This window comes from Oryza sativa, chromosome 5, assembly GCF_034140825.1.
Source record: "Oryza sativa Japonica Group chromosome 5, ASM3414082v1".
Lineage (NCBI taxonomy): Eukaryota > Viridiplantae > Streptophyta > Magnoliopsida > Poales > Poaceae > Oryza > Oryza sativa.
In genome coordinates this window covers 21579273-21647780 of record NC_089039.1, presented here as the reverse complement: position 1 = coordinate 21647780, position 68508 = coordinate 21579273, and the positions used below count along the sequence as shown (strand labels likewise).

At 47.8% G+C, this 68508-nt stretch overlaps 8 protein-coding genes and 1 long non-coding RNA gene across 15 annotated transcripts; 6 read left to right on the top strand and 3 right to left on the bottom strand.

The window, feature by feature from the left end:
* Window positions 1-14197: 14197 nt before the first annotated feature.
* Window positions 14198-15814, bottom strand: LOC4338918 (U-box domain-containing protein 29). The gene has a single exon (XM_015781909.3). It carries the CDS (start codon window positions 15769-15771, stop codon window positions 14413-14415), a length of 1359 nt encoding a protein of 452 aa, XP_015637395.1. The 5' UTR covers window positions 15772-15814; the 3' UTR covers window positions 14198-14412.
* A 5314-nt stretch (window positions 15815-21128) lies between these two features.
* Window positions 21129-22923, top strand: LOC9268630 (pentatricopeptide repeat-containing protein At2g20540). Its single transcript, XM_015782731.3, has one exon. The coding sequence runs from the start codon at window positions 21208-21210 to the stop codon at window positions 22861-22863; it is 1656 nt and encodes a 551-aa protein (XP_015638217.1). The 5' UTR covers window positions 21129-21207; the 3' UTR covers window positions 22864-22923.
* Window positions 22924-30285: 7362 nt separating this feature from the next.
* Window positions 30286-31598, top strand: LOC4338915 (RING-H2 finger protein ATL72). Its single transcript, XM_015782941.3, has one exon. The coding sequence runs from the start codon at window positions 30460-30462 to the stop codon at window positions 31120-31122; it is 663 nt and encodes a 220-aa protein (XP_015638427.1). The 5' UTR covers window positions 30286-30459; the 3' UTR covers window positions 31123-31598.
* A 5152-nt stretch (window positions 31599-36750) lies between these two features.
* Window positions 36751-40221, top strand: LOC4338914 (actin-1). The gene is made up of 5 exons (XM_015784227.3): window positions 36751-36923; window positions 38023-38091; window positions 38173-38566; window positions 38644-39257; window positions 39797-40221. Exons 2-5 carry the CDS (start codon window positions 38035-38037, stop codon window positions 39860-39862), a joined length of 1131 nt encoding a protein of 376 aa, XP_015639713.1. The 5' UTR covers window positions 36751-36923; window positions 38023-38034; the 3' UTR covers window positions 39863-40221.
* A 584-nt stretch (window positions 40222-40805) lies between these two features.
* Window positions 40806-41459, top strand: LOC4338913 (histone H3.2). The gene has a single exon (XM_015784228.3). The coding sequence runs from the start codon at window positions 40890-40892 to the stop codon at window positions 41298-41300; it is 411 nt and encodes a 136-aa protein (XP_015639714.1). The 5' UTR covers window positions 40806-40889; the 3' UTR covers window positions 41301-41459.
* A 2689-nt stretch (window positions 41460-44148) lies between these two features.
* LOC4338912 (fructose-1,6-bisphosphatase, cytosolic) lies at window positions 44149-47031 on the top strand. The gene is made up of 11 exons (XM_015784686.3): window positions 44149-44564; window positions 44705-44779; window positions 44871-44932; window positions 45061-45127; window positions 45425-45538; window positions 45623-45709; window positions 45814-45884; window positions 45968-46033; window positions 46235-46321; window positions 46401-46476; window positions 46749-47031. The coding sequence occupies exons 1-11, from the start codon at window positions 44358-44360 to the stop codon at window positions 46860-46862; spliced, it is 1026 nt and encodes a 341-aa protein (XP_015640172.1). The 5' UTR covers window positions 44149-44357; the 3' UTR covers window positions 46863-47031.
* A 343-nt stretch (window positions 47032-47374) lies between these two features.
* Window positions 47375-49299, bottom strand: LOC4338911 (soluble inorganic pyrophosphatase). Of its 2 annotated transcripts, none has more exons than XM_015784687.3 (7): window positions 48765-49299; window positions 48570-48635; window positions 48366-48473; window positions 48205-48270; window positions 47957-48077; window positions 47778-47859; window positions 47375-47687 (listed from the first exon to the last, which is right to left on the bottom strand). In XM_015784687.3, exons 1-7 carry the CDS (start codon window positions 48951-48953, stop codon window positions 47645-47647), a joined length of 675 nt encoding a protein of 224 aa, XP_015640173.1. In that variant the 5' UTR covers window positions 48954-49299; the 3' UTR covers window positions 47375-47644. The 2 variants fall into 2 exon arrangements, with proteins under 2 accessions (XP_015640173.1, XP_066166843.1); XM_066310746.1 differs by having other exon boundaries at window positions 48570-48674; window positions 48765-49093.
* A 6612-nt stretch (window positions 49300-55911) lies between these two features.
* On the bottom strand, window positions 55912-67025 carry LOC107277717 (autonomous transposable element EN-1 mosaic protein). 6 transcript variants are annotated; one of them, XM_066310331.1, is made up of 10 exons: window positions 66639-67025; window positions 66047-66119; window positions 58534-58865; window positions 58050-58269; window positions 57600-57965; window positions 57395-57523; window positions 57017-57306; window positions 56860-56937; window positions 56607-56705; window positions 55912-56369 (listed from the first exon to the last, which is right to left on the bottom strand). In XM_066310331.1, exons 3-7 carry the CDS (start codon window positions 58860-58862, stop codon window positions 57262-57264), a joined length of 1089 nt encoding a protein of 362 aa, XP_066166428.1. In that variant the 5' UTR covers window positions 58863-58865; window positions 66047-66119; window positions 66639-67025; the 3' UTR covers window positions 55912-56369; window positions 56607-56705; window positions 56860-56937; window positions 57017-57261. The 6 variants fall into 6 exon arrangements, with proteins under 6 accessions (XP_066166428.1, XP_066166426.1, XP_066166424.1 ...); XM_066310329.1 differs by having other exon boundaries at window positions 57017-57322; window positions 66639-67019; XM_066310327.1 differs by lacking the exons at window positions 66047-66119; window positions 66639-67025 and adding exons at window positions 60058-60193; window positions 60266-60707 and having other exon boundaries at window positions 57017-57322; window positions 58534-59975.
* LOC136356434 (uncharacterized) lies at window positions 60919-63681 on the top strand. The gene is made up of 3 exons (XR_010741239.1): window positions 60919-61737; window positions 62170-62235; window positions 63407-63681. It is a non-coding gene; the product is annotated as an uncharacterized lncRNA (long non-coding RNA).
* Window positions 67026-68508: the final 1483 nt, after the last annotated feature.

Sequence of the window (68508 nt, the reverse complement as noted above, 5' to 3'; positions counted from 1 at the left end):
CCTTCGGACTCACTAATGCTCCAGCGTTCTTCATGAACTTAATGAACAAAATCTTTATGGAATACCTGGACCAGTTTGTCGTGGTGTTCATCGATGACATCCTGATATACTCCAAGAATGAGGAAGAACACGCTGAACACCTAAGGCTGATAATGGAAAAGCTCAGAGATCATCAACTATTCGCTAAATTCTCGAAATGCGAATTCTGGTTAGATCGAGTAGCATTTCTTGGACACGTGATCTCCTCCCACGGTGTCGAAGTAGATCCCAGCAAGGTTGAAGCTGTACTTGCTTGGAACCCGCCCAAGAATGTGTCAGAGATTCGCAGCTTCCTTGGCTTAGCGGGATATTATCGAAGATTCATTGAAGGATTCTCTAAGCTAGCCAAACCTATGACCGAGCTGTTAAAGAAGGAAAAGAAATTTCAATGGTCTGCAGCCTGTGAAGACAGCTTTCAAGAAATGAAGAAAAGGTTGACCACTGCCCCAGTTCTCACCTTGCCAGATATCCGAAAAGATTTCGAGATCTTCTGTGATGCATCAAGACAAGGCTTAGGATGTGTCTTAATGCAAGAACGAAAGGTTGTGGCCTATGCATCCAGGCAGCTCAGGCCTCATGAAGTCAATTATCCCACCCATGATCTCGAGTTGGCAGCCGTGATTCATGCTCTTAAGATCTGGAGGCACTATTTAATAGGGAACAGATGTGAAGTATACACCGATCACAAAAGTCTTAAGTACATCTTCACTCAGACCGAGTTAAATATGAGGCAGAGAAGATGGTTGGAACTAATCAAGGATTACGATCTTGGAATTCATTATCATCCTGGTAAAGCTAACGTGGTCGCTGATGCGCTAAGTCGCAAGGCCTATTGCAATGTAGCTCAAATACGGCCTGACCAAGATCGCCTGTGCAGAGAATTGGAGAAATTGAGGCTGACCGTGGTACAGTCAGGTGTCCCTGCCAGCTTGGCAGTACAGCCTACCCTAGAGTCGCAAATCTGGGAGGCTCAGAAAGACGACGAAGGGATAAAAGAATTAATAAAAAGAATACATGAGAAGAAAGACACCAATTTCTCCATAGACGATCAAGGCACAGTTTGGTGCGGTCCACGCATCTGTGTACCGGCCAAGAAGGAGTTAAGAGACCTCATCCTAAAGGAAGCTTGTCGCGTCCCAAAACGACTCTAAAATACATCCTCAAAATTATGCATAGAATAAGTAAAATCCATGTGAAAGCCTCCAACAATTAAAATGTGCAAAGTTAAAAGTCGAATAAGGCTTGGAGGATTTTTGTATATTTCCTAAAAGCCTAAAATGTGTAAATAAATTTTAGTGGAATTTTCAGAGCACAAATAATAATTAAGAAGAAATAAACAAAGTTAAAAATGTTTTATAAAAAGAAAAACCCTAAAAAGTATTTCCCCCCCCCCCTTTTCCCCTCTTGGGCCGGCTCGGCCCACTTCCCTCCCTCTCTCTCTTCTCTCCCCCGCGGCCCAATCGGCCCCCTCACCGCGCGCGCGCCGCTGACGGGCGGGCCCGCCCGCCACCCTCGCTGACGGGTGGGGCCCACCCGTCATCCCCTACCTCGCGCCGCTCCCGCCGCCTCGCCCGTGCCCTAGCGCCGCCGCCGCCGCGAATCCCGCCGCCTCCCGCCGTCCCCGCGCGCAATAAAGAGGGGGAAATCACTCCCCGTGATTCCCTCTCCCTTTCCCCCCATTTTTCCCTCTCTCTCTCGCGTTCAAACGGGCGGATTTGCCCCCGCAAACCTCGCCGGCGCCATTGATGGAGCCCGAGAATGCCGCGCCGGTTTCCTTCCCCTCCGGCCGCCCTCTCTCACTCCCAACACTATATAAACGCTCCCCGTGCCTCCCTCCACCGTTTCCGCCACTCGCCGCTCTCTCTCCCCGTCGGAATCGAGCTCGCGCCGTCGCCCTCTCTCTCCGCCGTCGCCGCCGAGCTCCGGTCCGCCGCCGTCGTCGCCCCGGACCTCCTCCCGCTTCAGCATCGCCTCCTTCGGCTTCGCCGCGTCCTCGCCGACCTCGTCTACTCCTCCGTTTCGCCCGCCGACCGCCGGAACGCCGCCGTCCTCGTCGACCCGAGCCGCGCCGCCGCCTTTCTCCGCTCCGGTCGCCGTTCCCGTCGTCGCCGTCGACCCGGGGTGAGCCGTGGACCGCCCATTTCGTTTCCCCCTTCCCTCCCCTCTCTCGGCCGCCGCTCCGCCGTGCCTATGGCCGCCGCCGGCGACCATAGGGGCGCGGGCGCGCCGCCTCCCGTCGGCCGTGCCGGCGAGGCCGCCTTCGGGCGCGCCCCGCGGCTGCCATGTGGGGCCCGGCTGTCAGCCGCCCGCGCCCTCGGGTGCGGCTGACGCGTGGGACCCACGGCGCCGGCCGGCGCAAGCCGCGTGCACCCGGTCCACCGTGGACCGTGAGGCTGCCGCGTGGGCCCCACTCCCGTGGACCCGGTCCGCGCGCCCCTCCCCTCGGCTGACGCAATAAATCCGATTTTAAATTAAAATTTAAATGAAGAAATTCGCAAATATCCATTTAAAGAGCATATAAACTTCAAATGGCCATAACTTGGCCATTTGAACTCGGAATTGGACCGTTCAAGTCTCTAATTTTTCCTTAAGAAGTCAAGAACCCATTTTTGTGCTTTGTTTCTGCTTGTTATATGGAGTTTATTAGAGTAAAAGCCTTTTCTTTTCCGTTGGTCGTGTAGACGCTGCAGCTTCGGAAGATCCGCTCTTCGTGGAGGTTGAAGCCGACGTTTGGGAAAGCGAGCAAGGCAAGTCACATCATCTTTGAACATATTGAATCCCAGTTTGTAAAATTATGTTGATTTAAATTATTGCATTATCGCTTTATTTAAATTCCCGCGTTATCACTGTTTTATTTAGCCATGCCTATTTACCTTTGTTATAACCTTACTATTGTTATTGTTATTATTACCTTGTTCACCCTAGAATAAACAAAACCTCAACTAGTGGACACTCTACTCATGGTATCACTAGTATGATTTTAGGTAGATGCTTCGCTTTTAATTAGGCAACATTAGGTGGTTTTTCAACTCTAGACTTTGGGAATATTCATATCACCTGGACACTTTGGAATGGTTTGGTCATTGTGGAATTGGCTTCACACCGCTCCTTCTATTCAAAATCCCCAAAATGGTTTTAGGCTGGGCTCGGGGTGCATGGTTTTGATAGTAGCACCTCGGCCATATAAGGACCGGTCTTCGGGCCTCTGTTGCAAAGCACTACCGTACTTCCACATGTCTAGTGGGTAAGGCTTAGTTTGTGGCTCAGTCTGGTTATAAACAAAAGTACACGGATGGAGATGGAAGAAGTCGGGGGTCGATGGACATCTCTAGGACAAATGAAGGCTACACGAGCTGCGGCCCGGTAGTCGAGATGTCATGGCACAGGGCCGGTGTCCTGCTGCTAGGGGCTCAGTCCTGCCTGCCTATCCCGGAGGTTCCGGCCGTAGGTGGGATTGGGTCGGTACTCTTGTCTATGGCTAGGATGGGTTAGAAACTATGTCACGTCTTCCGTCTATATACCGTGGTGGTATGTGGCACGTGGTTGCACGTGAGGAAGATGTGTCTTGTGGGTAAAGATGTACACCTCTGATCAGAGTATAACCTATTCGAATAGCCGCGCCCTCGGTTATGGGCAAGCCGAGCAATGTACCCAAGTTAGTGTTTTAATTCTTAAAACTTGCTTAAACAACTAAAATGTGGATTGGTTGGCCTGGGTTGGCTTGGGACGAGCTGGGACCCAGGGTCGGGTTGCCAGTTCGGTCCGAATCATCGTAGGCCTTGGGTTAAGGCAGGTTCGTGTGGGTTCACGGCCTTGATAAATAAAATTGTATAGTTCTAGAATCGTGTTTACAAAATAGCTTTGAGCAACTAAATATCTTTAAATGTTGTTTACTGCAACCCTAACCCTTTATCGTATAACTCCTTCGTGCTCCCTTGCATTTATTCTGCACTTGTGGGTGTGTCTTGTTGAGTACGGTGGTTGTACTCAGTCTTGCTCAATTTTTCCCAAACCCCAGAAGAGGAGTTCCTGGAGGATGAAGGCTTTGGTGTCTAGCTCGTGCCTACCGTCAAGCGCCTGTGGTCGTCGCCCTAGTCTTCCGCTGTTTCTCGTTTGTCTCTGTGTGTGCTGGGCCTTCGCTGCCCATGTAATAAGTTAACTATTTACGCTTCCGCTTGTTAAACTCTGAATTGTATCAACTTTTGGTGTACCTTGCCTCCTGGGACAAGGATTAATGCACGCACGTAAGGAACGCCCGTTGGGTTATTTCCGGTCGTGACAAAGCTCATGAGTCCGCCTACTCCATTCATCCAGGAAGTACGAAGATGTACCAAGATATCAAGGCATACTTCTGGTGGGCTGGAATGAAGCGAGATGTCGCAGAATACGTAGCCCTGTGTGACATTTGCCAAAGAGTCAAGGCAGAGCATCAGAGGCCAGCTGGTCTGCTGCAACCCCTACCGATTCCCGAGTGGAAATGGGAAGAGATCGGAATGGATTTCATCACCGGTTTGCCAAGAACCCCTAGCGGATACGACTCCATTTGGGTAATCGTGGATCGACTCACGAAATCGGCTCATTTCGTGCCAGTGAAAACCACCTATGATGGAAAGAAACTAGCAGAACTCTACATGACCCATGTCGTATGTAGATTTGGCTGTCCCAAGAAAATTGTGTCAGACCGAGGCACTCAGTTCATCTCAAGGTTCTGGAAGCAGTTGCACGAAGCCCTCGGAACCGATCTAAATTTTAGTACGGCCTACCATCCGCAGACCGATGGTCAGACAGAAAGGGTAAACCAAATCCTAGAAGACATGCTACGTGCGTGTGCCTTGGATTTCGAAGGCACTTGGGATCGTTGTTTGCCGTATGCTGAGTTCTCATACAACAACAGTTATCAGGCCAGCATTCAGATGTCGCCGAACGAGGCAATGTTCGGGAGAAAGTGCCGCACTCCCTTGTGCTGGAATGAGGTGGGCGAAGCGCTAGTATTCGGTCCTGACATACTCAAGTCAGCAGAAGAACAAGTTAAGCTAATCCGAGAACGATTAAAGACAGCGCAGAACCGTCAGAAGAATTACGCTGACAATCGGAGACGTGACCTTGAGTTCGAAAAAGGAGATCATGTGTACCTGCGGGTATCACCTCTCCGTGGTATGAGGAGGTTTGGGATGTCCTGCAAGTTAGCACCCCGCTACATCGGCCCCTACCTCATAACCGCCAGACGTGGCGAAGTGGCTTATCAGCTTGAGTTACCTGAAGGTCTCGCAGACGTGCATAACGTGTTTCACGTATCCCAGTTAAAGAAATGTCTTCGAGTTCCAGAAGAGCAAGTTCCCCTGGGTAATATCGAGCTGGAAAAGAATCTGACCTACAAGGAAAGACCGATCAAGGTTCTTGAAGAGGCAGAACATCAGACTCGAAGGAAGACCATCAAGTTCTACAAAGTCCAATGGAGCAATCATTCTGAAGACGAGGCAACCTAGGAGCGAGAAGATCTCCTCCGCGCCGAGTTTCCGGAGCTGCTCCCTTAGGTGCTGAATCTCGGGGTCGAGATTCTTGTTAGGGGGGTTGGTCTGTAGCGCCCGTTCCGTCGTGGCGCCTAGGGGGGAAATTATCTCTTAAAAACGCTAATTGCGAAATCTGTTTCTTTGCTTGTTGTCTAGCGTCCGTGCCATCTCAAGATCTCAATCCCCGATCTATCGTCGAGTTCAATTCCGAATCCGAGTCCTTCCAAATCAAATTCCTCCGCAAAAGTCTAGTTTGCCTCCCCCTGGTTCGATGGGCCGAATCCCTCTCGGCCCATCTCCCCCTCTCCCCCGGCCCCCTCCCTCCCGGCTCTCTCTCTCTCTCCCTCTCTCCCTCCACCTCGCCCCGCGCTGCGCGCGTGTGCGCGTGTGCCGCCGCGCCGAGCGCCCCCTCCTCTCCCTCGCTCTCCGTCTCCCCATCCCTCGCTGTCGCTCCCCGCGCTCGTTCACGCGCGCACCCGCGTGGATGCCGCCCGGTCCCGCTACCCTGCCGCCTGCAGCCGCGCAGCCGCCCGGTCCCGCTAGCCAGCGCGCGCGCCCGAGCCGCGCCGCTCAAACCACCGCGCCTCCCGTTGTTTCCCGCGCACGCGTGCCGAGTGGCCGACCGCCCGGTCGCCGCCGCCGTCACCCTCTACCGCGCCAGCCCGCGCCTGTCGCCCGTGTCGTCGCGCCGCTCCAAACCGCCCCGCCGTCATCGCCGTCGTCATCGCCTCGACCCCGCCACTCCCGCGCTAGCCTCCAAGGGACGGAGGCAGAGAGCCCCTCCTCCCTCTGCGGCGCGCCTCCGCTCCCTCCTCCTTTTTCCCAAATCGGCAAAGGGCAAGCCCCCTTTCTCCCCCTCCTTTTCCCCTTTTTCTCCTCGCCGGCGTCATCCTCCCTGTCGCCGCCTTGGCCGCGACCGCCGAGCGCCAGCTCGCGCCCTTGACCGCGCAAGTCGGTTCCCAAACCGACATTGCCGCCCATTTAAACCCCAGCCTCCCCTTTTCCCTTCCTCTTCCATTCGTCTCCGCGCCATTGCCGCCGCCCCCGTGCTCTGTCTCGCCTCCACCGTCCTTCGCCGAGCGCCGGGAGAGCCGGTGCGTTCGAGGACGCGGAAGGGGACTTCGGCCGCGCCCTCTTCTTCCTCTTCCCCGGCCCGAGGCCGGAGAGATTACTCCCGCGCCGTCGGCCTCTCGTCACAGCGCCCCTCCTCATCACGGTGGTGCCTCCCTCCGTTCTTCCTCCTCGCTCCATCTTCCCCCCTTAGATTTCGGTAGTAGCTCGAGTAGCCTCCCCGTAGTTAGCCGGCGCCGCCCCGACCGTTGCCGTCGCTCGCCGTGTGCTCGCCGCTATCGCCGCTCGAGCTCCGTAGCACCCGCACGTCGCCAGCCTCGCTCGGCGTAGCTCCGTCCAATCCGACGCTAGCGTCGAGTTCCCGAAGCCGCGTAGATGCTCTCACCGCCGGAAATCGACCCCTCGTGGCCTCGTCGCCGTTTCCCTCTTTCCTCCCCGCCGGTTGTCGCCGCCGCGATTCGCCGCCGTCAAGCTCCCTCCGGCGAATCCGAGCCGTTGGCTCGTCTCCCCTCATCACGAACAACCGCCCGGTGTGCTCGCTTTTGCCCGTATCGCCGTGGTTCGCTCCGCCGCTCGCCGCCGCCGCCCGCCGTCCATTCGCGGCCGGGTCGTCGTCTACCTCCCGCCAGCCCACGTGGCCGCCACGTAGGCGCCACGTCGGCGCCAGCTCAGCCTAGACCGGGTCGAGCCGACCCCGGTCAGTCCCTCCCCGTGCGCGCGTTCCACCGCGAGCCGTGAGGCTGCGCGTGGGCCCGCCGCATCCGCGTCCACCGCGAGCCGCGCGCGTACACCGCGTCCCTCCCCCGCCCGCGCGCATGAGCCGCGTACTCCCTCCGCACGGTGAGCCGAGCCGCTGACAAGCTGGTCCCACCCGGGACCGCGCGTGGTGAGCCCGGTCCACCGGCTCTCTCTCTCCTCCCTTCCCGCGCGCGCGCTTGGGCCGGCCGGCCCATTTAGCTCGGCCGGACCGCTCCAATTTCCTTCGGCCGCGCCCTAGCCGCCCGAGGAAAAGTCTAATTTCCATCCCTCTTTTCTTTCTTTTCTTTTCTTTTTCAAAAAGGATTTAATTAAATCCTTTTCCTTTAGACCAAAAATCCAATAATCTTAGAAATTCAATATCTTCCCAACCGTAAATCCGTTTGACTCCGTTCAACTTCCAAAATTCCTCAAATCTCGGGATCTATCTAATGGCACGCTTAGAGGTCATTAATAGGGCTTTATTTTCGCCGTTTGTTGAGTTGTCCCGTTTCGCGTGTAGTTCCGGAGCCCGAAGACCCGCAGTGCGAGGATTTCGAGGATCAAGCTCCAGATCTCGAGCAAGGCAAGCCACCTTTGAACATCTTGAGCCTATATTTGAAATTTAATTATATTGCTTGCAAAATATTATGCATTGATAGGATCGCACTTAATCTTTTGTCCCGTCTGCAAGGCAGATTGGCGGACCTACCCGACTTGTTGCATTTGATCCTTCCATTGTTAATTGCTATACCATGTCCCCTTGTAACCACCCAGTTGCGCCTCGATATTCGTGCACTCTGTGCGAGAATCGACGGTCACCTTCAAACTTAAAATCTGAGTAACAACTTGGGTAAAACTGGAGTTTTACAAAAGACTTGGAAAACCCGACACCTGGGTCGGTGCTTGCGAACTAAATGAATTTTCAAAACCGCGGACCGGGGAACGTACCGGGTGTACGGTTTCCCGCTCTCGCACTTAAGGACCGATTTCCTTGGAATTTCATCCAAACATAAGACAAGTACGACCACATGGGTGGAATGGGACACCCCTGGCTGAATAACTAGCTTATCAGGGGAGCCTTGATGCCGAGAGACATGTGGATTCGCCGGGGTGGTGTCGGGGAGGACCCCTGGGCTTCCTGGCACAGTATGGTATGGGACCTAACCTGTTGTTGGTCTGGGACCCCTCTCGTCGGCATATGGTAAACCTGTGTCGGCTTTGGAAATGCCTTGTCATGAAAGCTTGGAGGTCTCCCGACGTAGCTGATCCCCACGGGCTGGGTGACCCGGGTTAGTAATGTCGTGTGGGTAAAGTGTACCCCCTCTGCAGAGGTTAACAAACTGTTCGAACAGCCGTGCCCACGGTCATGGGCGGATGTGAGGTGATTCCTAGCGTAGTTTTGTTTGACTACTGTTTGTGAAATTGCTGTTATGGAAAAAGGGGTTCGATGTTTGAAAAATCTGCAGCTGATGGGATCAGCTAGGCCCGGGTGGCCGTTTGAAAGTTGTTGGCCCGGGTGGCCGTTTGAAAAGCTGTTGGCCGGGTGTCAATCTTGTTTCAATTCAAAAGACTGATACATTGCACATACTCCGACCGGACGAGACGCACTGTCTCATCCGTGTCGTTTGAGAAGCACTCACTTAGTTGTTTTCAGAAAAGAGTTCAAATAAAATCAATTGCAAAAACAACAGCCTTCCCTTGAAGCCTGCATTAAACACTTAATTTCCCATGGCTTGCTGAGTACTCCCGTACTCACCCTTGCTCTATATAAATAATCCCCCCCAGTTGCTGAAGAAGATGAAGCGGATCCTGCTGATGAGGAGTTTTTCCAGGAGCAAGCCGGCTATGATGAGTTTTAGGGTTTTGGCCTAGTTCCCAAGTCGCGCCTGTGATGATTGGTCCAAGTCCTGGCTTCCGCTTTCCTTTTGTAATGCAGTTGTGAGCTCGGGATCTGTCCGCAGCCCAACATGACTGTACTTCTACTCTATAATAAAGAGACCTCTGTTGCTGTGATATTCTGTCTCCCTGTGATACCAGCACTGTTTCCTGGGACTGGTATCGATTAACAGGTTAATTTGGAGCGTCACGGGCTAGTTCCGGTCGGTACGAGTTCGGGGCGTGACATCGACGCAGCTAGCAAGTAGCAACGTTGACGATCTCGCGCAACTAGCTAGCATGCATCATCGAGAAGCTGGCAGTACGAGGACCCAGGAGCGTCCGTACGTACCTGCTGCTAGCTGCTTCTGGCAATAGCTACTAGTTTCCGGGATCAGCTATGAGGACCATCCGTTGAACTGCCGACGACCGCGCGATGATCCGATCTGAGAATCATCTGATCATAGGCGAATAATGCAACACGAGACGAGGTCACCCGGTGGACTATTGCCCATGTGCTCGCGCTGCCATGATACGTGCGGTTGGTGGTGTGGCGCCGGTGCGGCCGGGGCCACGGTTGGTGGCGCTTGCCCGCGCGCGCGCGGAGTACAGTACTACCGCTGGTGAGGCCGCGGCCGCGGCCGCGGCAGCTCGCTCAATCGGCGGTATCAAAGGCACACGGTTCGTGACAGCGACGCGTACGTCGTCGTGCACCCAAAAAACCAGACCCACAGATCGCCAAGCCGAGAATCTCACACAGCACCATCAGTAGCTCAGGCGCTCAGCTCTGAGGGCATTAGGCCCTTCATAGTGCGGTGAGTTGGAGCGTTACCTCATTTTCCAGCTCGACCAAATTCTGACGTGGAGGAGAAAAAGCGGTGGGTCCCGTGTCTTTGCAAGGTTTTGCACATCCTAGCTAGGATCCGGTTTCCTCACGCCCAAAAGAGCAGCTGTGAGCCTGCGCTCTGGCGGTCCCCTCCCCAATCTTCCCCAATCCGGTTTCTGTTGGTCGTCACCATCCACGCGATTCGCACGGGCTTGGAGCTCGCTAGCCGCGCTACCGAGTCCGGCCTCCGGAGAGGAAGGGGAGAAGCCAGAGGACAGGAGGAAGAGAAGTGCGACGGCGGTGGCGAGGAGATGTTGTTGGTCGCGGTCTAGAAGCGAGGAGGACGAGCACGCCAGGCGTGGGAGGAGAGGAGAGCCGGTGTCGCCACCGTGGTCGAGTCGTCGTCGTCGACGCCCTCCAGATCCGTGTTGCCGTCGTCGATTCGGTCGATCCGCCGCCGCCTTGGCCTCCTCGATCGCTGCCGCCTGGCCTCCTCGACCGCCGCCGCCTGGCCTCCTCGGCCGCCACCGCCACTCCGGGTCCACGCCGCTCCGGATCCAGGCCGTTGCGTCGGCCTCCTCGACTGCCGCCGCTTCGGATCCACGCTGCCGCCTCGGTCTCCTCGACATCCGGGCTGCTTCGGTGTTCGTCGTCAAGGTGGGGGGAAAGGGGAGAGGCCGGCGGTGGTGGAGTTCATCGCCGATGTGGGGAGAGGCCGAAGGCGGCGGCGTCGCCAGTGGAGCTCGCCGAGGTTGGGTGGGTGGGGAAAGTGCAAAGGGGTTGTGCGGTTGTGTGGGTGCATGGGTAGCAGGGTAGGGTTGAGATTTTGCATTATTTTCTTCACTGTAAGGTGTTAACTATAAAATTTATACTTGTTTGTAAATTGGAAAAAAATATGAGAGCTGAAATGGCTGAAACGAAAAATCAAGTCACCCATGAGGCCATTTGCACCGTGGGGAACCAAATTTTGGGCACGATGCTTTTTAGCCTATGTGGCATTTTAGGTTCCTCAAGTGGGTAGCTTGCATTGCTACTGGCCTTAGCAGTGCACCCCATCAAACCAAGAAGCCCAGTCTCCATATAGAAAAAAAAAAGAAGGGATGAAGCTCCCATCTCCACAGTGCATGCGTAGCTTTGGGTGGGCCATGACCAATTTTTTTCCTACACTGGGCCCACCATGAAAAATAGTTTTCCCCACATCTGCACAAAATCTCTTTCTCCCGTGCCGCCGCTCCGTCTCCAACCTCCTCACCGGTGCGCTTCAGATCAGCGTTGCTGCTTCCTCTCCTCCCGGCGACGCAAATCAATCGATCCGGCTGTGCTTCCTCTCCTCCTCTCGACGACGCAAATCAATCAATCTGGCGCTGCTTCCTCTCCTCCTCCCGACGTTTTGCAGGCAGGACAGAGCCAACAAGATCCAGAGGAGGCAAAGATCGGGATGGGTGAAATTGAGGCGGTCGGTGACCTCCCGGTGACACGGTTCGAGGCGGCCGACGAGCTCCAGCGACACGGATCGAGGTGGGACTTGGCCGACAAGCTCCAAAAGGGGGTGCAGATCCGGATAGGTGAGGTTGGGATCGTCGTCACCGTCGTTCGCCAGTCTTCCTGGTACGCCTGCCGTCTCCTGCTTACCTCCATGGCTCCGCCGCCACTCCTGGGCTCCTGCTCGAGCTCCCTGCAAAGGGGGTCGTGGTGGGAGGGGCGAGGCCACGACCTCCACAACACGGCTGCGTCGTTCTCCCACACGCCGCTCGTCCTGAAGTTGTCAGAGAGTTGCAGAAGAACGTGTGTCCAAAGCAGACTCCACGGATTTCGTTTGGTCACGCGCGACGCCTAGCTGGCCGCGAACCTCAGACGTATCGAGGGTTGGCCGAACAACACGTCGGAGCACTGTGAATGCACTGAGAGGATACATGCTCATCAGGCGGCCGACTGAGGTGGCCTGGATCGATCAGATAAGTGGACCGAGCTGGAGACACAGGGGGGCTTCATGCCACCGTTGTTAACACAAAATCTTTCAAACTATCAGAAGGCGATTCATTACTAAACAGGGCCCCCAACATAAACTCCGGCAATAAAGCTGCCGTGAAGGCTGGTTTCTGTTTTTTCAGTTTCTGTCTTTTCGAACGAATTGGGCCGGGACTGGGCTCATTTATACAGGTCCCCATAATATTGCCGGCGGCGAGCAGGCCCTCCTCCTCCTGCCGTGCTCTGCGTGTTACGCCGATGTTGCTGGTAGGCCCGCTGCTGCTGCTCCGGGTGGTCGTACTTGGCTTGCTTCCCGGCGTTGGTGGCCCTGTCGTCTGAAGCGTCGAAGCCACGTGCGTAGTACGGCTTGACAACGTGCCGCTGCTGTCCACGGAAGTGTTGGTGTTGCTGATTCGCCGGAATCTGCCGGCTACCGTAGGAGTCCTCGCCGGCGTACTGTCCTCCGGCTGACGGCCTACCGGAAGAGTAGCCCTGCTGCTGCTGCTGCTGCCGTTGCCGATTCGGCGCCGAGTAGCCATACTGCAGCTGCCCCTGACCACCTTGATAGCTCTCCGGCTTCCTGTAGCCGTGGTGCCCCTGCCGCCGTTGATCCTGGCCGTTGTTGTACACCTGCTGCCTCTGATCCTGGTCGTTGTTGTACACCGGTTGCCTCTGATCGTGGCAGTTGCTGCTGTACACCTGATGCCTTTGATCACGGCCGTTGTTGTTCAGCTGCTGCCGTTGATCCTGGCCGTTGCCGTACACCTGCCTTTGACCATGGGAGTAGTTGTTTACCTGCTGCTGACCCCGTTGATCGTGGCCGTTGTACTTGTACCCCTGACGCATTGGCCGCCGCGGCCTCCGCCGGTTGTTGTTGTTGTTGTTGCGAGGAGTTCCTCCGCTACGCATTGCGTAGGGATGATGGCTTCTCATGCTCCGTTCGTGGTGGCTCGTGGAAGGGGACCCGGCGAGGCGGCTCCCGCCGTAGTCGTCGTCGCGTGGCACGGATGGCGCCGGCGGCTTGTCCCGTCGTGGCATGTGAGAGCCGTGAACCCGTGCCGCCGCCCCAGTCTCCGACGACGACCGCGCTGAAAAGGCCGGGGAGAGCGTCTTCATGCCGCGGCTGTCCGGCAAGGACGTCGTCGTCGTCCTCGGCGATGTTGTAACGCCGTGGCCGCCGTCGTCGGCGGCGTGGCTGCACGGCGTTGTCACCGTAGAGGCCGCCTCGGCGTGGGAGGCCGTAGTAGAACGATCGGTTTTTGCCATCCTCTCGGAGTGAGATGGCCCGGGGGATCGCGCGCCGTCGGGATCATCAGGCGGCCGAGGCAGATCGTGATCGTCATCTTCCACCTCATCGTCGTCGTCATCGTCGAGAGGGGACAGAGGGGCGTCCAGGTCTAACACCGGCAAGAGCGGCTCACTGATCTCCGACGACTCACCGCCCGTGCTGTCATCCTTTGGAGGCAGCGGCGGCGGCGGCGGCGACGGCAGATCACACGCCGTGGAACCATCGCCCTCGCCGCCGTCGTCGGCATCCAGATGCGGCTGCGAGTCCTCGCAAGCCATCGCCACATCGTCTTCGATGTCCTCCTCCGGTGGCGGCTCGTTGAGATCGAAGAGCAGCCGGGGCGGCGCCATCTTGCTGCGCCGGCGGGCCAAGCGAACAAACAATGCGGCTACGAAACGAGCAAGTCAATCACGCATACGTATCGAATCTACGCCTTTAGGTTTGTTGCTTAATTAATTATTACCCTTATAAAGACGCGGCTCCTTTTGATACGATCAAGGAAGGAGAGACTTCGAGTCGTGTCGGGGTTGGATTGGAATCTGGAGCTGACGATTCGGAACGGAAGCACACGAATCGGATCGGATTGCGGACGTTGCGCCTGGTGCACTCCCGATCAAATTCAAACCCGATTTTGATCTCAACAGAAACATGCACCATTTTCTGATAAACTGCTTCTCACGGCGGGTTACTGTCAATAATATATTTTCAGTTGACTTGCACCACCTTCCGCTTCTAATGGCAATTACTATCAATTTATACTCCTCGAAGCACGCAAAATTGCATGATCCACAGCGCCGCGTCAGTAGGCGACAAAAAAAACATGCGAATTATAGTCACAGGTTCGAACAAAAAAACGTCTTTAGTCGTCGGCTTCACTGTATGTGCCATGAAACACTTGTTGTTATTGGAATCTCTTAGAGAATTTTTTCTTTGCTCGAACGGAAGCAGCATATATATATTTCTGCAAGCAGATGATGCCCTAAATTGCGCTAAATTCATAGCAAACCCCGAGTAGTGATTTTTTTCACGGCATTATGGCCAGGGGTTAGCTTAGTAAGAAAATTACACGAGTAGAGTACAGAGGTGTGGTTTTGGTTTCAGTAAGGCATGACATGGATGGTGCGGCTGTCGTAGGCGGCGGCGAGGCCCTTCCTTTCCTGCTCCATCCTCACCGCCCGGAGCAGCTCGCCGGCCATCCGCGACGTCGACGGCGAGCAATCCCCTTGCATCACCACGAGCAGCTTCCCCACGGCCTCCGGCGCGGACGCCACTGCCTCCCTCATCCTCCGGTCGCCTCCCCCGGCGCAGCAGGACAGCCAAAGCACTGCCACGGCGAACTCGCGCCCCGCCGGCCCGACCCGGATCATCCGCCCCATCACGGCCGCCGCTACCTCCGCCGCGTCGGCGCCGATGGCCGCTTTGCCATCGGTGCAGCGGGCGGCCTCTACCAGTAGCCCCAGGGCGGACTCCGCCACGGCCGTGGGCGCCGCCGCGACGGCCAGCGCGAGCGCCGGGATGGCGCCTGCCCGGACCATCGACGAGCGAGCGGGCCGGCCTCGCACCTGCACGGCCGCCGCCATGCAGCGGATTGCCGCCGGCGATGCGGCGTCCTTGAGGATCCGTACCAGATCCGGGAACAGCTCTGACCTGTCGGCGATGGCCGTCTTGGCGTCGGCGTCCGGAACGGGCGATGTCAGGATCGTCTCGAGAACCATGACGCCATTAGCACCCGCGGCGATGAGCGTGTTCACGATGTGGCCCAGATCGCCGGCTACGAGGGCGGCGATGAGGCCTTCCTTGGTGTCTTCGCCTACCCCGTCCGCGGACAAGACGGCGGCCAAGGCCTCGACGGCCATCCTGACCCTCCCGCGCTTCTCCGTCCCGTCTCCGGTCAAGTAAGGGACCAGCTCGGGAGCCACCGTGGCCAGGATCCTCACCGCGTCGACGCGCGCGTCGGCGCCCGCCCCGCCCTTGGCGAAGGAGAGGAGGGCCGGCACGGCGGAGTCAAGGTCAGCGGCGACGGCGGACGCGACGGATGCCCGCTTCCCTTTCTCCGGGGCGATCTTGGCGGCGAGCGAGCGCACGGCCTTCTCCGCCGCGGCGGGCTCCCCGCCCGCCGCCGCGAGCTGCGAGAGCACCACCTCCGGGGAGGGCGAGGGCGGCAGCGTGGCGGCGTGCAGGTGTATGAGCCGGCGCAGGAGCAGGTTGGGGACGAGGTCGGTGGACGCCAGCGGGAGCCGCGTGGCCGGGCAGGTGCGGTGGCCGGTATCGAGCCACCGCTGTATGGACGCCCGGTCGTACGTGGCGCCGGTGGGCAGGCTCACCGGCGACCGCATCACCTCCAGCGAGATCGGGCACCGGAAGGCGGCGGGCGTCGACGGCGACCCGGCCATCACCAGCGGCTCCGGCGGCCGGATCCGCCGCCTCGCGTGCTGCCCGGCGACCGCCGCGTCCATGGCGATTGCCCCGTGGGGATGATGATGAGTCAGTCGTTGGGCTGGGGGCGAAGTGGGAGTGGGGGCCTTAAGAATGGTGGATGTGATGTCAGCGAGTCAACGGTCAAAGTCAAGTGGGTGGGGATGGTGGTGTTGACGTTTTCTTTGGACAACGATGGGGGTGGGTGGGCCCCACTGCCATGGGAACAAACAAGCGAGGGGAGGATGGAATGGATGGGGACGAGACGAGAGAAAAGATGCCAATATAATCCAGATTTTTCTGCGTGGCCGCGTGGGCCCCATGCTCCTTGCCATCTTCTTCCAACGTGCGTGCAGTCAAAATTTTCATCAGGAACAGTACCGGCTCGTTTGGTTCTATACCAAACTTTGCTCCTGCCATGGAATTAAATTTGTATGCTTTGGTGTAAAAATCATGTTCAGTTGAAATTAAATCAAAGTGTCCAAAATTGTGGTAGGATGTGTTTGTACAGAATATAAGAGCTACTGGTGTAAAAATTATGTTCAGTTGAAATAAAATCAAGTGTCCAAAAAGTAAGGTCCCGTCAGGATCAAATAATTGAGTAGGAACTTGAAATTATTTGGAGCAGAAGAAACATTTGCAGACTTGAGCACAATTTGTTTGTGTGTTTTTCAGATAACCCGTGAACAAAAATCTCCATCTTACAGTTTAGCCATTCTAACCAGTGAATTTTCCCACAATTTTATATCGAGGTAAAAAATATCTTGTCTTCTGTTTCTAAATTATGGTACTGAAAATACAATTAGATTTTTATACAACTCTTACCCTTTTTTAATGTAAACATTTGTAATTTCTATATAATATTTTGAAAGTAGAATTAGGTTTTATATACAACTACTCTTACCTTTTAATGTATAAAGTTGTAAATTATACAGTGTATTTCAAAAGTACATTTTGAATTTGTTATACAACTCGTAATTTCCATCTTTATTTTTTTTTCTTTGATTAATGTGGCAATTTTTAGTCTCGAGATCAAATGTTGGGGTGTCTTACAGAGCTATCTTTATAGATAGATATATAGATAGATTCTTATCCGAGAGGTTTATGCTTTCAATTCCATACTTAAAATGGCATGGAATATATGAAATTCAAAGTATCTAATAATAATTATTATTATTGACATGTGGTAAGTGGTGCATTTGCGCACGTAGCTTATCAAGATTTAAACCTATATTTGGCACTAGTATCCACCAATTTTAGCAATACATACACAAGTGTGCCATAAATGGGCATGTGTGTGTCTACGGTCGCAAGGTGTTTGATACCTCCAACATCGTTTCAAGCATACGTAAAGGACATCTATGGCATATGTAAGGGTGATGTACTATTTGTGTGTGTCGAATTACTACTTTATAAAGAAAGTTCATTGTACTCCTCTGCACTATTTTATTGGATCATTTAACCCCCTAAACTATTTATTGGCTCATTTTACACCCTAAACTATTAGTAATACTTCATAGAATTTATGTTCTTTGATTTTCTTTATACAAATTATATTTTAATCTAAAACTTTGTAGAGCGATAGATGAATCATTATCAAAGGTATAAAAATATTTTCAGATTTTTTTAATAATATTTGCTTCAAATTTTAAATCTTGATGTTTAAATCAATCTTAGGTGTTTCCAACAAAGATAGATAAAAAATTTACTAAAAATGTTGAAAGGTGAGCTATATATAATGCATTTATCAATCATTCCAAATTTTTTGTGCAAAATACGACTTGTATAGCAAGAAACAAAAAATAGAAATACAATTAAGGATAAGATGGATTGTTTTCCATAGTTTATGGGTGTAAAAATAAGTTAAAAAATAGTTTAGAGGGTCATGTGATTTGGCGAAATAGTTTGGGGAGTAAAATGAAACTTTTTTCCTCTCTAAAAAAATAAAATAGTGCACTGGCAATGCATTTGAGTTTTAGTTTTCAATCCAAGATCGAGTTTGTTTTGGATGAATTTTATGTGGTTGTTCTATGGAAAAGAACATTTCTTATTTATGTAAAAATATTTTATTTTTTATTGAAAAATGGTTTATCAGTTGGTTTCTAGATACCAATCATTTCCTCCAGCAAATTTAAATACTCCATTTCAAGCAACAAATATGAATTAAAACATAAATTATTTTTTTGTGGAACAAAATATATTTTAAATTTTGAAAAGAAGTCGATGAAAATAATGGGAAAAACAGTAAAAGAATCTTCCTTTTTTCGCTAAATGGGAAATATCGTGAATAACTTTTATCCTATGGTGACGATTATATTGACGGTGTGAGCGAGCAAATGGCTGTCTTGATTAGTTTAACTAGCAAAATCTGCCAAATGTAAGTGAAAGGTTACTGCTAAATGGAGTTGTTATAACTTATAAACTAACAAATTTTGTCCTTGATTTAGGGCGAGCAACTAATGCCACTAAAGAATCTCAATAATTTTTGGGCTGAAAATCTTTTGAGCAGGCTTGAAAAGGTTGGTCAAACTTTATGAAAGATAAGAATCTACTTTGGAAAAAAAATCTTTTTGAAAAGGGATAAAGGGAGGCATAGAGATACCGGGATGGAACCACGGACACAGTACAAGAGACTGGAAGAAACACTGCTACCTGCAAACGGAAAACACAACATCATAAGCCTGAATTTCCACCCTCCCTAACACGTACTTTGCCACTTGAAGATGCATGCATGCAAAAGCTAAGCACACTTTTTTCTCGAGCTGGGAACTGAGTTTTCAGTTCTGATCCGTCTTTAAGCTTGGAATTAAGCCGGCGTGCGTGCGTGCGTGCGTGCGTACGTGCACATCAGCCGCTGGAACCTGGAATAATCCGGGTGCCCCTCTGTGCCCCACCCCGCTTTGCCGCGAGCCACAAGAACGCTGGAAATGTGGCCACTTCTTTTCCCGAAAGCTTTCACGACGATGTGGAATCCGGCAAAGCCGGCATGATTGGTCGGCGCGACAAAATTAAAAGCGAGGGCGCAACGAAGGCGAGACGCACTCACCGTGTCCTCTCTCGCCGGCAGCGGCATGGCGATCGACCTCATCGCGTTTCAACGGAGGTCATCACGATCATGATCACAGCTTCTCGATCCTTCGGCGACGCGAGGATAATTGACCTAGCTAGGCTTGGGAGCAACATTCCGGTGATATTATGGCTTCGGGATACCTTGTTTAGGGTGCTAAATTGGATCTGGATGGGGGAAGAATCCTCCGCCTTTTGGGGAAAGTTGGCGTCACGAGAGTAAAGGGGGAGTCAAGAATATGGAAGAAAACGAGATATGCTACGCTTGCTTGTCTTGAAACGGGACTCCTTTTGTTGTTCATATTCTTTTTCTTAAGTAGCTTTCCCTTGTTCTTCCTATAGAGGCAAGATGTGAATATATAGTTGCATTCTCGTGTGATGCGTATTGCACGGACAAACTATTATTCTTTCTGTTAATTCATTTCATAAGCCGTATTTTAATTTCAGGAATATTTGAAATCAAACTTTGGTCATTAATTTACAAAATATTTTCCGCATCGTGCGAAAGTACAGTCAGCCCAGGTTCTTAATCCTGTGAAGCTAAAAATGGCATAAATACGTAAGTATGTGAGATCAATCCATATGATTTTTCATTGTTTTATGTATTTTTCACATGCCCGATAGATATGCATTTTGCAAAAACTTGTGGGCTTAGCTAACCCCACAATTGTAACGTTGCTCCGTCCCCTATGTCAAGTACTCTCTCTGTTTCACAATATAAGTCATTCTAGCATTTTTTACATTCATATTAATGTTAATGAATCTAGACATATATATATATATATATATATATATATATATATATATATATATATATATATATATATATATATATATATATATATATATATATATATATTCATTAACATCAATATGAATATGGGGAATGCTAGAATGACTTACATTGTGAAACATAGGAAATATCAATCTATTGCTATAAACTTAATGTACTGTATATGCTTGTAAATTACTCCCACCATCCTACTCACGGACACTCAAAATCTCTTATATTTTGGGACGAAGTAAGTAACTAATTATTGGTTAAATAAATTGAAATACACCTTGGAAGTGAGCATTTTTCATTTTCATTTTCTATTGCTAGGTGGCATTGAGCTTCACCTATCCATGACGACTATCAACATATGGATCGAGATTTCTAGGGTGGACAAGAAATAGCTCAAGGCTTACGCGAACCCAACCTAGTTTGGGTATCACAATGGTGAAAGCCTGCAGACCTCAATGGGCATTTAGTTCTACACATACGATTTTTATGTTTTCAAACAATTATTTTTGAATTGTTAGATTTTCAAAGTTTCAAAAGTTTAACTGAATAAAGTGCATTTAAACTCGAGGGAGTACTAACTTTCTTGTGCTTGCTATTTATCAATCGCCTATTTTTTCTTTTATCAATTGGTCACCTAAAATTGCAAATGAAGTGCAACTTTCACTTTGATTTGTTATATATTTTATCGACTAAACTAGATGCATTATTATGCTTATATAAGTCATAATTTCTACTTTCATACTTATAAGATTTTACACCAAAGCTTTTTTTTAGTTTAAAACACTGTTTGATTCACCACACGAAAAAATATATACTCTCCTCTTTTATATTATAAGTCGTTTTGATTTTTTTTCTTAGTCAAATTTTATTAAGTTTGATCAAATTTATAGGAAATTTAGCAACATCTAAAATACTAAATTAATTTTATTAAATCTATAATTAAAAATATTTTGGTAATATATTTGTGTTGTGTTGAAAATATTACTATATTTTTATATAAACTTTATCAAACTTAAAAAAGTTTAACTAAAATAAAAATCAAAATGACTTATGATATGAAATAGAGGGAGCACGTAAGTGTGAATGAGTGTGAGTTATTGATTTGGTCTGAGTGTAAAAGAAAAATGCTTGATATATATAAGGAAAAAAAACAGTCCCTTGATAAATAGATAGCCCCAACTTCTTTTAGATTTTCTTTTTCGAAAAGAGACAATTTCTTTTTAGATTTTAAGAAGCGCACAATCGCTCGTATTTCCACCCATGTGTGCTAGTTTTCACACTCACCATCTCTATCCAATAATAGTTCAACGCTACTTACAATTTAAGTCAACATCAGTTCCTACACACGTTTGTCAGAAATGGCTGCTAATGAGTGGACTATATAGACAACAGTTTGTCTTCCAAACAAGGCCCAAATTACCCTAGGAAAGTTCTAAAAAAGAGAGAAAAGTATCCCTAGGATTATACACCCTAGATTAATCCCTCTGTTTAAGCAGTCAAGCTAAACCCGTCATTATTTCAGTTTGATGTTAAGACGGTCAAGTCTCTGACCTCCCGCGGAAGCACACCAACCGCTTGCCGAACGTACCACACAGCCAATTCATCGAACACCTTGTCTGCTAACACCATGCCGCCGCCGCCGTCTTCCAGCGCGCCTTGGCAGCTGGAGGACGCGGTCATGGCGAGGCTCCGCGCCTGCGTGACGTTCCGGGACCTCCTCCGCGTCCACGGGCACGTCGTGCGGCTCCGCATCTCGCAAAGCAGCTACCTCGCCACCCAGATCGTCCATCTCTGCAACGCCCACCGCCGCGTCACCCACGCCGCGCGGGTGTTCGCCCAGGTGCGCGACCCAAACCTCCACCTCCACAACGCCATGATCAAGGCGTACGCCCAGAACCACCAGCACCGCGACGCCGTCGCGGTCTACATCCGCATGCTCAGGTGCCCCACGTCCCCTCCGGATGGTCACGCCGGCGGCGACCGGTTCACGTACCCGTTCCTGCTCAAGGCCTGTGGCGGAACGGCGGCGCTTGAGCTGGGAAAGCAGGTGCACACGCACGTGGTGAGATCCGGGTGCGACTCCAGTGCCATCGTTCAGAACTCCCTGATCGAGATGTACACGCGAGCCGGCGACCTGGCGCTCGCGCACAAGGTGTTCGATGAAATGCGGGAAAGGGACGTGGTTTCCTGGAACATGCTTATATCGGCACACGCGCGGCTGGGCCAGATGAGGAAAGCAACAGCATTGTTCAACTCCATGCCTGACAAGACAATTGTTACATGGACGGCGATGGTTTCTGGGTACACGACGGTCGGGGACTACCCGGGCGCCGTCGACGCGTTCAGGTCGATGCAAACGGAAGGCTTCGAGCCGGACGACGTGAGCATCGTCGCGGTGTTGCCGGCATGTGCCCAGCTGGGAGCTCTGGAGCTAGGCAGATGGATATACGCCTACTGCAAAAGGCACGGCATGCTGACAAGTACACACATCTGCAATGCGCTAATGGAGATGTACGCCAAGTGCGGGTGCATCGACCAAGCGCTGCAGCTGTTCGACGGCATGGCCGACAAGGACGTCATCTCGTGGAGCACGGTGATCGGCGGCCTCGCGGCGCACGGGAGAGCGCACGAGGCCGTCTGGCTGTTCACCGAGATGGAGAAGGAAGGAAAGGTGAGGCCTAATGTCATCACCTTCGTCGGGCTCTTGTCAGCCTGCTCCTACGCCGGGCTCGTCGACGAAGGGCTGAGCCACTTCGACCGGATGAACGACGTCTACGGCGTCGAGCCCGGCGTCGAGCACTACGGCTGCGTCGTCGACCTCCTCGGCCGGTCGGGACAAATCCGGCGCGCGCTGGACTTGGTGCGCGACATGCCGGTGCCCGCCGACGCGAAGGTCTGGGGCTCGTTGCTCAGCGCGTGCCGGAGCCACGGCGACGTCGACACGGCCGTGCTGGCCGCCGAGAGGCTGGTCGAGCTGGAGCCGGACGACGTGGGCAACCTCGTCATGCTGGCCAACGTGTACGCCGCGGCGAGGCGGTGGAGCGACGTGGCGAGCACGAGGAAGGCGATACGGAGCAGGAGCATGAGGAAGACGCCGGGGTGCAGCCTGATCGAGGTGGGCAACGTGGTGAGGGAGTTCGTCGCCGGAGAGGGTCTGAGCTCTGAACTTGGAGGCCTTGCTGGCGTTTTGGACATCTTGGCCTCTCACCTTGCAGACGACGAGGAGGATATAGATTTCGCTGATTCGGATTGTACGGTTTATGCAAATCTGGCAAACGATTGATGACAAATTGGCAATCACATATATGAAATGAGAGGGGGAAAAATAAGCAGGTTATTTTCAGATGAGCGGTTTGGTTCTTTCAAGTTCTCTGACAAAAGGGGCGGACTCTCTAGCACTTTGAGGAAAACGTAAAAATACGGCCCTTTACAATTGGAGGCCTGATATTGTGCAGGCCGGATACAACAGCCTGCATTGTTCACTCTATATGGGCCCACTAATATATAAGTAGAGTTTTCTCTCTCCGTTTTATATTAATCAACACAACATCATCAAGTTGTATCAAACTTTATCCCTTTAATTAAGGTCCTGTTTATTAGAGCTTATGAGCCAACTTATAGCAAAATTCCTAAGTCCAAATAAGCAGGTGGTTTTTTCATTGGGCTTTTTTAAAGTCATAAATCATTCTCACACCGTTAATCCGAAAGTTAGGTTTGAATAGCTTTTCTTTGGCTGGTGAATGCACTCCTCGACGCAGGGTTTACCTTATCGTTTGGGCCGAGGTTACCGCCACCCCGCGGTAGCGCGATAACCACGATAATTATCTAAAATCGCACAAAAATCACATCCAAAATTTCGAATTCAAAACTTGGCAATTTCGCGGTTTCACCGCGGTTACCGCATGGTTTACCACGATATTCGCACGGTTATCACGGGCTGTGTAGCTGAAATCATGTAAATGGAAAATAAATAAGGAAAAAATACGGTTGAATATGTGTAGAAAACTAGAAATTGAGAATAATTGAAAGAATATGTAGGATACTTAAGGCCCAATATTGTCTTCCTTTTTCCATTTTGTAAACTATTTTCGGTTTTGCCCTCAAATTTGAATTTAGCTTACTCTATTTCAAAAAAAAATTCTTCACCATTGGCAAGTACAAATCAAGAACTACATCCATGATTTTTTAAAAAAAAGTTTTCCGGAATTTTGAATTTAGTCAAAATTCATCCAAACCATATCGACGGTTTCCCCTACCGTACCTCCATGGTAAGCGCGATTATCGCTTGACGGTGCACGGCGTCGATTTCCAGGTGCACCCACCTTTTCTTCTTCCCCTCTTTTCCCCTTCCGGATCGTCTTTTCTCATCGAAGCCACTGTTTTCTCTCCGGACTTGCCCAATGCGTGGCTCGGAGCAGTGGCGCCGCAGTCCCCAAGCTGAGGCGCAACAAGACCACCGTGACCTATGCAAGCATGGCAAGACGTCGCGAAGCCCTGGTCCCACTGTTGGAATTAATGAATAGGCCTTAGCCCACTCGAAGATAAATTCTTTGGAAAATCACAAAAGCCCACCTCATGGGATGGCATGCATGTGGAGTTTAGTACCACCTTGCTTATTCTAGGAGAGGGGAACCTCCTTAAAAGGGAGGATGCCCTCCTAGCCACTTGAAACATGTGTGGTGGAGAGAAGAGGGGGAACACGCGTGCTCGCTCGCTCGCTTGGCAGGGCGCTACAAATCCGGATTCGTTTTTGTTTTGGAAACGTTCCAAAAAATCCGGTGCGTGCAAATGGTGTGGAGTCCGGATAAGTTACGCGCGACTTATCCGGTTCGGTTACGCGCAGTGGAGATCGTGCGGGCGCCCTGATCAAGCGACCTTTCTCTATATAAACCGACCCGCCGTCTTCACGCAACACACGTGAAATCAATCTAGGGTTTGCCTCCTACTCTGTGCTGCGCCGTCGCTCGTAGATTACTCCATCCCGCTCGCCGGCGTGCACCTGCGATCGGGAGAGCAGATCTCCGGAACCTCTGCCTTCGACGTCCTGCACCGGGAGAAGGCGGCAATAAGGTTTTTGGGAAGCGCTTTGCGCGACTGCTCCCTGTTCGTCCGCGACGGTTCATCTTCCTCTTCGCTCGCGTGCTGCGTGCCTTCGTAGACGCCTGCGAAAATTTTCGACCGAGCAGCCGGTCTTTCCGCCACCTCGGTACGTGTTCAATATATTGCGTATATTTGATCTGTTCATATTATATTGTGTAGTTTACATGTATAGATCTAATAATGCGGTCATGCTAGTTTTCATCTGTAATGTCATGATTTATTTATGGAATAGATTAAATCATTATATGCCTATAATCTCAACACCCACTGCCATGGAAGCTCAGCTCCGATGTGGATGCTTGAGACCACTGGCCACCGTGGTGCATTGGGCATGGCCTTATAGCTCATCGCTCTCGTTCATTCGGTTTGCGAACAGCAAATAGCATCTGCAAATTTTCCTTTGACGTAAAAGGCAGCTGCTCCGCCTCTGTTAGAACTTAAGAAAAAAAAAATCGATTGGTAGTCAGTTTTTAGAATCTGAACAAACTGAATTTTTTTTTCTAATTTCTAGTTTCTAATTTATTTTCTAAATTTTGCAACTACAGTTTCTTAAAATATGGATAGGAAGTTAAAATGTTTTGAGGAGTTTTTATTTTGGGAGAACTTACAACTGTCAGAAGCTCCCAAAAGGCTTTAGTAGGTCTGTTGATAATTACTACTCCCTCCGGGCTAATAATACTTGTCGTTTTGAACAAGGGTGAAGTCAAACTTTAGAATATTTGATTATGAATCATTTTTAAAATATTTATCTTTCAAATATGGTGACTACATGTATAGATTAGTCTTAAAAAGTACTTTAATAAGATCATATATTTGCTAACAAATTTATACATATTATAATGAAAAATAGTGTTCAAAGTTGTTTTTTTGGAGACCGTGCCCTTGTCCAAAACGACAAGTATTATTAGCCCGGAGGGAGTATACGAGAAAATATTTTCATCTTTTAAGGGATTAAATATCTCCACGTTTTTTGATGCTATTTAAATAGCTATTAAGATGTTTTTTTAAAAAAAATAATGTGATAGATAATATGATATATATTACTCGACAAACATATGCAAGTCTAATTTAACTTATATAAGTAGGAACAAACTATTCACACCCTACTACTACGAGGATTTTTCCGTGAGGATGAAATCGATTTTCGCGTGCGGAAGATTCGACCGTCTGGAAGAAATCGTCTGCGAAAATGCACGATTTTTTTGTGCGAGTGACGCACCCGCACGCGAAAATCGATTTTCGCGTGCGGGGGCTTAAGCCGCCCGCACGGGAAAATAAAAAATCGAAACAAAAAAAAAGAAAAAACAAACCCTAACCCTAATCCAGCCGCCGCCGCCGGCACCGCCACCCTAGCCGAGGCGCGCCGCCGTCGCCCCCGTGGTTGCCGGCGACGGATCCGCCGTCCGTTACCTTCACCGACGCCGGATCCGCTGCCCGCGCGCTCCCGTCGCTGCCGGGGAGGAGAGGGGAGAGGAGGAGCTGCGCGGGTCCCGTCGTCGCCGCCGCCTGCGCCCGCCGCCCCCATGCCTCACCGGCCCTCTGCTGGATCTGCAAGGGGAGCCGAGGGGGGAAGGGAGGGGCCGCGCGCCGCCTGCGCCCGTCGCCACCATGCCTCCCCTCCGCCTGTGACGGATGCAAGGGGAGGGGCCGCGCGCCGCGCTGTCCGCCGCCGCCGCCTACGCCCGCCGTCCGCCGCCGCCACCGCCCCCATGCCTCCCCTCCACCGGCGCCGGATGCAAAGGGAGGGAGGGGAGGGGCCGCGCGCCGCGCCGTCTGCCGCCGCCGTCTGCGCTCGCCGCTGCCAAGGAGGAGGGAGAGGGAGAGGGAGATGGGAGGATGGGGAGGAGGAGAGTGAGAGTGAGAGGGAGGATGGGAGGATGAGAGGGAGAGGGAGTGGCTGCACGCCCGTGAGGTGGAGAGGGAGAAGATAAGGATGCCAGCCTGTGGTGGGCTATTTTTGTGTACGTGTCACTTAACAGGCCCGCACGCGAAAATAACCTGTTAAATGACGCGCACACGAAAATAGATTTTCCTGTGCGGGCGACGCTCTGATGCCCGCTCCTCATTTTTCTCTGTGCGGTTGTACTTATGGGCCGCCTGGAAACAAACTAGTATGGTGTCTAGGAAAATCTTTGTCGTAGTAGTGACATGTTTGTTATTTTTTTCATACTTGTATATATCGAATTTGAATTTCATATTTGTGTAGCGATATATATGTCACATATTGATATATCTTATCAAAGTTTTAATGCTTGTTTGAAATGTTATGCATAAAATGAGATGATGTCCCCCCTCAATGAACAAAAGTCCACCTCCGAAATGCACTTGTAACTTTTGTAAGGGCGGTACAGAACATGCCAGAAGAAATGCATGCATGTTTGTGCTCCGAGTTGAACCTTGAACATATAGTTGCATGCGCATGTCAACTTCCTTTTCCAGCTTTTATCGACCAATATAAAATGCTAGTCGACTACGAGATATGCATAAGGAAGAAATAAATTTTTATGTATCGTTATGCATGGTACGTTCATGGCTGTAGTTTTTGGTGCGCTCTTTGCTGTTCCGCAACGCCGCCGAACGAGATGCTGGTTTGTCAGTATTCGAGTGGTTACTGGAAACAATGTGATCATGAGATGATAATCTTACATGGCATGGCCACATGGAATTTGGACGAGATGACAACCCTGATCGAGTTGGCTTAGCTACCTCCATCCTTAATTAGGTTCTTATATTTTAAGATGAAATGCGATGTTTAGCTAGTTGAAGGATTAATTTTGGTGCAGTCTACAGTTCAAGTACGGCGGTACATAGATAACTCGCGAGAGGCCCAAACAAGAACAAAGTTTTTTTTTAGAAAAAATTTAAGGAAATATTTATGTATTTTAATACAAAACAATACAGTACTTAGATTAGTGATTTGTAATAAATTATATAAAATAAATTATGGAAAAGTACACCGAAGGTCCCTCAACTTGTCATCGAGTCACAAAATCATCCCCCAACCGCAAAACCAGATATCGGTCGTCCCTTAACTAATCAAAACCGGTCACAATAGGTACTTTGATGGTTTTGATCCCGGTTTGGTTCTATGTGGCGGCTTAGTCAGCGTGAGACCCACGTGGGCCCCACGAGTCCGGATGGCACGTCATCTATCTCTTTCCTCCTCTCTCTCTCTTTCACTCTCCTCTCCTCTGGGCAAGCCGGCGGCTGGAGAGGAGGTCACCGGGTGAGGCGGGAGAGGAGGAGAGTGTCGCCGCGACGGCGGCTGGCTGCGGCCGTTCCATGGAGGCCACATCCCGCGTCAGCAACACCAACAACCACCCGGCGGCGACGGCGAACCTTCTCGTTGGCGGCGACGACGCGGCCGTCCACGGGGAGACAGCCGCTGCTCGCCCGTGCTGCCGCCAGCTTCTCCTCCGCCTCCCGCGCTCGGGACGGCGACAGCCGCAGCGCACGCATCAGCCGGTCGCAGCGTTTCCATCTCAATGTTTCAGTTCCCGACAAACGCTGGGATGGCGAGCACAGCGGCAGCAACAACAAGTGAGCAGTTCCCACCGGCGGCCATGGGGCCCGTCGCCGCTGCGCCGTTGCTGGAAGAACCGTCGTACTGGGCAGTGACAACCTCGAAACAGCTGACGATGCATACGACGAGCAGCACGAGCGCAATGACCGGCTTGGAAGAAGAGCGCTCCATCTTGTTCTGCTTTCGCTTGCATGTTCAAAGTTCAGAACTCAGAGCAGAGACGATACACTTGAGCATTTTGCTCAAAATGGCAGGATTTTTATAGAATTGCTTCAGGGAATTATCTGTGAATGTTGACATGGTAAACATAGTACATATGCACACAAGTTTGTCCTTTTCTCTCGATCGTGTTCTGCTCGCCAGGTTGAGTTGAGGTTGATCTGGACGGCTGGTTTGTTGCTGCATACTCGTCTGAGAAGTTCAACAAGCCCTTGATTTTTATTGCTGGTGTTCCTTCCTTTCTGCCTGTACCCCAACCACCCCGCTCTCCTCGAGGCGCAGCAGCCGTTCGCCTAAAAGGAAACCAGTACTAACCTCGGGATGGTGATGGCCGCGACCGCCTGATGCGTGCGCTGCGGCTGTCGCCGTCCCGGCGCGGGAGGCGGAGGAGAAGCTGGCGGCGGCCGGGGGCGAGCAACGGCTGTCTCCCTGTGGACAGCCGCATCGTCGACACCGACGAGAAGGAGAGCATCCCCTCATTCGCCGTCGCTGCCGGGTGGTTGTTGGTGTTGTTGGTGCGGGATGTGGCCTCCATGAAACGGCCGCCTCCCCACTGCGGCCGCCGCCGGCAGCCGTCGCAGCGCCGCTCTCCTCCTCTCCCGCCTCGCCCCGGCTGCCTCCTCCCCAGCCGCCGAACAGTTTGCCTAGAGAAGAGGAGAAGAGAAGAAGAGAAGAGAGAGAGAGAGAGTGAGAGGAGGAAGGGAAAGAGATAGCGTGGCATCATCATATGTGGGATCCATGTGTGTCCCATGCTGACTCAGTCACCACGTATGACAAAACCAGGGTCAAAACCACCGAAGGATCTATTGTGACCGGTTTTGATTAGTTAAGGTACAGCCGATATCTGGTTTTGCGGTTCGGGGACGATTTTGTAGCTCGATGACAAGTTGAGGGACCTTCGGTGTACTTTTTCCAATAAATTAATCCATCCGTACTCCATTGATAACCACAATATCTAGCCCAAAGAAGCGGCCCAAAGCCCATTGAACGAGCAGAACCGCGTCGCTGGAGGGATTCAGGCTGCTCAGCGGAGAGCTCCAGGTACAGACAAGTCGGACTCCTACGTGGAGCCAAGTGGCTCCTCCGAACCACTCACACGTTGACAAGTCACCGACTCCCTGGCCACCTCACTGCCACGTGGAGCCTTCCCGTGAGCCTACGAGTCGCCGTTAGTGGAGGCTCAACTACTGAGCCCAAATTGCTGGCTCCTGATGGGACCGATTAGGTGCGCATCGCGACGCTGATTGATCCCCTTTGCAGAGTTACGTCCTTGTTAAGCACATCGGAATATGGGGAGATAAATTGCGGGTTAAGATTTGGCCATAAAAAACGCTGGATTAAGCACACTCCACTTTATGGATATGCTCGGTGTGTTTATCATTGGTGTGATTGTGTATAGTGGCGAGCATCCGTTTGACATTTCTTGTCTTCATCAGTTTTGTTAAATCGATCGGTGGTTGTATTGTTCATGTGTTCAGCTGATGACACTGACACCAGATGTTTCTTCTCTCTTTCAAGATACTTTTTTTTTGGCATCAGCAGTTGGAGAGCAAAACATATGACGGGTTTGTTATTGTGCTAGTGCTAAGGTCAATTGAGTAGCTGGCGTTGCAGGAGATAGCATGATTGCATTAATTTGGTCCATTAGTCGCAACTGCCATGCATGATTCTGCACCTTGAGTCCTTGACGGCTTGATGTTCGTCTCTGTCCATCTATTCATTATTCTCCTTTTTATGCCCCCTTGACGACGTGCATCTTATCTTACCCCCAGGCCAGCATAAGCCACACCAGCATTAGGATCATTTTTAATCGGCCGACTAAACAATATTACGAAGACAGCGACCTCCAAATATCTCTGACTAATTTATTCCCTGCAACATTCCATTCCGTTAACTTGCACTCCTGTCAATTTCTATATATGCCTCTGCATGCTTTACCGCCCACGGTACAAAGTAGCTAGTTCACTCTTAGCTAGCTCCGACGTGATCGATCGCGCGAGCTAGCTAACTAAGCTGCTTCGTCGTCGTCGCTCGCTCATGGACGCGCCGCGGCTGCACCATTCCGCCAGGGCGCTCCTCCTCGTGGCGCCGAGCGCGTCTCCCGCGCCGGCGGCGGTGCCACCAGGAGTCGCCGGCGCTCTGCCGGTCGCCGAGAATGGCCGCGGCGGTCCCCTCGCCGTGTCGTCGCTCAACACCAACACCATCGTCCTGCTCGCGCTCCTCGTCTGCGGCCTCGTCGCCGCCGTCGCGCTCCACGTCGTACTCCAGTGCGCGCTCCGCGTCACGCGGCGCGCGTGCTACGGCGCGGAGACCGCCGCCGCCGCCGCTGCAGGAGGAGGAGGAGAAGGAGGCCGCGCGAGGCGGGGTGGCGGAGGCGGGGGCAGGAAGCGGACGCCGCCGCTGTCGAAGACGATCCCGCGCGTGGCGTACACGGAGGGGCTCGAGCTGGCCGGGTCGTCGCGGTCGGAGTGCGTGATATGCCTCGCCGAGTTCGCGCGCGGGGAGCACGTGCGCGTGCTGCCGGGCTGCAACCACGGCTTCCACGACCGCTGCATTGACCGGTGGCTCGCGGCGCGGCCGACGTGCCCCACGTGCAGGCAGGCGCCGTTCGCCGCCGCCGCCGCCGATCCCGTCGCGCCGCCGGACCCTGCACCGGCGGCCGTGCAGGTGGTGCGAGTCATAGTACTCACTAGTCAATAGCTGGTACCCATGGTGGCATACTGGCATGAGCTGCTTAGACGTGGTCGATCGCCTCGTGTGCAGCGGCCGCGCCACTGTGTCCACAGCTAGTATACAGTGTGTGTTGCCGACTTGGCGAGTTGGCGTGTGTCGCCGAATCGGCAAACGTTTCGAAGCCGTTACACTTGGTAAAGTGGGCGATGGATGTGTAGGGGTGTACAAGTGTTCGGGCCTATGCATATTGCACGCAGGAGCAGGACACGATGGTACGAAGCCGAATCGAGGCGAAACGGGAGTAATCTGCCCTGCCGGGTTCCCTGCGGACTGTCAGCCTTTGACGCTGTGAGTCTGTGACAAGCACTTTTTTTTTTTAGCAAAACAGACCATGTCCTGTGAGATGGTGACAAAGCACAAGTGTTACACATTTTTCCCTTTGTATATGTGCATGTAAATTTTGCATTGTGAATGCTATCTCAGTCTGTTTTCTGGGTCCTTAACTCCTAATTGTACATACGTGAGTTGTCACCCGTTTACGGGACCATACAGAACTTAGTACAGTACTAGTATTTTTACATATCTGCGTGTACACAAAACATATGTTTTGCCAAATAAATGCTTCATATTATACAGTATATATTGTGCCATCCGTGTTGAAGACTTATTTCAAACGAAGAAAGCTGGAACCTCGCTAAAATAAAATCTGAAAAGGAAACTGAGTTCATAAGCAAAGCCCATGTACCAACCGAGTTCATGACTGTATGATGGTATCTGGGCCGTGCACCGTGGGCCTGTAAACCTACGGAGCCCGTAGTGCAAACGATACAGGCAGAACGATTGGAACAGTCCACTCTGACATCCTTTAAAATAAGTCTAATAATCTAAGTTGTATTTCTTAATCGTAATACCGGATATATTGACCCTTCAACTATAAAAACCGGTGTAATTTGATCCTCTCGATTGTTTTAGGGGCGATTTTCGTTGACTTAGCTTGTTGACCTTGTCTAATCGGCTGGGCTTTTCCCACGCTATAACACAAGCTCCAACGGGATGGCAGTCGGCGGTGGATCAACGACATTCAGTAGCTTGGAGCATTCTTCCCCCATACTGCCACATGAGCTCAAGCCAGGATTGTAGTCGGTGGCAGCAGCGACGCGACGAGGAGCAATGACGAGAGGACGACGTCGTAGATGCGGAGTCAGGGGAGAAGCGACGGGGATGCCTATGAGCGCGTGGAGAAAGGCGAAAGGGCGAGGCGCAGGGTCAGGAGGCGTAGCAGGTGTTCGAAGCTGCTCGGCCAAGGCTAGATGGGTAGGGTGATGGTGTAGCCGGAGGCGGGAGCGATATGGCCAGGTTGGCCAAGTGGATGAGCGGCACGGTCACCTTTGCGGTGGACAAAGGCGTGGGATGGAGGTCCCCAGGCCCAGTGGTGCGCCACCTCATCACTGGATGTTGTTGTGTCACCGCCTTGCACCTCCATCTCATCCTTGCGTTCGATTTGGTGAGGAAGATGGCGCTCGGGTGTGTTAAGTCAAACAGGATCGTCCCACGCCTCCCACCGGCTAGGGAGGGAAGGGCCGAAGAGGAAAAGGATGGAGGAAGAAGGGAATGAAAGAGAGGATGAAATGTGGGTCTTGCATGTTAATTCAGTCGATTGGACAAGGTCAACAAGCCACATCAACAAAAAAATACCCTCAAAACTATAGATGGCCAAATGGGCCATCCACCCCAGCACGGCCTAGGCATGACCGGCCCTGGGATGAGGTCAGTTGGGCTGGCGCGGCCCGACCAACACGCGGGGCTGGATCGTGCCTATCCACAAGCTGCACCCACAGCCTAGTCACGGCATAATAAGACTTGGGTCATGCCTGGTCGGCCCGGCTTGAAGGCACGACAACCCATCGTGCTTTTCCATAGAATAAGTCTATTTTTTCTCTCGAAAAAAGTACGAATTACCCCCCCCCAACCACAAAACCGAGCATTCTTCACCCTCAACTATACAACCGGACAAATTACCCTCCTCGACCCAATCCGCGGTGGTTTTGGTCCACGTGGCGTACGCGTGGCAGTCTAGTCAGCACTCTATTTATAAAAAAATTGTGGAACCCACCTGTCATCTCCTCATCCTCTCATCCTCTCTCTTGTCTCTCTCACTCTTCCTCTATCTCAAACGGGAGGACGCGTGGCGGCGTGCGGGGGAGGACGTGGGCACGCGGCGGCGGCGGTGGGCAGGCGGTGGCGGCGACGCCGGGGAGGACGTGGCGGGCGGGCAGTGGCGGCAGGCCAGGGAGGACGCGGAGGCGGCGGCGGGTGACGTGGATGGAGCGCATGGCGGCAGCTACGGCTAGTGACGCGGAGGTGGCGACGGAGGGGGATAACGAGGACGACGATGAGGATGGCGACGGAGGAGTGGAGGATGATGGCTGCGGCGGCCATGGCGGAGAGGCGGAGCGCGGGGAGGACGTGGCGGCAGCGGCGGGCGGCGCCGAGGAGGTAGCGGAGCGTCGGGATGGGGGATGAGGAGGCGGCCGCTCGGCGCTGCTTCCCCACTCCCCTCTCTCTCTCTCTCTGTGTGTGTGTGGTGCCGTCGGGACAACGGGCACAGCGGGGGCGGTGCACCTCTGTCGCCATCCTCGTCGTCGTCCTCGTCATCCCCCGCCGCCGCCGCCTCCGCATCACCCACCGCCGCCGTGCGCTGCATCCTAGTCGTCGTCCTCCTCATCCCCCCTCGTCGGCGCCGCATGCCGCCGCCATGTCCTCCCCGGCGCTCCGCCACCGCCCGCCCGCCGCCGCGTCCTCCCCGGCGCCACCACCACTGCCCGCCCACCGCCACCGCCGCATGCCTACGTCCTCCCCCGCACGCCGCCGCGCATCCTCCCGTTTGAGAGAGAGGAAGAGTGAGAGAAGAGAGAGGATGAGAGGATGAGGAGATGACAGGTGGGTCCCACAAATTTTTTTTTATAAATAGAGTGCTGACTGGACTGCCACGCGTACGCCACGTGGACCAAAACCACCGCGGATTGGGTCGATGGGGGTAATTTGTCCGATTTGTATAGTTGAGGGTGAATAATGCCCGATTTTGTGGTTCGGGGGAGGGGGGGTAATTCAGACGACCGCGATAGTTCGGGGGGGGGGGTAATTCGTACTTTTTCCTTTTCCTCCCTCATCTCTTTTGGGCTGTGTCTTATATAGCTGGAACAAGTCTATTTTGTGTCCCTCTTTTCTTTGGGTTGTGTCTTATATGGCTGAGTTCAGTCTATTTTGTATCCCTCAACTATAGAAATTTTCTATGATCGTGCCGTGTCGTGCTTGGGCTGGGCCAAATGGCCGTGCTATGGGCCGGGTCGTGGGGCCTCAGGCTTTATGACTATATATACTCAAAACAACCAAGGAAGTTAAATTACATTGGTTTTAATACTTAAAGGGGTCAAAACATATGGTTTTGCGGTTGAAGGATTCAAGTCATATTGGACACATATTTAACGGAGTCAAAGTAGACTTTTCCCACAACAATTAAAGCTTTCTCTACCATGGGCTAAACGCCAAGTAAATCTACTACTTGAACTTTTTATATCAAGAAAGTGGTTATCTAACTCTCCATAAAAAATAGCATATACATATACTACGAATATAATAATCTAATATTAGATTAGACACACAACTAGTAATTAACCTAGATATATTATGGGTCTATTCAGATTGTAGTCAAAATAAACCTTGCCAACTTTTGGCAATGCCAAAATTTTAGCAAGATGACACTATTGTCAAAATTTTGGCAGGATTTCTTATATATTGATCAAATTTGGCAACAAACTAAATATAGGCATTTTTAGCAACTATGCTAAAAATTGGTATGGTTGAAAATGGCATCAAAGTGAACAGGCACTATATTTCTAAAAAGACTACGAAATTCATATTAAAGAGGCGAATGAATGATGATGAGTCAATAGCGAAAATGCTTCTATCCGGATGTCCGATCAAACATAAAAAAATCGGATGTCTGCGTGCATCTCCTTAAACCGTGTAATAAAATTAATCACAGTGCTCATCGCATTCCGTCATCGTTCTCCCTCTCATATTTATATTACGTAGGCATTTATCTCATGAAGTAGCCTATGTAACTGCTCTGACGTAAAGTAGCCCATATTCTCTCTCTCGTATGCCTCTACTACCACACATACTTGTACTCCTTAATGAATAACTTCAAATAATCTTATTTCACAAATTATTTATCTAATCCGTAATCTAAATATATCATTGTATTCACCGCAATTAAATATTCATAATAAGATCTCACTTAACTATATTTTGGTAATTTTTTTAAAAAGTTTTTTTTGTTGTAATGGCTTTTTTAGTTGTTGCAATAGGTATTTAATAATGTTTTAATAGGTCATTTGGAAATATTGCACAAGGTGTTTCAATAGCCCACGCAACGACATCTAACCAGACAAAACCAACCAATCGGTTTTAGTGAAACCGTTAGGTGTATGTTTGTGAAAATCAATCAGTTTCAACCTGTATCTATACGGTGTTGAACGAAAGTCGGCTTTTTTTCTTCTACATGTTTCCGATAAACCCGTGAGAGTCGGTTTTTGTGTTGAAAACGGAAAAGGTACCCTGGTCTGAGGCCACCGCGCTACAGGGGGCGAGCACGCGAGCTGCGAGCATCCGGCGCACCGCGCTGTGCGTGCGGCGTGGACTGGTAGCTCGGCCAGGCGCGCAGCCAGCTCGCCCAGCTCGCGGCGTGCCGTGCGAAAACTCGCCGGGAATGAAAAGGTTGGTAGGCCGGAGAGGCGGACGACGTCACCAGCCGCAACCGACGGCGCGGGCCGCACGGCTGCTGTCCAAATCGTCGGCCGAATCTCCCGCTGGCGCCGACGTGGACGTGCCGCTTCGGGCACCGAAAGTTCTTTTGGGCGGCCAGGTCGGAAGCCTTTTCTAGTTTTCCGGGGGGACCCCTTTCTGCTGTCCCGGCTCTCCAATTCCGGCGATGGACGAGTCCCGCACGCGTCCATCTGTGCGAGTTTGCGAGCCAGCACCACCACCCAACGTGTCCACTCACGGCTTACACGTGCCACGCCCATCAGGCCGCAGCCGTCGCTACGTGGCCGCGCTCATCTTTCCGCCCGTATTACACGTACGCAGTCGCACAGCAGCTTCATTACTGATCTGCAAAATAACGTAACGCAAAATCAATCAAATCTGCCTCGACTTTTTTTTTTCAGTCTTTCAGAAAATCGAAACCCCCGTTAGAGCAGGTACAGTAGCACCATAAATCAACTATAAACATATTTTTAAGAGATAAAATAAAATATAAGAGTAGCGGACTACAGATCTGCAGCATGAAATCCAAGACGTAATGTGTGTATGACAGGTAGGACTAGATATTAATAGTGTAATAAGTATTATTGTATGAATTAGCTATTATATTGACTATAAATAATTTAAAGATAGTAGTTGACTATACTATTAAACTTCCTCTTACTCGTATTTTCAACAAATTCTGTTTAAGAAAGGAAGATCGCAAATTTGTGGATCGCGAGGGATACGGTAGTAGATTGCGGGGGGCAAGGAGCAAAAATCACGAGTCCCCAAAACGTCGCACGCGGTAAGCCGCCGTTTTATACGGGGCGGCGTACTTTGCCTTGAGATGGACGCGTATAAGCCGGCGCCTCGCGTTTTCTTCGTCCGTCCACCGACCCAGCAGTGCACCTCCCGTTCGCCTCGCTCGCGAGCTCGCGTTACTTTACACCGCCGCCGCCGAGCTCTCCAGACTCCGGAGGAGGAAGCGATCGTTACACGTACGCCTCGTCAAGCAGAAGCAGGTGATCCTCCGCCCCTTCCGATCCCCTCGGTCCTCCGAGCTGTTCGATCTGAGAAGAAAAAAAAGAAAAATCTGCTGGATTATACTTTGCTTGCTCTAGGATTAATTCATCGCCTTATTATGGTTGATGATTTTATTTCCTTCGTAATTACTGCGTATGTTTTTCTCTCGGCTGTACCCGATGGAATTTTGGTAGTTGGTTTGGTGGTGTCCTGGTGATCCCCTTTGGAACAATCGAACATAATTCTTCAGGTTTATCGTGTTGTATTTAGTAACTGTTCGTGCCAGTAAGTACTGTGTAGTGATTGTGATTAGTGATATTTGCTCATGCATACAGGTTAGGTGAACTGGGTTTGCCGTCGTGGGGCATCATGATCTCCCCGTTGTTTAGAGAAATCAGCTGTAGCTTTTGCTTTTGTAGAGCTTACCCCTTTTTTTTTTGAACGAAACGAGCTTACCCCTTATCAGTTATCACCGTGGCTGTGAAGCTACAATTTCTTTCCCTGCCCTTTTATTATTAGTGTTATGATAAATTGATTGATGTTGAGATAGTTCTTGTGATGTGTCCTGATTTGAACTCTGCGTGTAAGCTGTGACATGTGTCCCCTATTTTTTTCCGCACCTCATCAAACTGGATAGGTTCAGGATAAACTATGTATTATTAAAAACGCCACCAAAACAAGTTGATGCTTTGGTTTGCTGCTCGGATGTAATGTGAACTTCCCAAAATCTTAATACAAAGATGCGCAACTCTTTTGCGCATTCTCGAAAGAAAAAAAAAACGCCATTGAAACAAGTTGATGCTTGGTATAGTTAATGTGCTTATACTCTGTTGTGCAATGTAGTGAATATACTAGTTAGCTGAAAATTGCATGATATACTTTCAACCTTGATGCTTCAATTAAATATATTCCAATCTGCTGGGCACCGATGATTTTTTTTTAAAAGATTGTACTCTGGACATCTCAAGCAGTATATATTAATACATGTAGTGTTTATGTTATTAGTTTACTTGGTTTTGCCCAGCGACTTCTAGCCTTCTGGGTACTTTTGTCAGAGCCTAACAAGTGATGTGTAATTATCACGCATTTCTGTTGCAGAACATCTGAAGAATGGCTGACGAGGATATTCAACCTATTGTGTGCGACAATGGCACTGGAATGGTCAAGGTGGTTATCCTGAACTTAGTCTTTTCAGCAAAGCGGTATGTTCCTCATAGCTTAACGGATCACCTTCCTAATGTTTAACAGGCAGGTTTTGCTGGTGATGATGCACCAAGGGCCGTCTTCCCTAGCATTGTAGGGAGACCACGTCACACCGGTGTCATGGTTGGGATGGGCCAAAAGGATGCCTATGTGGGTGATGAAGCTCAGGCAAAAAGGGGTATCCTGACTCTAAAGTACCCAATTGAACATGGAATTGTCAATAACTGGGATGACATGGAGAAAATATGGCACCACACCTTCTACAATGAGCTTCGTGTTGCACCTGAAGATCACCCTGTATTACTAACTGAAGCCCCTCTCAATCCCAAAGCCAACAGAGAGAAGATGACACAGATCATGTTTGAGACCTTCAATTGCCCAGCAATGTATGTCGCAATCCAGGCTGTTCTATCCTTGTATGCTAGCGGTCGAACAACTGGTATGATTATTACCTTTGCAATAGATCGTGTTAAAATTCAATGTGTTGGGGGGCAGTGACACTTCTTTTATCTGCAGGTATCGTGCTTGACTCTGGTGATGGTGTGAGCCACACTGTTCCAATATATGAAGGATATACGCTTCCTCATGCTATCCTCCGGTTGGATCTTGCTGGCCGAGACCTCACTGACCATCTCATGAAGATTCTCACAGAGAGAGGGTATTCCCTCACAACAAGCGCTGAGCGGGAAATTGTCAGAGACATAAAGGAGAAGCTCGCTTATGTCGCCCTTGATTATGAGCAGGAGCTGGAAACTTCTAGGAGCAGCTCCTCTGTTGAGAAAAGCTATGAGATGCCTGATGGCCAAGTAATTACCATTGGGTCAGAAAGGTTCAGGTGCCCTGAGGTTCTGTTCCAGCCATCTCTTGTTGGTATGGAATCTCCTGGCATACATGAAGCTACATACAACTCCATCATGAAGTGTGATGTAGATATAAGGAAGGACCTGTATGGCAATGTTGTCCTAAGTGGAGGGTCTACCATGTTTCCTGGAATTGCTGATCGTATGAGCAAGGAGATCACTTCCCTTGCTCCTAGCAGTATGAAGGTTAAAGTGATTGCACCACCAGAAAGAAAATACAGCGTCTGGATTGGTGGTTCTATTTTGGCTTCTCTTAGCACTTTCCAGCAGGTAGGGTTTTTTTTACTCAACTCTGGAAGTTGCACATGATGCTGGTGATGTTTTGTCTCAATTAAAAATGTTCTATTTATTTTTAGATTAGAAGATTTCACTTTTTTATTAGTAGTTTATCCATATAATCTCGATTCAATTTATACTAGTAGGTTTTTCACTGCCCATTTTAGATAGTCCTATTTGAATTCTTAAAAAGAAGTTGAGTACACATCTGTGCTTGCGAGCGTTTTAGGAAATTGTCTAGTTAGCGTCCAATACTGCACAAATGGCCAAATCTCCATGTCCTATGTTTATCACATAAAAGAGGTTAATTCTCCAATAGATGCCGCAAATTGCCGCCAGTGTTATGATTTGCTTTTGCAATAGAGACAAACATGATCACATTACAGGAAGTATTTGTGCTTGAAGTATTAGTATGTGCTGAGATTGCTTTTGCAAGAGACATAGAACCGGAAGTGTAATAGCTGCTGTCATAACTGTATTTATTGCACATATCCTCAGAATCACATCTGACAACGATAACATTTGTTTCACAGATGTGGATCTCCAAGGGCGAGTATGATGAATCTGGTCCTGGCATTGTCCATATGAAGTGCTTCTGAGCTTCTTGCCAAGTTTGTAGAGCGGTATTTCAAGATGTCGAGAAATCTCAGTTGGTTTATGTATACAAGGAGACCTGCTTTTGCAGATAAATATATACTTGTACTCTGATAGTTGAGATATGCTTTTAGCGTTGGGCATGGCAAACCAGGATTCCTCAGAACGTTGAGACTATCTTACCATGAAGAGAAAGAGGGGCCCAGGAAAAGAAACAAAAAAAACACCTGATGACCTGAAGATACATAAACTTGAGCAGTCTATGTCGTAAAACCTGTTTGTTCTTTTGGTGTGGAATTACCTCGGTTGTTTACCTGCTGTATGAAATAATGAAGCAAACCATATATATTCGCATGCGCTAGTACATCAATGTAGTTCTGTTTACGTCTATTTTCATTTGGCTTCGGGCTCTCAGCTGATGCCTGATGCCTGATGCCTGTGGCCTGCGCTCCAGTGCTCCCTCACAACCTGATGCAATCTCACCATGGAAAGGGGAACAAGGACTATTTAGCAAAAAAACAGATCGTAAATATACTCGCACCCAGCACTCAATTTTGCAGATCGATTTTGAAAGTCAGGATTTCTACCGCTCTATCCAAGAAACAACTCAAACAAAGGGACTATTCTGTAAATACGCGCGGGGGAACCAATCAGAGCGCAGGACCGCCTCACCCCACGGATCGCTCCCCTCAACGATCCGCGTGCACCCCGCGAAACCCCATCCACACCGTCCATCCTCCCCCACGGATCGCCCCCCACGATCCGCGTGCACCCCCCGCGAAACCCCATCCGCGCCGTCCAATACCCCGCAAATCCGACGCTCCAAACCCATCCCGCGCCCGAGGATGAAACCCACCGCGCCGCCCTCCTCCGAAAACTCAAAATTTCGCCGATCTCCCGCTCACCCCCACCGCCTACTTAAACCCCCCGTCGCCCATCGCCATCCTCACCTCACTCCAATCCCCCAATTCCCAAATCCTCCAAGCTCTCGCGCTTCCGATTCCAAGCAGCAGCAGCCAGTCCAGTTCCCAAATGGCCCGCACGAAGCAGACGGCGAGGAAGTCCACCGGCGGCAAGGCGCCGAGGAAGCAGCTGGCGACGAAGGCGGCGCGCAAGTCGGCCCCGGCGACCGGCGGCGTGAAGAAGCCCCACCGCTTCAGGCCGGGAACCGTCGCGCTCCGGGAGATCCGCAAGTACCAGAAGAGCACGGAGCTGCTCATCCGCAAGCTGCCGTTCCAGCGGCTGGTGCGGGAGATCGCGCAGGACTTCAAGACCGACCTCCGCTTCCAGAGCTCCGCCGTCGCCGCGCTGCAGGAGGCCGCCGAGGCCTACCTCGTCGGGCTCTTCGAGGACACCAACCTCTGCGCCATCCACGCCAAGCGCGTCACCATCATGCCCAAGGACATCCAGCTCGCCCGCCGCATCCGTGGCGAGAGGGCGTAGAATGCCTCCGTTGCCAGATCTGGAGTTGTAGAGTTAGATCAGGTGTTACCAGTTTTATTTTAACCTGTGTTCCTTATCGTAGTGGTGTTCTTGTGTTATGCACCGTCTGATGTTACCATCTCATTATCATCAGCAATGGAAAATGTTGTTATCCGTGTCTCTAATTTTTGTTCTTAGTAAAATGGTTCTGAGCAGGTCGCACTATCTGCGGTACTAATCAGAAATGTTTATTAGTCTGAAGTCTCTGATCTCATAGCAAGTTTATTATTCCGAGCTTCTCAATTTGCAAGGCGTATTACTGTCTAAAATGATGTCTCCTAAACTATTTCGTTGTGGAGTTTATAGCAATATTCAGTATACTGTTCTCAGCCACTCTCTTCAGAAATGCAGAGCAGGGGGCGTAACTGAACAGATCTGCTGCTACCTGTAGAGTAGTAGATTGCTAAATAGGGAGTACCAGATCTTTTTGAAGGTGTGGGTCGCATGACTTGATTCTGACAAGCAAAAATTGCAATTTAACATGGGAGAATATTTCAACATTGAATCAGTTTCAAGGAAGACAATGGGCAGTTTTGGATTGCTACCAAACTTTGCTCTACCAATATTTTGGTAGTCTAAATAGTACCCAACATTTGTTTGGATTGGTGCCAACATTTTGGTAATGCCCATTCTAAATTTGGTAGTAATCTAGAAATTTCTTCACCATGATATCATAATTTGGCTAGATTTTGGTAACAAACCAAATAAGATGAATACACATTTATTCTACCAAATAATTGGTAGCGCCAAAACTTACCTATGTTTTGGCACTACCAAAAATTTCCTAATCAAGTACTCTAATCCTCAAGCCTCAGCCACCAAGCAGTCAAGGCCAGTGAGTCTGAAACTCTGAAACTTGTTGAAATATCATGCGAACACAAATTATGCCCTTCTCTGAAGTGTCTAAGCGACTACTATCCATTAGTGCTAAATGGTGTCATTTGTCTTGAAGGAAATCGAGTCGGTTTGCAAAATTGTCCAGTTAACAAAAACTGTCCCACAACGGTTTCGTTGATAACCTTGATTATCACTTTGTTATCCATGAAAACCGGGGAAATTTTCTTTTCCTGACTATAGCCTTTTAAGCTGTAGACTAATAATTTTTTTCTACTCTATCAATATGAAATGTCGCATTGTACTAATACTGTACGTGTTGGTTTAAAAAAAACAAAAACCGGTGAAATTCAAACAAATTGTGCAAAAAGAAAAATACTTTGTACATTTAAACATGTCCGATTTCCCGAGCCGTTTCTCGGCAAAAAATGAATTTGAATATGTACCTGCTCGATAAGTCCAACAACCGCAAGGACTTTTAAACAAGATCTATATGTATTTTTTATCCTCGAATTTGTTATCCATATGGCAGATGAGTAATGACTACAGACTACTCCTAACCTGTCGTTGCATCATGTACCGCTGTCCGCCGATGAGCAATGACAACGTGGCAAACAGCCCATGACATCAGCGTTAAGTACAGCCGTTGCGTTTCTTCTTTTCTCAAGCTATCTGAATCTTATCTGCAATCCTGCTGTCCTACCTCCTTGTGACATGTCAAAACCTCATCATCCTATCCTCAGTACATTAGTCAACTGAATGCAATGCGTTTACATGGACGCTGTAATGTATTTAGTCCGTAGTGACGGTTACTTGTAAGGTTTTAATTGCATGTGTTAAACCGTGGAAACATTTCAAAGGTGTGTGGGGTTGTTTGGTTCATTATCACAATTTGCCTCACCATACAACAACTCAAGTTAACCGGATTTGATTAAATTAGGTATCTGTTTGGTTCGTGCCACACTTATGGTAAGATTTCTTCACTATGATGTGTTATTGGCATATAAAAGTGTGGCAAGCTTGCTCTTTTATGGTTGAAGGGTGGCTTTAATTTTATTGGCCACATGTTAAACATGTTAGCTAAATGAAGTATGACAAACTTTGACAATGTCGATACGCCAACCAAATAATCCCGTAATCCAATATTATCTCTTCGCTAAGTACGTTGATAAAGTGCAATGAATTGATTTGGTCAGAACGGCAGTTCATTGGCCAGAATTGCCATACTAGCATCGTTCAGCTGTCAGCTCAATTTCTCTACCAGTATCATTTACTACTCCGTAGTTGACTGTAGAGCATCAGATTATTTGACATTATTATTGTCGACAAAGAGATTAGTACAAGTCAGAGATTTGGACATCAGATCAACTCGTTTGGGTTAGTGAACTTTTGATGTTATTACGGTACCAATTTTTCCTTCTTTTTTTTAGCATTAAAAGTTAGTGGTAGAACGCAATAATTAGAGTATATATTTATGTTGCTTATCTTTTTTTCGTAGGACTCTGCAATTTGAGACAACGCGAATAATTGGATGAGTTCGCATCGAGCCACCCACAGCAGGTCCAGGAATATACGTCAGGCAAAAGAAGCTTTTCACCCTAAACCGACCGGAACCGCACAAAAACGTCCCGCTCCGTGGCTGCCAAAGGCCAAAGGTGCCCCGTGCCATCCACGCCCACGCTTCAACTGGACCGTCCTTACCTGCACAGGTTGGAATGGAAGAAGGGGAGGTGATCAGATCACCAATTCACGACACCAACTAGCCCCAAGTCACTAGTTGGCCTTCTTCCCCTCTTTCCGGCGCGCGTTTGACCGGACGCGGCTTGCCAACGAGCAAAGCAATCCCCCGTATCGACGCATCACATATCCGCACCGGCACCAACGCCCATGCAGCGCATACGTGGAATCCGCACCCCTCCCGTGCCCGCTTCCCCTGTACTCCTATATTTCATCATCCACGAACCGCGGACCGGATGCCCACTCCGCTCGCTTAACACACCTGCCCGAATTCGTCCAATCCATCTGCACCCGCGCCCGTGTCCCTCTCGCGCCACAGGACAAGGCCTCCCGACCGCCGCTACCTCCTCATCTCCTCTCCGAGTCCTCGCACGGTCGTCACAGTCACCCCCAGAACTCAGCTAAGCTCGCGTTCGTTTTCGCAAGGAGCAGAGGAGGAGGGGAGAGATGGATCACGCGGCGGAGGCGCAGAGGACGGACCTGATGACGATCACGCGGCACGTGCTGAACGAGCAGGGCCGGCACCCGGAGTCGCGGGGGGACTTCACCATCCTACTCTCCCACATCGTCCTCGGCTGCAAGTTCGTCGCCTCCGCCGTCAACAAGGCCGGCCTCGCCAAGCTCATCGGCCTCGCCGGCGACACCAACGTCCAGGCAAGCAACCCCATCTCTGATCCGCTCTACTCTACTCTACTGTTCCTCCACACAAATCCATGTGATGGCGGATGGCCTCCTCGCGTTAGTTCTTGTTTGCTTCAATTTCACGCTGTCACACGTACGAGGTGGCGGTGCAGGGTGAGGAGCAGAAGAAGCTTGACGTGCTCTCCAACGAAGTCTTCGTCAAGGCGCTCGTCAGCAGCGGCCGCACGGTAATACAGTACAGATTAGCAGTTTATGTTTTGCTACAGATAAGTTCAGTTTCTGAAACTTGACAGTGACACTCCATTCCTTTCTGTGCAGTGTGTTCTTGTGTCTGAAGAGAACGAGGAGGCCATTATCGTCGACGCTCCCCTCCGCGGAAAGTATGTGAAATTTATGATAGTACTACTACCATGTTCTTCTCAGTTGCTAGCTATCAGCCACGAGTTCGACAAGATCATGGTGACTGTTTCGTCTCATCAGAAGCTGCACGGGTTCCCTTTCTCTTCAGGTATTGCGTTTGTTTTGATCCACTGGATGGCTCCTCAAATATCGATTGTGGTGTCTCCATCGGGACGGTAAGTGTCACTTTCATTAACAGAGCCGATCTCCTCTGGTTTCAACTCTCAACTGTAAATCAAAGAAAATGAATGGTCTAGTACTGTTATCTGCGCGCAATCAGAGGATTTCTTGCTTTCTGAACATGACAAAAGTTGGTTGCTTGCTACTAGAGCTTACTCGATGTCTGATAGCCCATTTCACCATTTGAACTCGCTCTGTTATCAACACAATAAACAGCCTCTACTAGTGATTAATTTGAGAAACACTTCCAATCATAGCTGTCAGTTAATGTAGTCGGCTGTTCTGTTCTACAGATCTTTGGGATTTACATGATTAAAGACAAGGACAACGTGACTTTGGACGATGTACTGCAACCTGGAACAGACATGCTTGCTGCTGGCTACTGCATGTACGGGAGTTCATGCACGGTAACCATGTCATCTGAATCCATTTCCCCTTCAGATATATCACATGTACTCTCTTCCTAAATAGACTTGGTTCTGGTATGACAGCTTGTGTTGAGCACTGGAAATGGAGTAAACGGTTTCACCCTTGATCCTTCCCTTGGGGAGTTCATTCTGACTCATCCAAACATCAAGGTCTGTGATTCAACAATGCAATTCTTGTTCTTAATTGGATTGGTCATGGATCAAAACAAAATGGCCATTTTTGGCACCTGTACTGTACTCTTCTTTTTGTGTAGATACCAAATAGAGGAAAGATCTATTCAGTGAACGAAGGGAATGCGAAAAATTGGGATGCTCCTACAGCGAAGTATAAAAGGCCTTAATTTCGTTTACGAAATATTATCTTTAATTCTTAAGTACTTGAGCTGAATTTTCGAGTCAATATTGCAGGTTTGTGGAGAAATGTAAATTTCCCCAGGATGGTTCGCCTTCTAAATCCTTGAGATACATCGGAAGGTCAGTCATATAATCTGACAGAAGAGCAACACGTTTAATTAGCTTTAGATGAGGCGATAATCAGCAATATAATGCGTGGCTGCATGCCAATATGTTTACACCTTACAGTTATTTGAATTTGAATGCTCTTTCTTACACTGAATACTGAACTGAACATTTTTTTGGTTATGTTGTTGCTCTGCTTCTGGATGGTCCACACAGTATGGTTGCTGATGTCCACCGTACTTTGCTATATGGAGGCATATTTTTGTACCCTGCGGATCAGAAGAGCCCAAACGGAAAACTTCGGTATGCTGATGCAACTCTGAACTGCAAAGGTAGAGTAGTAAATGTAGATTGCTGAAGTTCGCTACATGTGGCATGGCAGTGTTCTGTACGAAGTGTTCCCAATGTCATTCTTGATGGAGCAAGCTGGAGGACAAGCTTTCACAGGCAAACAACGGGTGAGCTGAACTTCACTTCGGTTTTAGTAGCACATTCATCTTACGATTTAACCAAAAAAATGTACTCCCTCTGTTTCACAATGCAAGTCATTCTAGCATTTCCCACATTCATATTAATGTTAATGAATCTAGACAAACATTAATATGAATGTGGGAAATGCTAAAATGACTTGCATTGTGAAACGGAGGAAGTAGCATTCAAATTTCAATGTTTTTATAAACCAATGGCATCCACAAGAAACTAAAGAGCTGTTGCTGCATTTGCATTGCAGGCCCTTGAACTTGTTCCCAGAAAGATTCATGATAGATCTCCAATATTCCTGGGGAGCTATGATGACGTGGAGGATATCAAAGCATTGTACGCTTCAGAGTCTATCATCGGTTGACCGGTGTTACTGAAGAGTAAAAGGACACATGAATCACCCTCTACCTTGTGAACATAGACATTTTTTTTTGCTTTAATGTAAAAAAATCAGCCTATACTGACACGGTACGGCTTCACCAATATGAAAGAATAAAGGAATATGATTCTTACATAATTTGATTGGAACATAAGTGCCTTTTCAGCTCCTTGCAATAGCTAATTTTAGGCTTACATTTGATCTTTTGTTTCGGGTTATAGCTATATCGTTTTGTCTTAAAGTATAATTACACCGTTGCTCCAAGGGTCATTTTTACAGCTCTTGATAAGTATTCCAAGTTATCATTTTGGTACCTTTTGTTTTTACAAGGATTATAAAGAGAGTATCACTTTTTTTGTTCTTGGTACATTACAGAAAAATGTGGTACCTCTCGGTATCTCGTTAAGAGCCCGTAAAATTTCTCTAATAAAAAGCTATTGCTACAGAATTGAAGGTTTGTAATGTAATATTCAGGCTACAATAATAACCCAATCAAATAGCGAAGTAACACCAATCGCCATATTAATTCCTTTTCCAATAACAAATAGAAGTACATAGATCAAAGCACAAGCCTTGAAACAAATTTCCAAATGAGTAATGCCGAAATACAGACTAATACATCTCTGGGGGGGGGGGGGGGAGCAATGATTTGTTGACATACATAACCCATATAACTTGGCTATGCATCAGATCTTAACTGTTCTGCAGAGCCACTCTTTGCTTGAGCTCACGGGAAGAATTCGTAAATCAAAAAATTGGAATACGCTCTACCGCTTCAAGCTCTGCAGAATGTACTGTGCGTACAGATCCCTGAAAATAAGACAACAAATTGGATCATCGAACATCAACAATCCAACATGGTAATATGCACATCAATGCTGCAAAATGTTTAGGACTTACATAGAGTACTGGATTGCTTCACGAGCTGTCGGAGCAGGCAAGAAGTCATTGACAGCAACCTCCTTGTTCTCATTCTTCTTGTCTGAAAGATTTTGATCAAGAATAAAACAATTGAAATCAAGGTGCAATACCAAGCATAAAAAATGTAGCAATCGTATGAGCTGAGGAAGCAGGCGTACAGTCTTCAAAGAAGCGCCGGATTTCCTGAAGGCGATGAGGAGAAAGCTCGCTGAGATTATTGAAATGGCGGTACTCAGGATCATCGGCGCAGACAGCTATGATCTTGTCATCCTTCTCTCCCTGTTCATGAAACGGAAAAAAATGCAGGTGCAGTGTAAGCTTGTTGCCGATACTTAAATGACAAAAGTTATTTTTTTCTCCCTAATAAAGTTTGACTTAGCAGAGATGAATGGATTGATTTACTTACCTGGTCAATCATAGGCATGAGACCAATGGCCCTGGCTCGGAGGAATGAACCAGGAAGAACTGGTTCCTGGTTGCGAACAACACAAGGTTGTACGTTAGACAAATTAGCAAATGCAGAAAATGTGAGTCATATAGAAAATTAAGGGCGTCAATTCTGTTCACCTGCATGAGGACAAGGACATCCATGGGGTCGTTGTCCTCGCAAAGCGTTCTCGGAATGAAACCGTAGTTGTGAGGGTAGACCACGGACGAGTATAGAATCCGATCAACCTGTCCGAGATTTTTCAGATCTTAGCTCATGATGCAATCGAGAGAAGTTTTTAGAGACGTGGGAGGAAATGCGTGCAGCGTTGCAGTCTTGCAGACCTTGATGAGCCCCGTCTTCTTGTCCAGCTCGTACTTCACCTTGCTCCCCTTGGTGATCTCCACGACCTGTGCCAAAAATCCACCACGGGACACATCGCAACAAAGCTGTCATCATCGCCAGCGGCCGGGCGGCAAAGAACGGAATAATTAAGCTGGAGCTGGAGGAGGATGCAAAAGAACAGGGCGTGCACTTACGACGTTGAACACGGCGGGAGCATCAGGGCCGATCTCGAGGTCGTGCCACGGGTGCGCGGCGACGGACCTCCGCGACAGCGACGAGAGGATCCTCTCGTTCAGCTTCGGCCCGGGCCGCGGCGTCTGCTGATACGGCTCCACCACCTCGTCGGCGGCGCCGTGTCCGTTCTCTCCATTCTCGCTGCTCATCCTGTCTTAGCTAGCGTAGTACGATCGCGTCGGTTGGTTTGTACAGACGACTATACGATACGATCGAGTACGACCGGTGGACGATGATCGACCGAAGCGCGCGGCGCGCCGGGAATTATATAGGCCGCGGCCGGTCTGGGTTGGTGGTGGTGGGGAAGGGGTGGGCCGCGGCTAACGCGGGGCGGATGGATGGCATGTGCGGTGCTGCCGGTGCCGGTGCTTGCTGCGCCCGTGGCGCGGGACGACGGTGGGAAACTTCCCCGCGTGCGTCACTGCCGTTCCGCACGTTGGCCGCGCGCGCGGAGTGAGTGCTCGCTCCGAGCTACTCCAGCTGTGCGGCGCCTCTCAATTCAACGTGCAGCAGCGAACTGCGAACGTACGAGGGTGGCAGTATCACCTGCTCCCTCCGCCCACCCCCCCCCTCAAAAAAAAAAAAATCTAAAATTAAATGTGACACGTTTAGTACAATGAATGTAGACTTAGACAGAAATATATTCAGATTCGTATTAAGATAATGTTATGTTGATTTTTATGGGATAGAGGAAGTACTTTGCTTGGTGACCTTTTCTTCCTTTTTTCTCTTTAGGTAATGACCAGGTTTGATATTCTAGAAAGGACTGTCACTGGTAATGAAGTTGTTTAAGGCGGTGTTCTTTCACTAGTATAGATCCTTCTATCTGTGACAGCCTCTAACATGTCTGAAATTAGCGGGTCATCACAAGAAAGTCATCTCAATCGGACCAAAAAAGCGTCCGATTGAGATATGGTCGCACAGACATGCTAGATGGATATAAAACTCAGACCCATCATGGATGACACCTATCAGTGACGGGCCGTAATTTAAGCCCGATTGAGATAACATTCCATATCTCAATCGGGCCCCAAGTTGGAGCCCGTCACGTGACGGGCTCCAATTTAGGGTCCGATTGAGATAACAACTAGGCCCGTCACAGATGACTCATTCGTGACGGGCATTGTACTAATGCCCCGACTGAGATGACTTAATCTCTATCGGGCATTAACTAAAGCCCATCACAGATGAGTCATCGGTGACGGGGCCTATACTAATGCCCGATTGAGATGACTTAATACCCGTCACGGATGAGTCATCTGTGGCGGGCTCTATACTTATGCCCGATTGAGATGTATGTTTAACTATAATATGAGTAAGGTTTCTCAGATCTGATCGAAAATTTTTCTAAGTCCCGCCACTATTAGATATCAACAAGTTACAACTTCTTCTCCGGAATCCGATCTCCAAAGAACTATGAGGTTAAGAGCATTTTCAGGATGGGTGACCGATCGAGGAAATTCTTCCTGGGTGCACACGAGTGAAGACAAAGTCTGTAGAAAAGACCGGGATGGGTGACCAATCGGGAAATTCTTCCTGGGGGCATACGAGTGAAGACAAAGTGTGTAGAAAAGACTAGCCCGGCCTGGGAGAGGCGGGACGTTACATGAGGCTAGCCAAAAAATAAGATTTATTTTTTTTTTGGATTATACTCATCTTTAACGGGCATTAACTTAGTACCCGATTGAGACGAGGGTGCACATGAGTGAAGATAAAGTGTGTAGAAAAGACTGGCCCGGCCTGGGAAAGGCGGGACGTTACATGAGGCTAGCAAAAAATAAAATTTATTTTTTTTGGATTATACTCATATGTGACGAAAATTTATTTTTTTGGATTAAACTTATCTGTGACGGGCATTAACTTAGTGACCGATTGAGATGAGGGTGCACACAACTGAAGACAAAGTGTGTAGAAAAAACTGGCTTGGCCTAGGAGAGGCGGGACGTTACATGAGGCTAGCCAAAAAATAAAATTTATTTTTTTGGATTATACTCATCTGTGACTGGCATTAATTTAGTGCCCAATTGAGATGAGGGTCATCTGTGACGGGCTGTAGTTAATGCCCGATTGAGATGAGGGTCATATGTGACGTGCTATAGTTAATGCTCGATTGAGATGAGTAGTCATTTGTGATGGGCGCTAGTTGTGGCCCGATTAAGATAGGTCATCCGTGACGAGCTATAGTTTGACTGGTCGTCTGGGTCAAAGCTATCGGTGACGGGCTTTAATTAAGGCCCGATTGAGATAAGTTCATCCGTGACGGCCGTTTGCTTGATTGAGATAATTTTTCACATCTGTGACTTCTAGACTGTGACGGACACCGTGCCCGATTGAGATAGGGGTTACCGCCCGATTGAGATGGTGATTACCGTTCTAGTGTTTTCTCCAATTTTCTGACTTCTATGCACACACATTTCTCGAACTACTAACCTATAGAAAGTCTTTGAAAAATATATTAATCTATGTTAATAATTATTATGTACTAATGAGCTACTCCATTTTTCCTGTCGGATACAAAGATTTTAAATATGCATGTTCGAATTCAGTCTAACCTCGCTTACTAGAAAATAAGGACGGAGTTAGAGTATACAAGCGAGGTGCCCAGGAACCAGTCAATAAATTTTTTTAGCTATATCTCACCTAATTTCATTATGTTTGCATCCTTTCGATATAAATTTAGATACCTGCATCAGTTTAAACTTAATGTAAAATAGAGTAAATTAAACAAGTACTAGCACACTCTTCCTTTCATTTTAGCTTTGTCCCTGCCGGAAAAGGAGGGGAGAGGCATGAAACCGTTTCAAAGGCTTTGAGATCGTGATGGGAGCGTTACTCAAATAATGAAAGCAAAAGGCAAATAATAAAAATGCATGGAGTCGTGGTGCACATGCCGGTCGATGCTGAGCACGTTGTTACGAAGGTTTTGAATTGGACTTTATGAATGTAAAGTTGTACTTTTGACGCGGATAATACTATTGCTTGCTGTGGCATCTGGAATTTCGTGACACAAATCACACAATTACAAGCATCAAGTAGGGAATATTTTTTTTTCTTTTTGAAAAAGGCAAAAGCTTAAGTAGGGAATGTATGACCAAACGTGCAGCATCCACTAAAATGGGACGTGTATTTTTCCCTTCTACTACAACAGAATTTGTATTATTAGTAATGTAATAATCAGAAATAAAAGAGGTCTTCTAGAAGCTACACCATCAAACTGAATTGTAACCAAAGAAATACTACACAGCTGTTTGATCTGTGTTGATGCTATCCAGATCATGGTTCACGCTCAACAGCATCACCAGCAAACTGGTGACAGTGAGTGATGCCTCGGGCATATGCCACCTCCATCCAAACTCCAAAGTAGCTTTGCACGTCTTGAAGACAAACTAGACCAAAGGTCCTGCAATTTTTCCATATAAAACACTTTCTATAAGACGTCTTGGATTTTGAAATGGTGGATACCGAGCTGGCTCGGCTTGGCTCGGTATGGCTCCTTAAGATAACGAGCTAAAAGTCTCGCTCGGTTTGGCTCAGCTCGAGCCAACTCGTTTAGCTCGCGAGCTTGATCTAGACAAAAGCACACACAGTCACGCAAAGCAGGAGGGGCGAGCGAGCGGCCAAGCAGACAATCGGAGAATCGAGCAGCAAGACCATGTGGCTAGTGACACAACAGCGCCGGCCGAACCTCGCGGGAGCAGCAGGCTCCACGGCACGTCGGCACCAGACCTGGTCATCCTCCAAACCACGCCACCTTGGACACCTGGATAGGAAGAAGAGGGACGACATGGCGGATGCCAGCGTGACCGAAAAGGATATGGAGGAGTCGACTTGCGCCGGGAGGGGGGGGGGGGGGTCCAAGCTGGTGACGATGCCGTGCTTGTGGCGTTGAGCACTTGAGCTGCTGCTACAGGCAGCCGGCCGCTCAGCCGACCAACGGAGGTGCCTCGCCCGTGGTGCTTGATGATGTGGTGCGGCCGTGCGGATCCGCAATTAGCTAGTCCAAGCTGCGTCGCCGTAGGCTGCCGTCGTTGGTGAAGTATCTAGCCCTCGTTGTTAATTTTAATAATTAATGACAAACACTAATTGTGGACTAATCGTTGTCTTTGAGATATTTATATTGAGTTAGGTTCACATCATGAGTGTGCGTGGATGATTATCGATGGATTAAAATTGACGGCGCAAAGCGAAGGATAAGAAGATGGTAAACTAGTGTTTTTATTTTAAATTGATCGAGGCGTTGGGCGATCAAAATTGTGCTAGTTTATTTATAGCTTTGTTGTACTATTAAGAGGGGTAATGACCTAGCAAAGAGATGATTTTAATTGCCACATTAGCTCATTGCCTTTTCACTTGTGCTCACATTTCACAACACACACATGCATTCACTGAGTTCGGCCAGACCAGGGCTGGTCTGACCGAGTGCCCCAAGCTGGTCTGACCGCAGGTCACCGCCCGGTATGACCGGCCACATAGTGGCGGTCTGACCGGTATGTTTGCTCGGTCTGACCGGCCCCCTGGAGGTCGGAAGTGTGTTGCTCTGGTTTGGGTGATACAGAGCCGACGGAGCCGTATTCGGTCAGACCGAGTTGAGGGCGGTCTGACCGGCCAGGCCGATGGGGCCCTCTGACAGAGCTACAACGGCTATAAAACTAGTCGTTGTAAAGTAGCACGGTATGACCGGCCACACACCTCCGGTCAGACCAGCAGTACACAGAATTGGGGGTTTTCGCCCCCAACTGCTAGTTTTGGTTGGTGGGAGTATAAATACCCCCCCTCCAGCAGCAAGGGGGCTTTCTTGGCACCCAATTCAGTTGCATACACCCCTTGTACCTCTCTCTCACACATTTGACCTTAGTGTTCATCCATTGTAGTGGTTGAGATTGTTCTAGCCAAGAGTCAAGTGCATTGATTCCATTGTAGAGCTAGTGTGGCACTTGATCATCTCTGAGCCGCGTCATCATTTGTTACTCTTGGAGGTTGCCGCCTCCGAGACGGCTTGTGGAGAAGTTGCCCGGTGACCTCTCTGAGAAGATTGTGGAGGAGGCCCGGCGCCGGTTGTGAGTGGTTTGGAGTTCACCACCTTCGGAGTGAAGGAATAACTACCCCTAGTGATCGAGGCTTGGGTAGTCCTCTCCGTGGACTGGCTCCCGCCTTGCCCACCCCTTGACGAAGGGGGCGTGCAGTGGCTTCGTGGTTGAGCTGTGGAGTTGGACTCGCCTCAACGGGGAGTAGGAAACCGGCGAGTTTCCGAACCTCAGTGAAAAATCTCTTGTCTCCTTGTCTCATTTACTTGTTGCATTTACATTTGTGCAATTTACATTCCTAGAGACTTACTAGAGATCATATCACCCTAAGATTGCTAAACTAGACTTAGGAAGTGTGATTTACTTTCCTAGTGATATACTTGAGCCACTTTCACCCTAAGATTGCAAAACATAACTTAGTTGCTTAGTTAAACTTGTCCCTCACCGAGTCTAGTAATTTAGGTTAGTTTTGATTATGTTTTATTTAATTTTAAATCGTCTATTCACCCCTCTCTAGTCGATATCTCGATCCATTTGACCATCCCCATCCATTGCTGGCCACCAGTTTGCAGTCGTGCTGCTACGCGGTTGACTGGTTGTGCCTGTGCTTGCCTTTGCGGTGTGATGGAGGTTGGTTTAGGCTGTCTCGTGACACATCAGCACATGCGGTGTGATGGTCTGGTGGATTGATGGGTTACAGATGGTGGGTTGGTTTGATGGGTTAGCTGTATGCTCTATGCCTCCGGCTCGCTCGTTTGGCTCGTGAGCCAGCTCGTTATCTCCAACAAACTAAAATGTTAACTCAGCTTGTTAGAAAAATGCAATGAGCCGAGCCAAGTTAGTCACAAGCAAAGAGACCAAAGAGACCAAAACATCTTATACTCCCTCTGTCCCATTTTAAGTGCAACCATACGTTTTCGCGCTCAACTTTAATCGTTCGTCTCATTTGAATATTTTTTATAATCAGTATTTTTGTTATTTTGAGATGATAAAAATGAATAGTACTTTACTCGTGACTTATGTTTTTAATTTTTTTTCAAAAATTTTTCAAATAAGAGAACAATTAAAATGGGATGGAGGGAGTAATATGGAATGAGTAAAATGGGATGGAGGGAGTAATATGGAATGAGGGGAGTATCTGAATAGGGTGTTGCATTGAGAGAGATAAGAGGTGATCGGAGTGCATTTTTCAGTGAGACCATCCAACGGAGGAGGAAGAGAAAACAATTATTGACTTCTATTGACGTCGGGTTGCACAAAGGAATTTTTTTTATTTTTAATATTTAAAGAAATACTATATCGGCGGAAAGATTTACAAAAATAGACCTTGCCGCCCTCTATTTGGGCGGCAAGCTGACGTGGCACATGGAGTCGTGACGGTGCCGTGTGGGCATTTTGCGTTTAGACTCTTGCAGCTGCAAGGGGATAAATGCAATTTTTGCTCTGCCAAAAAAGCAATTGGCTAGTTCTTTTTGCATCTGAGCCCCTTGCCGCCCTTGCGAATTTTGCACGGATGCCCCTTGCCGCCCAGACAAAGGGCGGCAGGGGGCCACGTGCAAAATTCGCAGCCCCCACTACCAGAAACTAGATTACTTATGACGGCTAAAAACCGTCAGGATAAAACAAAAACATGTCAGGAAAATTGTTTGTGACGTGTCAACGTCAGGAAAATTCCGTCAGGACTAGCTTGTCTGAGAAAAATAAATTTGGGTGACGGAGGCGTGTCAAGATTAAATTTCCTGACGTGTACTCATGTCAGGGAGAGTTTTCCCGACGTTGATGTGAGCAGTCAGCGATATTCATCTATCGCTGATGGTCTCTCCTGTCACAGTTTTGCAGTGGTTTTTTCTGATGGTTATGACCGTCAGGAAAATATATTTCCCTGACAGTTAGACAACTAGCCGCAAATCATTAGGAGAAAACCTACCAGAACGTAGGCATGAATCAAATATACACAGTACAATATCAAAAGTACTCATTTTCAGTATTCATCATGATCACATACACACCTCAAGTTCAAGCTCAATATTTCATTAACTTATGGATCAAGTGATACACATAGATCCCTCATAACAGTATAATGTAGTTCCAGTTCACTATTTGAACATAACACAAAAGTATCACTTTGTGGAGTTTGCATGGCCAAGAGACTATGTAAGAAACTTAGTACTAATTTTGGAGTCCCACACTCTATCGAGGTCTAGAACCATAAATACAACCTATCCAAAAGTATTAGTATGACACAACTCCACAGTCAGTATATCCAAAAGCCTTAGCCCATCTTGCATGATCTGTTAGTGAAGTGAGTGGCAGCATCATGGAGAGGCATTCAAGATGTGCTAGTATTACAACCACCAGAGTTGTTGTTCCCACCGATGTTGCTTCCATCATTGGCATTCAAACTGCTAGTATTATTGCCATTGCAGTTGTTGTCGCCGTTGTTATTGCCACCATTGCCAGAGGCGGTGTTACATCCATTGCTGTTGTTGTTCCCATTGTCCTCAACTGGCTGTGTGAGACTACATGGGAAGAACTTGTTCCCTGCAGCAGTTCGAAATGAAGTTTATAAGAATTCAGTCCAATTAACCAGTACTGAAAACGCATGCCGATGCAATTAGAAGAAACAATAAGTAATACACAGTGGTCTATCAAAGTTCATATGCAATCATTTTGTACTATATTGAACAAATGTTGGAGTAACTATAACCTTCTAAACCAATTTTCTGTTTTGTGCAAGATGCAAGTCATCTCAAACTAAAATAATATATTTTGTCTTACCATCTCAATTATTTGAGAATGTGACTACAAGGCCAACTGTTACAACAATCAACATGAGCCCAATCCCTCACTGTAAGTGCTGCATTGTCTGTTCTCACTCTGACATACCAATACGAATTAGTTTGCTATTTCAATAGGGCAACCAAATTGTACTGGCACAATATAAATATTCAGCTAGTTCATCTATGAGTAACCACAGCAGTATAGGAGAAAATACCTAGGTAAATAACTAAAATAATTGAACTCCACTTACCTGTGCAAATGGATCTTCCTCTTCTACTGGACAGTCCAATTCTTGTGGTACTTGTTCACCCAACTTTTCATAAAGTGCCTACATTTAAAAAGTAGCCAACTGGGTTTAGAAACTAAAAACTAAACCTGAGAGTAAAAGTATTATTGTAACTTCATACCAGTAACAACTTGTCAGTTCGTTCCTATTTTTTGCGCATGTATTGATTCTCCCGGAGTAGTTGTTCATTTTGTCGAGCCATATTTTGAGTTTGTTGAGCCATATTTTGGAAAGCAATTGAATTGACAGGTCGAACATTTGTTGATTTGGCCACAGCCAAAATATTAGCCTTCCTAACAGCTCCATTCGCTATCTGTACGCGACCATGTGGCAAGCCACCATTGGTGCTGTACAATACATTCTCATCTAGGTCTCTTTGTTGCCAATCATCTGGATATTTAGCCCTAAGACCTGTTAAATAATCAGTCTACAAAAAGGTTGGAATTTAGTACCAAACAAAACATTCCTTCAATGGAAAGAATAGAAGCAGAAACCATACCACACGCTTTTGTGCTTTCTGGCTTGGGATTGGTCCAATATTTCCATCATTATCTATATTTTTAAAGCCAGTCTTCATTGCACTAAAAGTGTTTAGTGTTGTAGCTTTCTCAGGTCCAAATTTTACTCCCTAAAACATAATTGGTTTGATGAGCAATACCCTATGAATAAAACTAATGAAAAACCATGCTGAAAAGATATGGTACCATATATTGTTGTGTCTCTGTGAATGGCCGGGAACCTCCTCGGTTTTGGGCAACATCCTCAGAATTAAGGCGTGCTTGTTGGCCTCTCTTTCTTTTTGCCTTGAACTCTTCAGTACACCAATAATCTGCAAGGTATGAAAATCCATTGTCTCTGCACCAATCAACGGGGCCATCCTTATATTCATCAACTTCAAGTTCCTTTGGGCGTGCTAATGCATCATCAATTTGCTCCCCAATTTTATCATGGTACACCTTGACAGAATCGACACGAAGCTGATACATCATTTGCCTCACTGATTTCGCTGCATAATTTTCCAAAACACGGTCAGCCTCTACCTTGTCCGCCTCACTGACACAGAATGCATTCTGCATGTACCAAGTTAATATATATTAGATAGCAATTTAATTGTTTGTCAATGTAATTTGAAGGACATTTTAACAATGACTTACCCAAAATTCTTGCTTCACCTTATCTGCATTTGTGACTCCTGAGTCGTCTTTCTTTTCATAGTAATCAAACCATGAGGTTGCTAGACGGCTGCTGATGATTAAACCATTCTCATCCTTCTCTTCAATAATGCCAGGGTATTCTCGTTTAAGAATAATTCCCATATGTGTACCATATTTGGGGTCTGATTTCAATAGAGGGTATGTTACGTACTCAAATTGCCTAAAGAAAACACCCATGTGAGAATTGTTCCATTAAGAGGAGAAAAACATAGACAACACATGTACAGAGCTTTTGTATACATACCCATATTAGATTTGAAGAACATGTATGCTACTCAATTTATCACGTCACAAACATATTGGCTTTGAACAATATAAATTCTATAGAACAGAAATTAAGACAACCTCTAATTTATTAGAGCAGTTAACAAAGTAATAAGCATTAGTAGAAAATCTGTAGGGTTCTAGAAATGCAGATACTTACTCATCACCCCGAGGTTTCAGCGCGATCTTTCGACCCCGCGGAGGTACTTTTAGTGCAGTTCTTGAGCCCTTCTTCCTCCCTCTTTTATTTGGTGGCACACTGCTCATGCCACTTCCAGAAATATTGGTGGCTTGGGAGGCATTATCAGTATTGCTACTATTACCAGCACAAAGTCTCTGGGAGGAGTTAGCACCGGAGTTACTACTGCCACCTCCATTGATCATTTCTGGGACTCTGTTTTTTGCATTAGTAGCACTAGCATTGCTCCTTGTGGAGATGTTCCTGCCTTGTTGCTGTCTTGCAAGCCGCTTCCGATGAATGCTGTTCATTTCCTGCAATGTTATATCCATTTATTAGTTTTAGAAGAGCACCATCGGTCCATAAAAAAAGAAGAATAATAGCATATATTTTCATAGCATGGAATCATTCAAACAAATAATAATCCATCAGTGCTTAATATAAAACCTTTATAAAGTACAAAATGACCTTAGGTACTTAAAGGTTAAAAAGTCATATGAAAGTTGGCAGCTGCATAAATAAATTAACAGACACAAAATACAATAGATATTTATAGATATTTCAATCTCAATAGCTTAAACTAAAAATCATTTGGATCATAAGTTGGGGGCTGTGTCCCTTCATCTTCTTCATCATTTTCTTCTTCTTCTTCTTCTTCTTCTTCTTCTTCTTCTTCTTCTTCTTCTTCTTCTTCTTCTTCTTCTTCTTCTTCATTGTCATCTTCATCGTAATTATCTTCAGCCTGCGTTTGCTTTTCTAGGAATTCTAAGAATTTTGCATTGGTTATCTCATCCAAAATAGGTGGAGTCATATTTCCTAAGTCAGCCCCAAGGTCAATAATAAAAGTGCCTTCCAATCTATCTTCTTGATAGAATGATACATCTTGGGTTTGATCATCATTTGGGTTGGAATCATTATTTGTGTTCTCAACTTTCTGGACATAACCCCGTGGATTGACATGATGTACAACCCACCATTCTGATAGATCACGTCTTGTAGTGCATGGGTAAGGCAAATAATATACTTGTGTAACTTGACTAGCCATCACAAATGGTTCAAAAGTTGAAAGCCTAGACGTGTGCTTAATTTCAACTAAACCCAAATTGTCAGTACGCCGAACACCGGTAGATGTTGGGTCAAACCAATAACAGTCAAACAAAACCAATTCAAGGTTCATGTTGCCTTCCCAACTAATCTTGAGTATGTCTTTTATAATACCATAGTACTCTAGCACATCATTGTTTTCGCCAACACAAGACACACACCCCACTGTTGGTTGTTGTTAACCCTGATTTCTTGCTCTCATACTTCTCTGAACGAAACCTATATCCATTGATATCATAAACTCCATAAGTGGAAACTGTACTTCGAAAACCATAAGATATTTGACACAAAGCATTGTGTATACTAGATGACTTCATGCACTGCAAATGACAGATATTAGTGTTAGTTTTAGTTGATTGCAGATTGAAGGAAAGACAATGTCTCAAGTGGTTAGAGTCATACTTCAGTTCTGAACCAATCAAAGAAATTAGGCCCATTTCTAATGCCACGACCAGATTTCCATCCATTTAATCGCAAGTCTCGCAACTGATTTGGTGTTGGTGAAATTCGGCTCTTCCATTGTTCCTTATCATATTTACTACATTAACAAACTTATTTAGAATTATGGCATAAAAATATATGAATGACTCATAGTAGATTTGAAACGTACTTGAAGAAATCATCCATTTCTGGTGTGTTTGTCAATATGTATAAGGTAGCAGCCTTGTACTGTTGGCAGCCCCGTGGGCTAATACACCGGCCAGGGTACTGAAATATTTCTAGGTTGTATGTACTATCAAATTGTGAGCTGCCATCATCATATCGATGCATCTTGTTTCTAGCAGACCGAACTTTAGGATTGAAATAGAGTGAAAGAAAATTAGATGTTTCCTCAACTAGGTAGGCCTCAACAATGGAACCCTCAACTCGAGCTTTATTTCACACTTTCTTTCTAAGTTTTTGGATAAACCTACATGGCAGGACCAAATGCATTAGGGTTAGTAAACTCTATAAAAACAAGTTAATGTTTTACTTCTTGTTTTACCTCTCATATGGATAATTCCAACGAAATTGGACAGGACCTCCAAGTCGAGCTTTGTAACGCCTTGGAAATCGCCCTAAATTTAAATCGTGCTTTAATGCATTTCTAGAAATTTTAAAAGCCTAAAAGAGCCTTCAACAATTAAAATTCACCAAGATTTATATCAAATTGGCTTGTGGGTATTTTTAATAAATTCCCCATGTTTAAAAATGTTTAATCAATTTTTACTTGAATTTTCAGAGCATCCTAAATAATTTTAAGGCAACAAAAACTATTAAAGAATTTTATAAAATGGAAAATATAAAAGAAATCCTCTTCCTCCTCTTGGGCCTCTTCTGGCCCATCTCTCCATCTCTCCCTCTCTTGGCCCAGCCGCCCCCTCTCCTTCCCTCTCTCCCCTCCCCTCCCTCTCCTTGGGCCAGCCCAGCTCCTCCCCTCCCGCAGACCGAAGTCTGTTTTGCCTCCTCCACGCGCCCAGTCAGAGACAGGTGTGCTTCCTCTCGATGACAGGTGGGTCCCACTCGTCATCCCTAACCTCCAGCCATCCTCTCTCTCTCCGGCCGAATTCCAAGCGACGGCAACCTCCGATTCGCCTCCTCCACTTGCCGTTTCATCAAATTAATTGAGGGGAATTAATTCCCACCTCATCCTCTCCAATTCCCCCATAATTTCCCACTCAATCCCGCATTATTCGTGGTGGATTTTGATGATGTTCTTTAATGGTGAGCTCCACCATGGCCGGCGTCGATCTCCCTACCCGGCGTCTCTCTCCCTCCCCTCCAGCCTATAAAAGGGACCCCCGACTCCCTCCTCTCTCCCCTCACACCGCCGCCCTCTCCCTCCTCTCTCCGCGGCCGCCGCGCCGCTCTCTTCTTGTGCCGCCGCCGTCGCAACTCCGGCCGCCCCTCGCCGGTGGTCGGGACCTCATCGGAGCCCGGCGTCGCCACCATCCGCTTCGCCGCTTCCTCCTCTTCCCCGTCCACCCCTCCGTGGAGCACGAGGACCGCGGGAACGACGACGACACCGACGACCCGAAGTTCCTCACCGTTTCTTCCTCACCGCCGGCAACACTGTCGACCTCTCGCCGCCGTGTCTGCTCGGTGAGAACCGTCATCTCCTCCCCTTTCCGTTTTTCCCCTTCCCGTACTCCGTCGCACCGTCACCGCGCCGTTGGCCGTCGCCGGCGTGCCGCCTGGCTCGGGTGCTTCTCCTTCCCGCCGTGCTTGTGCGCCGTGAGCCGCCCTCATGGTGTACCGAGCGGCTGCCAAGTGGGACCCGCTCGTGGACCCCTCTCTCTCTTCTCTGTGCAATAAATCAATTTCCTTTAGAAAAATAATTCACAAAATTGTAAATTTCCATTTAAACAGCATATAAACTTCAAATGGCCATATCTTGACCGTTTGAACTCGGAATTGACCCGTTCAAATCTCTAATTTCTCCTAAAAATGAGTAGAACCCATTTATGTGCTTTATTGCTTCTGTTTATATGGTTTTTATTAGCCTTTTTGTATTTCTTCGCATTGGTCGTGTAGATCCTGCCGTTCCGGAGGATCAGCTCTTCATCACCGTCGACGTCGAAGACTTTGTGAGCGATCAAGGCAAGTCATATCTACCTTGAACATGTTGAATCCCATATTGTGAAAATTATGTTGTTTTACTTATATTGCATTGCTTTATAAATTATACCGTTCATTATTAATATTGTTTTATTAGTTATTCCTATGCTCTTGGTTATGGCCATGATGTTGATTTGATATCCATGATCTTTGTGAACCCTAGTAAAATTATAACTTGACTAGTCTAGTACCCTACATGATGGACTGACTAGTTGCTTTAGGTAAATGCTTAGTTATGCTTAGTTCCAACCTAGAACTTTTGGTTAAACTAGACTATGGTGGTTAACAACTAAAACTGGATTAGTTATGGACTATTGACGGGTTTGTCAATAGGTGGGTGATAAAATGCTTTGTGCAACTAAAATATATTTTTGGGTTGGGCTCGGGGTGCAAGTTGGTTACTTTGGTAGTCGCATCCCGGCTAAGGGATCTTCGTGCCTCTGTTTCAAGGCATCTTCGTGCAACCACAAGTCTAGTGGGTAAGGCCTGACTGGAAGTTTAGATCTTCTCAAAACAGAGACCATTGGTTGGAAGGGTGTGGGGTCAGGATTAAGGCCGTTTTTTCACCCGGCGCAAGGGGGGGGCTATCTCGTCCCGGGGGATCCGACAACCTTTACCTTGTCGGGGACCGGCGGGCGGCGAAACCTCAGCGGGTTCTCCTGTTTTGGGTAGACCTAGATGGATAGTCTTGTCACGACCTCTATCCGAGTACCGTGGTGGTACCCGGCGCGTGGCAACGCGTGTTGAGGTTGTGTCTTGTGGGTAAAGTTGTACACCTCTGATCAGAGTTAAAAACTATTCGAATAGCCGCGCCCTCGGTTATGGGCAAGCTGAGCAGTGTACCCAAAGTTAGTTCTGTTTTACAAAACCTTGGGAGGGTGAAATCATGATGGTGTAGTCATGTGGAGATTAGCCTGGGTTAAGGCAGGTTCGCAGGCTTATGCGACCTTGGTGATATTATAATATTGGCTTAGAATAGGATCATGTTTTAAAATGTGCTTTAACCTGATTAAAATGTTTAAACTATGGCTTTATGCAAAATAAACCCTATTAGGCCATTTCCTTGTTTCCCCCTATGCATTATTGTTGTATTTCCGGTGTGACTTGCTGAGTACGGTGGTGGTACTCACTCTTGTTCACAAAAATAATCCAGAGGATGGACCTGAGGAAGATGAAGGCTTGGATCTCTAGTTCGCTCTGTCGTCGAGTGCCTGTGGTTGCTGCTGTTCCATAGTCTTCCGCTGTTTTATTTGTTTATCTTTGAGTGCGAGGGCTTGAGTCGTCCATGTAATAAAGTACTTCCTTTACGCTTCCGCAAGTGTGGCTTGTAATAATCAACAATGTCTATGTGTACCTCGCCTCCTGGGACGAGGATTAATGCACTGAGCGTTTGGAAATGGTGTATATTTCCGGGCGTGACAAGCTTCATAGGGAAGATGTATGATGAGATGTTGCATTGGATTAAAGAAACCAGGTGGGAATATTTTTTCCAATTTGCAAATAAGAACAGCTACATACTCTTCTAAAGAGTGGATGGTATCATTGTTTAGTTCTTTTGAACATAACTGCCTATAAAAGAAACTGAGCTCTGCCAAACACTTCCAAACACTCTCTGGAATAAATCCACGGAATGCAACAGGTAGCAAACGTTCCATGAAAACATGGTAGTCATGACTTTTTAGGCCAAAAATTTTTCTTTGTAGTAGGTTAACCCCACGCCTAATATTGGCAGCATATCCATCAGGAAACTTTAGTTCTTGAAACCATTTGAGAATTGTTGTCTTGTCATTCCTATCAATACAAAATGATGCCCTTGGTTTATGCCATTTTCCATTACCCTTCGACACTAATTGCAGTAATGGACGACTACAAATTTCAGCCAAATCTTTCCTTGCCTTCACATTATCCTTTGTTTTATCTTGTATGTCAAAGCATGTGTTCCATATAGATTCAGCTACATTTTTCTCATTGTGCAACAAATCAATATTGTGCTGCAGCTTCAGCTTATCAAAGTACGGAAGTTACCAAAAACAGCTTATATGAGTCCAATGGTGTGTTTTACCAAAGTTTTCCGTATCATCCACACACACGTACATTTCTTCTTTAATTTCTTCTCCTGTCAGAATCCTTGGTGGCTCATCAAGCATAAATGTGTTCTTTCTAAATGCATTTAGTTGAGTTCTGAATTCATGTTCGTTGGGTAGAAAGCGTCTATGACAATCAAATCAACAAGGCTTTCTACCATTACGGAGCTGAAAAGATTGAGAATTACCCATACAAATTGGACATGCCAAACGACAATGGGTGCTCCACCCAGCAAATATCCCATATGCAGGAAAATCATGGATTGATCATAGAAATATTGCCCTCATTGTAAAGTTTTGCTTGCGTGAAGCATCCCAGGTTTCTACCCCCTCCCATAACTTCAGAAGTTCATCAACTAAAGGTTGCATTAGAACACTTAATTTTTTCCTTGTATGCTCTGGTCCAGGGATGACAAGAGTAAGGAATGTGTACTCGGGCCTCATACACACACCGGGAGGAAAATTTAAGGGAGTTATAAATACTGGCCAGCAAGAATATGGAGCAGCACCTAAACTATATGGGGTAAACCCATCAGTTGCTAAAGCAAGACGAACATTTCTTGGATCTTGTGCAAAATCTTGAAAGTCCTCATCAAATTGTTGCCATGCCTCGCCATCACATGGGTGAACCATGTTACCAGATCGTGAGCGACTATGGGACTGCAGTAATCTTGCTATATCCTCATGTGCATATAACCTTTGTAATCTATCCTTAATAGGCAGGTAGCGCAAAACTTTACGTGGGGTTTTGTTTTGGCCATTCTCATAACGAGAAGTACCACAGAAATCACACTTCTCTTTATGCTCATCTTCCTTGTAGTAAAGCATGCAGTTGTTGTAACAAACATCAATTTTAACATATGGCATACCAAGACCTTCTAGCAATTTTTTTGAACGGTAAAAGTCCTTAGCCAACTTAGACTCAGGAGGTAAGAATTCATGGATTATCCCTAAAACATCATCATAATGTGCAACTGACATGTTATACTGTGACTTCATAGCTAGCAAACGAGCTACAACTGAGAGACATGAGTGTGTTGTATTCTCATGGATCAATTCATCAGCACTAGCAACCATCCTATAGAATGCTTTAGCATAATGTGCAGGTTCTTCACTACTTTCTGGTGGCTGTGCACTGGCTAAGTCAACCAACATATTATCCATCCTATCAGATTCACCAAATCCCTCATGATCTATTAATGAAGGCCCAGGATCATTGTCATTTATCACTGGTCTCTCACCATGTGATGTCCATATTCCATAGTTCTCTTTATATCCGTATTTGCACAAGTGCAACTCTATTGTATCCCTTTTGTGCCTAAAATAATTCCGACATTGGGCGCATGGACACTTAATAGTACCATCTTTAACAACTTCTTGCATATAAAATGCACGGTTTAAGAACTGTGTTGTATTATCAATCCATTCATTAGTGGGAGCTTTGCCACGTGTCCAACCACTATACATCCATTCACGACTTGTCATTCTGTGGTTAAAAACAGATTCAATTCTTAATAAATTATTTTAACGTGCATATATGTCACTCTTATTTATCACACCATAAATAACATCATCTACATAGCACAAAAAGAAATTATGCACAATATAATCAACATTTAGAATGAAAAGGTTCATGTGAAGGTTGTTATTGTTCTATCACTTACTGCACAAAATATATTACAGTGAAGTAAGTTGAAAATCCTGGTTACCTCGGATTTGGTATTGACAATGAGACGATGGTAAGCAATAACTTGTCAGCACTTCAGATGAGTTCGACGCAATCTGTAAATATTAGCCAACATTACAGTTCCATTTTGCATAGTAAAGGTGAAACTTTCAAGAAAAATATGTATGTCATGCTTTTACTAAGATGCACCAGGATGATGGTGTATCATCCTTTAAGAGAAAATCACTCTTTTTATGAAGCTCAAAGTTTATTCACTGCCTACAAGCTCAATTGTGCTAAAATTACTATTCTCTCATAGGAACATAAATGTTGTACAGTCCAAACAACAACAAAATTACTATTATCTCAGTATAAAGCATTCATTGACAAGAGGATAGTGACATGCTTAGAGTGCTGAAGAAATTAATACTTACGAATAGTGAGGGATTTATTCAAACTAGCAGTCAAAATTTAAAGATCTTTGGGATAAATTCCATGCTACCAGTATAAAGCTTGTAATGAAATTCTAGAGAGAATAAACCAGCAGATCCATGGGAGTATTGCCTCAAATCATATGAAAATCCCTAAGAACTGCAAGCTTTATCAGAGTTCGTTAAAAATAAACAAAAAAGTACCTGCTTCCCTACAGCTTAACAAGTGCAGCAAGAGGAGTCGATGGAGTCCCGGGATTAGGTCCTGATCTGGATGGAGATGAGGCAAGGATTGAGTACAGCTTCAGCTCTGGACTTGGAGCAAATCCACAGGCGCTGCAGCCACAGATCGATGCGGCAACATCTTCTAGTCCACCATTGGAGCAAACCCTAGCCACAGGAGAGCTACAATATGAAGGGGATTCGAGGGGAGAAACCTACATGGGTGGATTTGAAGGATTTGGAGTGGGGAAGAGGAAGAGGCTGGATGGATTTGAAGGATTTGGAGTAAGAGGAAGAGGAGGCTGGAGGGGATGAGAAGAGGAGAAGGATTAGATGGAAGTGAAGAGGCTTCTGGACAGGGCAGTGAATGAAGCGGTTTTTTCTCTCTCTCTTTTTTTTATGTGTGCCCGCGAAACACCAATTTTTTTTGGCACTCTGTCCATTCATCTGGCGCCAAAGCGAAAATAGCTGCCCACCTAACTCCCACCAAAACCTATTATTTTCACTGACTGCCCCATTCACGTCAGAAAAATCGCATTATTGTGACAGGTTGTGAATCCTCGTCAAGAAAATTCTATTTTTCTGACGTTAGTACAGGCTCGTCAGGAAAATTAGATTTTTCGCGATAGGAGCCATTGTAAACGTCAATAAAATAATTGGCCGTCAGGCCTAGTCCGGTTTTTGGTAGTGCCCCTAAAAAGACCGTCATACGCCCGTGTGCCACGTCAGCTTGCCGCCCAAATAGAGGGCAGCAGGGTCTATTTTTGTAAATCTTTCCGCCGATATAATATTTTTGTAAATATTTAAAATATAAATTTAAAAATGAAAAAAGATCTTGAGCAAAGAGCAATGGACCCAATCATGTGTACGGGCCTGTATTTGGCCCAAATGACAATGCTTCCTTCTGGGCCAGTATCTGTCATGGCGGGCTTGAATTTGGTTTGAAATTTACTAATTTAGCATCCATCCCTCTTTTCACTCTCTCATTTGTTATTGGTAAATAAATAAATGTCTCTACCAAAAAAACGATACATCTTTTCTAATGTAGTACTGAATAAAGAATAGCATACTTATTATTGGTCTACCTTTTTAACTTTTGTGCCAAAGCTCAAAAGACAATACATTTAGGAAGGGGCTTAATGTTCTTCCTGGATCACGGATCACCGCAGCTTGCGGTCAGACAACCTGGCAGCTCATGTATAATGCATTTCCATAGTTCCATCTACTCTTCGGATTTTTCTTTTAGATAATCCTACTCTTCGGATTGAAGCAGATGAATGAAACAGCGACTGCGTGCTTGTCATAGTGTTGTTTTTTTTTCCTGCCCAAATTAAGGAGGCACCGTTTGCCCCCAGTGATTTGCAGGGGCGTCCCGGGGGCCGTACGACTGAACATGGCCCCTAAATTTTAAGGGCCCCTAAAATATTAAGCATATCCTATATATAATAATATTAGAGGCTTTAATTTTGTTAATTTGTAATCCAAATAGTAGCAAACATAAGACCCAAAACGCTGCAGAAGGTGAATCGATCCATCTTCCATCGTACTCCTGTCCAGGCGTCCGCGTCGTCGCGTATCACCGAAGTCCCGATGTCGCTGCCGCTTCGTCTCCTCTCCCCAGTTCCCTCCGGCCTCCACTTCTGCTTCATCGCTGATGATCGGATAATCGCCACGTCCATTTTAATTTTACTATAAAAAAATTTACTAGGCTACTAAGGCCTATTTTAATATTTTGTACGGGGACCCAATTTGACCGGGACGCTCCCAGTGATTTGCAATCTTCTGATTGCACAATCGTACGCCACATTCCACCCAAAACAAAAATACAAAAGTAGAACAGACTCACGCGACA

Bases quoted from the DNA above. Each gene is read 5' to 3' on its own strand.
- LOC4338913 (XM_015784228.3), top strand. From the start codon at position 40,890: ATGGCCCGCACGAAGCAGACGGCGAGGAAGTCCACCGGCGGCAAGGCG.
- LOC4338912 (XM_015784686.3), top strand. From the start codon at position 44,358: ATGGATCACGCGGCGGAGGCGCAGAGGACGGACCTGATGACGATCACG. The intron at 45,128-45,424 runs GTAAGTGTCACT...TCTGTTCTACAG, and splicing joins GTGGTGTCTCCATCGGGACG to ATCTTTGGGATTTACATGAT. The intron at 46,034-46,234 runs GTCAGTCATATA...TGGTCCACACAG, and splicing joins TCCTTGAGATACATCGGAAG to TATGGTTGCTGATGTCCACC.
- LOC4338915 (XM_015782941.3), top strand. From the start codon at position 30,460: ATGGACGCGCCGCGGCTGCACCATTCCGCCAGGGCGCTCCTCCTCGTG.
- LOC4338911 (XM_066310746.1), bottom strand. From the start codon at position 48,953: ATGAGCAGCGAGAATGGAGAGAACGGACACGGCGCCGCCGACGAGGTG. The intron at 48,474-48,569 runs GTCTGCAAGACT...AATCTCGGACAG, and splicing joins AGAAGACGGGGCTCATCAAG to GTTGATCGGATTCTATACTC. The intron at 47,688-47,777 runs GTAAGTCCTAAA...TCTTATTTTCAG, and splicing joins GAAGCAATCCAGTACTCTAT to GGATCTGTACGCACAGTACA.
- LOC4338914 (XM_015784227.3), top strand. From the start codon at position 38,035: ATGGCTGACGAGGATATTCAACCTATTGTGTGCGACAATGGCACTGGA. The intron at 38,567-38,643 runs GTATGATTATTA...TTTTATCTGCAG, and splicing joins TGCTAGCGGTCGAACAACTG to GTATCGTGCTTGACTCTGGT. The intron at 39,258-39,796 runs GTAGGGTTTTTT...TTTGTTTCACAG, and splicing joins CTCTTAGCACTTTCCAGCAG to ATGTGGATCTCCAAGGGCGA.
- LOC9268630 (XM_015782731.3), top strand. From the start codon at position 21,208: ATGCCGCCGCCGCCGTCTTCCAGCGCGCCTTGGCAGCTGGAGGACGCG.
- LOC107277717 (XM_066310326.1), bottom strand. From the start codon at position 58,883: ATGGATATAACATTGCAGGAAATGAACAGCATTCATCGGAAGCGGCTT. The intron at 57,966-58,049 runs GTAAGTCATTGT...TGGTACATGCAG, and splicing joins AGGTGAAGCAAGAATTTTGG to AATGCATTCTGTGTCAGTGA. The intron at 57,524-57,599 runs GTACCATATCTT...ATTATGTTTTAG, and splicing joins CAGAGACACAACAATATATG to GGAGTAAAATTTGGACCTGA.
- LOC4338918 (XM_015781909.3), bottom strand. From the start codon at position 15,771: ATGGACGCGGCGGTCGCCGGGCAGCACGCGAGGCGGCGGATCCGGCCG.